The sequence below is a fragment of the Nelumbo lutea genome, chromosome 2 (genome assembly GCF_056320005.1).
Source record: "Nelumbo lutea isolate HS-2025 chromosome 2, American lotus-T2T, whole genome shotgun sequence".
In the NCBI taxonomy this organism is placed as follows: domain Eukaryota; kingdom Viridiplantae; phylum Streptophyta; class Magnoliopsida; order Proteales; family Nelumbonaceae; genus Nelumbo; species Nelumbo lutea.
Window position 1 is genome coordinate 58,030,932 of NC_142685.1, and position 72,089 is coordinate 58,103,020.

General features: G+C 40.0%; 2 protein-coding genes across 3 annotated transcripts; both read right to left on the reverse strand.

Annotated features, from left to right (window-relative positions):
* Positions 1 to 14,360: 14,360 nt before the first annotated feature.
* LOC148870941 (aquaporin TIP1-1-like) lies at positions 14,361 to 16,015 on the reverse strand. Its single transcript, XM_088969755.1, has 2 exons — positions 15,090 to 16,015; positions 14,361 to 14,978 (listed from the first exon to the last, which is right to left on the reverse strand). The coding sequence occupies exons 1-2, from the start codon at positions 15,471 to 15,473 to the stop codon at positions 14,607 to 14,609; spliced, it is 756 nt and encodes a 251-aa protein (XP_088825881.1). The 5' UTR covers positions 15,474 to 16,015; the 3' UTR covers positions 14,361 to 14,606.
* Positions 16,016 to 24,989: 8,974 nt separating this feature from the next.
* On the reverse strand, positions 24,990 to 53,082 carry LOC148870942 (uncharacterized). Of its 2 annotated transcripts, none has more exons than XM_088967162.1 (7): positions 52,243 to 53,082; positions 48,555 to 51,449; positions 39,763 to 39,816; positions 37,065 to 37,417; positions 33,710 to 33,807; positions 33,548 to 33,608; positions 24,990 to 25,180 (listed from the first exon to the last, which is right to left on the reverse strand). In XM_088967162.1, the coding sequence occupies exons 1-4, from the start codon at positions 52,828 to 52,830 to the stop codon at positions 37,160 to 37,162; spliced, it is 3,795 nt and encodes a 1,264-aa protein (XP_088823288.1). In that variant the 5' UTR covers positions 52,831 to 53,082; the 3' UTR covers positions 24,990 to 25,180; positions 33,548 to 33,608; positions 33,710 to 33,807; positions 37,065 to 37,159. The 2 variants fall into 2 exon arrangements, with proteins under 2 accessions (XP_088823288.1, XP_088823289.1); XM_088967163.1 differs by lacking the exon at positions 24,990 to 25,180 and adding an exon at positions 32,555 to 32,703 and having other exon boundaries at positions 52,243 to 53,032.
* Positions 53,083 to 72,089: the final 19,007 nt, after the last annotated feature.

Genomic DNA, 72,089 nt, shown 5'->3' on the forward strand with positions numbered 1-72,089 from the left:
GTACACAAATATGTATATATATATATATATATATATATATATGTATGTGTGTATGTTATATAATTGAGTTGGTTCAGTCCAGGCCCAAGTCACGCCTGCCCGAATTGCAATCTTAAGTGCAAAAAATATCACTTTTTGCCATCATGCCAAAGAATTTTAAAATTTATCTTTTTAACATGACAACAGAGAAAACAATTAAGAAAGAGGGCCGGTTTTACTGAGATTCACATGGGAAATTATATGAAAAGAAAAAGAAATGCGATTTCTGTAATACCCATCATTGAATTTCCACCATAATAAGATAAAACCCTCATGGAGTATATGCGACAGCTTTTTTGGTTCATGACATTATTACCTCAGGGGGCTACACAACGGGAGGTAGTCCATTCCCATTACCCATAAATTCCCAACTGGCAGCCAACTCTAGTGGCAATAGGATTTGATTCTAAATCCTTGCTACAATCAGATAGAGACTTTATCAATAAAACCACCATTGATTGATAATTGGTAGATTTGGGAAAGTGATCGAAGAGAGATATTTGGTTGACTTGAAAAAGCACAATAAAGGTTTCATACTAGAATTTATTAAAGTAGGCAAGCCATATACCTAACAAAATCAGGCCTAAGTGGCCCTGTTGGTAGGATCCTTGACTCTTCAGAGCAGAGAACTGGGATCAAATCTTGTTGCCACCAAGGTTGAGGGTTAAAGGAGAGTTGTGTAGCACCACAAAGAAAAAAAAAAAAAAGGCCAAAGTAAGACTAGGATACAATGGCCTATTCAGGGGGTGTTCCACAACATGAACGGTTTTGTTTTCTAAAACAAAAACATCTGCCATGTTAGTCCCTTTTTTACATGTATGTGAGTGATCCTAGTATCAAAGACTTAAGTTGTATTTGATACCATTGTCACTTCTATTTGCAATATTTTAGGTTGGTCAATACAAAAATTTGAAAAATTAAATTATCACGTCACGTCATATAATCACTCACTAAAAGAATTATAAGCACTGAATCGGGTATTGACATTTATAATAAAAACACCAAATTTTTTATTATTTCTTAAAGAAACAACAATGATACTGCCAAACATTATATTGATAATTCAAACCATTTGTGATATATATATATAATTTGTATTATCCAAGGTAACAAGTGCAAATAGTACCAAACACAACGTTAATAGGCTCATTCAGGAAATTAAATCATCCATATTGTCCCTACAAATGTGTAATGATTTCATACAACGTAGAGAACATGACACTTTTGTGAAGGTGACTTGACATGCATCCACCACCGTCCACAATCATGGAAACACAAATCATCAGAGGAGGTAGGACCCATCAAAGGCAAACTGTTTGCCTGACTAATTTTTGGTGAGTTTACTTTTGCTGCGACATTTGTAGTAGCGCAAGGTTAACGGGGAATCAAGGCTTTGATGTTTTGCAGTGATTATAGTATTAATACACATGTAATTCGAGGTGGGTCTATGTTAATCCTATCCACACCTACCCAAGCCTCACTATAACTGTACATTCAGAATATCTTCAATATGTATTTATGAGGAGATATTACTAAGGATTTCACATCTATGCCTCACAAGGGGGCATCCCACAGCGCATCCCTTGTGGGGCACAGATCTTAACACATTACCAAGGTACAAGTGTATATGTTAATGTGATGTGGGTAGGTGTGGGTAAGAGATATTTGAATTGTATAGCATTACATCAAAGGCCTTGATTTTATTGTTTTATTGTTACAATATAGTGCTAGAATAGTGTTCTAGCGGGATACACACGTAATGCCATAGTGACTTAAGTAGGTGTTTGGCACTATAGTGTTTCATAAGCGTTTCATTTCACAGATGTTCTCCAATTTAAAAATGTTTCATTTTTTTTTTGTTTTTTATTAAAATATACAAAAAATAACGGTTCAGCTCAAAGTTAGAATTTGTAGCTTCAAAGTACATTTGGGCGACAGATATGAATTAACGAATATGGGTTCATACGATATAGTTTTTTGAAGTTTTGAATGTTAGTGATTGGACATTTAAATTGATTTGACTTATTATAGTTATATACTTATAATGACAATTGACAACAGAGTTGGACGCGTGAACCCACCAAATAGAGGCGACGTTAGCTTAAGCGTCCGGTTCAAAAGGACGAAAAACCAAAAGTTTTCGTCTGAGCCCTAGCCCAAGCATCTCGTCGACCACTCAAGACACACCGGTGTCCGTGACTGTGCAACGGTGGCAAGAACTCCAGCATTCCGGCAGGAACTCTCCAATCTCTCCAATGATTCCATTATCCCTTATTCTTCTTCTTCTTCTTCCAATGTTACTTTTACTCTTCTCTTCTCAACAGATCGAAGATCCCTTAGTAGCCCATACCGGCAGTCGGTAGTCACTGGATCTACAACCCCTTAGCAACTCATATTACCCTGTTTTAGGTTTCATTTTGTTGAGCTGTAAGCCTGTAATGCTTACCTGAATGTAAGCATTTGATTTGTTTAGCCTGAAATTGTGGGTTTAAGGCTTCCGAGTCCAAAACCTCCTAGTTCGACTAGTTTTATTTGATTCAAGCCATGTGATAATCGAATCTGTTTTCGACTTCGGCAGCAAAATCAACCTCTTCTCCACCTCCTAGTCCACTTGACAGTTTCGGGTTTCGCTTTCTAACGTCTACTGCTTGTTCGCCGCGTAGATTTGGACGTTCTTTGTCCTCTATCACTGTCATCACCTCTGTAATCGTTTGCGTCAGAAGATAAACGGAGGTATCAGATGTTTCTCCAAAACAGTTACTCTAACGGAAGTTAATTTAACAATTCAAGAAGTCCTCTCAGTTGCGCTAAACAAACATATACAATAGAATGAATCTATCAGTTGTGCTAAACAAACTTTAACTGAGAGAAGTCCTCTCAGTTGCGCTAAACAAACATCCAAAGAGCAACAAGTCTTACATTGATTTATCAGGCACCTAGGGACTAATTCTTATACATATACAATATAATGAATCTATCATAAATATACTAATTATAGAACTTGTAGTCTTCATCAGTTCAATATGTAGTTTGTGGGTAGAAAGCAATGTTTCCAGTATATTCAGACGAACATCAATTTGGGTTTCTCATACATATACAATATAATAAATCAATCCAATATGAACAAAACCACATCATCATAAATATTAGTGTTCAATATTAAGTCAAAAAAAGAAAAAAAAAACATAAAATTCCATGGGTTTGCATACAAGCAGGCAATTTCACTGTACATACATATATCAACATAAGCAAACATTATCAGTCACTTTACCTAACTATTCTCTATAATAGAATAATACCCAAAACCGATTAAGAAGGAAGAGGTTACAATCAGGTAAGAGCTCTTGAGTTTATGCAATGTATTTTGGATTTTAATTCCAATGAATATATCCACAATGGGAAATCCCAGCTTGATGTTTAGAGGTTAGGAACCTTATCTGGCTAGCCATAAACCCCATGTTATATTGGGCATAGTATATTTGTCTTTTGTATCTTTGGGTGATTGGAAATCTCGCACGGGCCTGAGCCATGGGTCATGCCGGGCCGACCCCAAAATTTTCATCGGGGAGGGCGGCACGGCCTAAGACAGCCCACGGGCCAGCACAGCACAGCCCACACTTTGCGTGGGTCACCCGCGGGCCGTGCCATGCTAGTCGGGCACGGCCAACTTTACACCTCTAAGTGGGAAGGTAGCATACAAAGAGTGCCTGTTGTAGAACAAGATCACGGATGAAGTGAAAATCAACTTCCACATGTTTCGTACGAGCTTTGAACATAGGATTCGCACTGAGGCACAAAGCACCAAGATTATCACACCAGAAGATTGCTGGAGAAGGTGATGAAAGGTGTACTTCTTTCGGCAAATGTTGTGTCCAAATAACCTCCATAACAACAATAGCTAGATCCCAAATTTCAGCCTCCGTACTAGAACGAGAATAGTTGGTTGCTTCTTCGCACTCCACGATATCAAATTCGGCCCAAGAAATACAGCAAAAACCACCAGTGGAACGTCGGTCATCAGGGGGCAGCCTACCCAATCCGCATCAGTAAAAGTCTGAATCTAGAAGGAGTGGGAAGGCCGAAGTTGGAGACCATAGGTTAGAGTCCCCTTCAAATACTAAAGGATGTGTTTAACTGCACTCCAATGTGTAGTTGTCGGCTAAGAGAGAAATTGGCACACTTTATTGACTGCGAATATGACATCAAGTCTAGTAATGGTGATGTACCGGAGAGAGCCAACTATACTTCGGTAAGTTGTTGGGTCTGTCAAGGGAATGCCATCAGTCTTGGAGAGCTTGCAGTTAACTGCGAGGGGCGTGCCCATGGGCTTAGCATCTACAAGACTAGCTTTCTGAAGTAGATCAATAATATATTGGTGCTGAGAGAGAGAGAAGAAGGTCGATGAGATCCTTGATGGCATAGCACTTAGAAAGAGCGGAAATGAGAGAATTCGCAGTAGGCTGATTACCAGTGACAATGATGTCAGCGACATAAACCAAAACATAAAAAGTGATACCTCGATCATGAAAGAGAAAGAGAGAAGGATCGCATGTGGACCCGTGAAAACCCAGTTGAAAGAGATAAGCATACAACCGGAAGAACCTTGATGGCAAAGCACTTAGAAAGAATAAAGGTAGGTGTTGAGAAGAAACTAAGTTTATCCACAAACTATTTCTCTCCCAAAAATAAAAACTTGTAGATATTCAGCTATCACAATTCCAAACAAGATATCAACAAAAACAATCATAAGCCAAGCAAAGAGAGACACACACGATATTTAACGTGGAAAACCCCTCCAATGTGAAGGGTAAAAACCACGGGGCCAAGGACACCCAACAAAAAATCTCCACTAATAACTTGAGGTAACAATTACAGCAACTCAAACACCACAATATGCTCACAAACTTAGAGCAAATACAGATTCTCAAACAGTCGGAAAAACTCACAAACTCGGCTACTGTTCAGGCCACAACATGGAGACCTTCACTACTCCAAATCAGATCTCCACCGTTCCGATCGTAGGTCTGTGAGTTTCGAACAATCCCACCAAATTTCATCCAAATCGAACCATAAATTACCCTTGATCAGAATAATTGATGAAGACTGCCGCGAAATGTTTTCTTTTCCCGAACAACTACGAGTTGTTTCTGTTCGACCTCAAATAGCCAGCGATTCAGAGCTCCGATCAAAGATCCGACCGTTCAGAATGAAGAAAAATGAGTTACTGTCCAAATTTCTGCTCAATCAGACGATGGATCGGAAAGTTCCGGCCGTTTGATGAACTCTGCGCACTGAGAAATCTGCACAGTATTTCGATTTCTCTCTTTTCCTCTCTCTCTTCAACACGCCTCGCGCAAAAAAAATCTAACCCTAGTTTTTGTTTTTGTTTTTTTTTTTTTTTGAAAAAAAAAGCAGTTGGCTAAAGGAGAGTGGGCTATAATATGGGTCAATATCCCATAATGGGCTGGGCCCAACGATTCTCCCCCTCCAGCCCATGAGAGAAAAGAGACACTTCAAAAAAGGCAACTATGCAAATTTAAGGCCGACTGCTCCGGCACACAGTTCAAGCTTCTCTCGAGGCACCACTTTTGTCATCATGTCAACAACATTTTTGTCAGTGTGAATCTTTTCAAGTTCAATCAACTTGGAGTTCAAAACATCTCGAATCCAATGATATCTTACATCAATATGCTTTGATCTATTATAAAATGTTGGATTCTTACCAAGATGAATAGCACTCTCACTATCACAATATAAGACATACCTCTTTTGAGTAAAATCAAGTTCATGCACAAACTTTTTCATCCACAGCAACTCCTTACATGCTTCAGTAATAGCGATGAACTCAGCCTCAGTCGTAAACAATGCAACACACTTCTGCAACCTAGACTACCAGGCCACAGCTCCCCCTGCAAAGGTAATCAAATAACCAGAAGTAGACTTTCTAGAATCAACATCCCCAGCCATGTCTGAGTCTGTAAAACTACAAAGAATAGGTTTCCCAATTCCAAAACAGAGTTTTAAACTAGAAGTACCCCGGAGATATCTCAATATCCACTTCACAGCAGTCCAATGTTCTCTACCTGGATTAGATAGAAAACGACTAACAACACCAACTACATGAGCTATATCAGGCCTTGTGCAAACCATTGCATACATTAAACTTCCTACTGCAGATGCATAAGGAATACGTTGCATTTCTCCTTTTTCTTTATCAGTAGAAGGAATTGTCTAATACTAAGCTTAAAGTGTAAAGCAAGAGGTGTACTTACCACTTTAGCCTTATCCATATGAAACCGCTGAAGTATTTTCTCAATATACTTCTCTTGAGATAACCACAACTTCTTGGCCTCTCTGTCACGAGTAATCTGCATGCCAAGTATATGTCTTGTTGGTCCCATGTCTTTCATTGCAAAAGACTTACTAAGCTCATTTTTCAACCTGTCAATTCTAGAACAGTTATGACCAACAATCAACATGTCATCGACATAAAGCAATAAAATGATGAAGTCATTATCAGAAAACTTCTGCACAAAAACACAATGGTCTGAGGTTGTCTTCTTGAATCCCTGCTAGATCATAACAAACTCAAACTTCTTGTACCATTGTCTCGGGGCTTGTTTCAACCCATATAGACTTTTCTTCAATTTGCAGACATAGTCTTCTTTACCCTTCACCACGAAACCTTCTGGTTGCTCCATGTAAATTTTCTCCTCCAAATCACCGTGAAGGAAAGCAGTTTTTACATTCATCTGCTCAACCTCTAAATCAAGACTGGCTGCCAAACCAAGAACAACTCGGATAGAAGACATTTTGACAACAGGCGAGAAAATCTCCTCAAAGTCAATTCCCTTTTTCTGACGATAGCCTTTGACAAATAATCTAGCTTTGTATCGTGGATTAGAAGTATTCTCCTCAGTCTTTAACATGTAAACTCACCGATTTTGCAAAGCTTTCCTGTCCTTAGGCAACTTGACCAGCTCAAAAGTATGGTTGTCAACCAAAGATTTCATCTCATCATTCATAGCGGCAACCCATTCTTTCTTGTGCTCAGACTCCATAGCCTCTTTGTAGCAATCAGGTTCTCCCCCATCAGTGAGAAGCACATATTCATTAGACGAATAGCGAGTAGAGGGAATATTCTGTCTAAAAGACCTTCTAAGTGGGGCAACAGGTTCACCAATAGCACCACTGGTAGAAGCATCAATATCATCAGCAACATCATCATCATTATCTTCAACCAAATCATCATGAATATGATTCTGGTCATCATCATGATTACCAAACTCAGCTACACTGGGCGTATGTGTCTCAGGAACTGGATTAAAATCAACCAATCCATCAGTACTTGAAGACTCTGATTTCTCCGCCTTATCAATATCATCAATGGTCTGATCCTCCATAAAAAATAACATCACGACTTCTTATAAGTTTCTTTTCAACTGGATCGTACAATCTATAGCCAAATTCATCGTGACCATAGCCAATGAAGATACATTGTCTTGTCTTGACATCTAATTTGGACCTTTCATCTTTTGGCACATGCACAAATGCTTTACAGCCAAAGACACGTAAGTGGTCATAGGATACATCTTTTCCGTACCACACCCTGTCAGGAACATCAGCTTGCAAAGCAACAACAGGAGATAAATTAATAACATGTGCAGCAGTATATAAAGCCTCACCCCAAAAAGATCCAGACAACTTTGCTTCTGAAAACAAACATCTAACTCTCTCCATCAACGTTCTGTTCATCCTCTCTGTCAGGCCATTAAGCTGAGGAGTCTTAGGGGGCGTCTTCTTGTGTCTAATGCCCTGCTGCCTGCAGTACTCATCAAATGGTCCACAATATTCACCACCATTATCAGTGCGAATACATTTCAATTTCTTCCCTGTTTCCCTCTCAACAGAAGCCTGAAACTGCTTAAAGAAACCAACTAACTGGTCTTTACTCTTCAAGACATAAACCCAAAGTTTCCTTGAATGATCATCAATAAAAGTAACAAAATAAAATGCACCACCAAATGTTTTTGCCTTCATCGGGCCATAGAGATCTGAATGCACCAACTCAAATAACTCTGATTTCCTAGAGGAATGATGTCTCTTGAAAGAGACTCTATTTTGTTTCCCAGCCAAGAAATGAGCACACTTTTCTAACCTTGCACATTTCAAACCTGAAAGTAGATTCTTCCTCGCCAAACAATCAAGTCCCTTCTCACTGATGTGGCTTAGTCTTTTGTGCCATAACACTGATGAGTTATCACACTCAACTGCATTCACACCATCAATGGAAACTGAAGTCTTGGTCCAGTACAGACCAGAACACTTCTTTCCGCGTGCCACAACCAAAGAACCTTTTGAGAGTTTCCATTGTCCATTACCAAAGGTACTAACATAACCATCATCATCAAGAACACTGGTAGTAATCAGATGCAAATGAATGTCTGGTGCATGTCTGACATTTTTCAAAATCAATTCAGTCCCATTACTTATTTTTAGACAAATAGTTCCAATGCCAATCACCTTTGACAAACCATTATTACCATCTTTAAAACCCCATAATCACCTAGAGTATAAGATGTGAAAAAATCCTTTCTCGATGTAACATGAAAACAGGCACCACTGTCAACAACCCAACTTGTCTCATCACAAGCAATATTAATCAAATTCTCATCACAGACAATCACAAGATCACCTATAGTGGTGGTGGCAACACGATCATCATTGTCATTATCTTTATTTTGTTGCTTACCTTTGTTACTTTTATTGTCTTTCTTCAGCTGAAAACAAAATCTTTTGATATGTCCCTTTTTACCACAATAGTTGCATTCAAGGTTTTTGTACTTAGACCTTGATTTGCTTCTAGCCTTACTTTTACCTCTGTTACCTTGTCCTCGATCTCTATCATTGCTTCTCCCCCTGTTTTCAGTAATCAAAACCTCTGATTGAGAAGATGATGCTTGCTGAGTTCGTCGTCTGACTTCTTCATTCAAAACAACAGCTTTTACATATTCCAATGTCACTACACCACCAGGAGCAGAACTGGACAAAGTCACGCGCAAATTTTCCCAAGAGTCAGATAGAGTATTAAGCAACCAAAGTCCCAAATTTTCACCTTCAAATTTTATACCCATGTTGGACAATTGATCAAAGCACCCCTGAAATTCACTTATGTGATCAGAAATAGGAGTACCTTCCTTGTACATCAAATTCATAGCCTGTTTCAACAGAAATAATTTATTGTTCCCAGATTTAGAGGCATACAAAGTCTCAAGCTTATCCCACAAGGTTCTGGCATGCGAATCATTAGCAATATGATTCAAAACATTATCATCTACCCATTGTCGAATAAAGCCACAAACCATCTCATGCTCAAAAGCCCATTCTTCATCAGATTTATTTTCAGGTTTTTGAGTAGAAAAAAATTGGTAAATGTAACTTTTTCACAAATAGTAGATCATTCGTTTTTCCCCTCCACTTGTGGTAATTGGTGCCATTCAAACTAATCATTCTACTATAATTAGGCTCCATCATGCAATCAAACAAATCCACAAACAAATAACTTGGCTCTAATACCACTTTGTTGGGAAGAAACTAAGTTTATCCACAAACTATTTCTCTCCCAAAAATAAAAACTTGTAGATATTCAGCTATCACAATTCCAAACAAGATATCAACAAAAACAATCATAAGCCAAGCAAAGAGAGACACACATGATATTTAACGTGGAAAACCCCTCCAATGTGAAGGGTAAAAACCACGAGGCCAATGACACCCAACCAAAAATCTCCAATAATAACTTGAGGTAACAATTACAGCAACTCAAACACCACAATATGTTCACAAACTTAGAGCAAATACAAATTCTCAAACATACAAATGAGAATACCAAAAGCGGTGAAAATAACAGTCAGAAAAACTCACAAACGTGGCTACTGTTCAGGCCACAACATGGAGACCTTCACTACTCCAAATCAGATCTCCACCGTTTCGATCGTAGGTCTGTGAGTTTCGAACAATCCCACCAAATTTCAGCCAAATCGAACCACAAATTACCCTTGATCAGAATAATTGATGAAGACTGCCGTGAAATGTTTTCTTTTCCCGAACAACTACGAGTTGTTTCTGTTCGACCTCAAATAACCGGCGATTCAGAGCTCCGATCAAAGATCCGACCGTTCAGAATGAAGAAAAATGAGTTACTGTCCAAATTTCTGCTCAATCAGACGGTGGATCGAAAAGTTCCGATCGTTTGATGAACTCTGCGCACTGAGAAATCTGCACAGTATTTCGATTTCTCTCTTTTCCTCTCTCTCTTCAATACGCCGCGCGCAAAAAAAATCTAACCCTAGTTTTTGTTTTTGTTTTTTTTTTTTTTTTTTGAAAAAAAAAACAGTTGACTGAAGGAGAGTGGGCTATAATATGGGTCAATATCCCATAATGGGCTGGGCCCAACAGTAGGTTGGTATCTAGTTGTTGAGAAACTGCAACAGCATTAGATTGGGACGAGAGACTACCTTGACCATTAACAGCCATTTTGGTTCTGATACCATGAAACAAAAACAGAAACAAAAAGAATGTTTCGAAGAGAGCTTATGTTGAGTTGATATATTAACTGAGAGAATATAGGTATATATAGGCTTTTACAGAGAGTTTGAGTTACAATACAATAGCTTTACATCCTAAGGAGATCAACATAAGAGAGTCCATAGCGGCTGGGGCTTCTCACTGGACTGTATCCGTATCTTATCTTTATCATGAGAGACGTGTCTCACTATCTCACTTACATGAACCAATAATTCTTAGATCCGTTGACAAAAATAACAATAATATAAGGATATGAAAGAAGAGAACGCACCAAAAATACGATGATGACCACCGGTTAATTTCCCTCCCACTACCGGTGGTTTCCGCATTCACTGACGCTGAAGTGGAGTGAGATCGTCGGTGGATGGGCTAGGCTAGGGTTCGGCGGAGGAGAACCAAAATGGGAGGGTGGTCAAAAGTTTTTTTTTTTTTTTTTTTTTTTTTGTCCTTTTGTTTCCGATTGAACCAGACACCTTCAACTAACAAGTAAAGGCCCATTAACGTTACACTTACTCGCACAAGCTGATGTGGCCACCTCTGATTGGCGAGTTCATGCATCCAGTGCACCCATGGGTGCATAAAACGCGAACTCTCAGAGAAGAAATTAGCTTTTTCAAATTTCAATGTATCACATCACCTCAATGATTCAGGACCACCAAGACGAGTCAAGAATTGTGAATTTAACGATTCAAGAAACCTCTCATTTTTCAAATCCCCGAGTTGATCATTGCAAAAATGTTTTTGAAAAATCATATTGCCAAATGCAATTCTCCTCCAATTCCATTTAATTGCTAATATGGTGTAAAATGACAAGATCTCCAATGACTGCTGCCAATTCCGGCAAACACAAATGAAATCTACCCAGAGCGATACTTCACATTATCAAGATTAGGATTTGGATGTGAACAGCATATGCAATGTGCCATCAAACTTTGCAACGTCTTCCTTATTTGTTAGGATGTCCCTCAAGGTTTAACCAGGGTAAGAAGGAGATGATGCTCAACAATGGGTCGGCTGAAGCTCAGTCCACACGAAGGCTATGTTTGGTTTGAAGGAAAATGCTGTCTTTCCCTTTCTTTCCTTCAAACCAAACATAGTCTAAATTCACACAAACCCACCCCATATGTAATGGAATTGACTGACGACATACGCTTGGTGAAAGCGAAATAAGAGCGAAAAAGAGAACTCGCTCGGATGATGATGAAGATGATGTATAGGATCTATGGAACGTCGAAGCTGGTTTCAGACTTTGAGGGTCGCCAAAACTCGCTAGGAGTCCTTTCATGTCACTCACAAAGTTCTCGTTGGAAAATGAAAATACTGTTTACGTAAGGGCTAAAAATGTCTTTAAATTAGAATTTCCTTCTTCCAAACCCAAATGTTCGTTCGAGATTGTGTATTTTCCCAATTATATATTCGATTTGATCTGATGAGAAAGCCATACTTTCTTTTTTCAATGTTTACGTGGATCAATTGGTGGATAATTCTGGGTTGCAATTAATGCCGGAGATATAAAGTTGGCACTGCTCTAAATTATACTTGATTCAACAAGGAACAGGTGCTGAAATCAAAGTAGATCGGTGTGTGTACCAGGGGCTTTACACTTCAATACATTTTCTACACCACATAATGAACAACTGCCGAAAACCAAATTCAGTAGCTTCTTATTGTCGGATTGAACTAGCTATAAAGTGTTTCGACTTTCGAGAGTTCTCATCTGATAATCTTATAGATTTCGAAACGACCTCCGTTTGATGAAAAAATGGTTGTTTAGGATTAGGAGCCACACGAATTCAGTAGCTTTCGAGCGGGAAAGTTGGTTCAAATGAAAATTGTTTAAAAAAAAAAGGAAAGTGCATTCACAGATACACAGTTTTTTAAAAACAGAAAATCATAGAGGTGGGTATTCGTTGTACAGTTGTAGAGAGATGCTGCATTCCTCGGCAATTCCTTTGCTTTACAACGTTTGGTAATTTTTTGTCCATTTTCTACACCATAAGGATATTTTAAGTATTTAATCCTTTAATTAAATTATTTATCAAATAAGCATTTGCCTTGGTTTATTTGAGAGGCATATGATGGGAAATCTTCTTTTCAATATTTCCCAATATCAAGGTGTTTTTTCAATATTCACACTATTCAACTTATTGTTATCTAATGGCGTCCAGTTATCAAAAACATCAAAAAAATAATGTTTTGATGTTTTCTTTTTTGTTTTTTGGTATTTCCTTTTTTAAGATAAATGCAATATAAAATGACCAAATAGGGATGCAAAAAGATCGGATCAGATTTGAATGAGGGTATATTCGAATCCAATTTGACTCTATTTATGTTGGATCCGATCCAATCTAAAGATCAAATTGGATCTGATAGGACTTGATTTGAATTTGAATCCTTTCGATAAGTCGGATCTTCAAATTTGATCCGTTCCAACTTGTTTTCTTTAAAAATTAATAAATTATTAAAAGAAGAATAAAATATACTAATTTAAATAAAGTAAAAATAAAAAATATATATAAGTATTTTTTAATTATTTTCATCATATCATGTTTTTTATAAAAAAATAAATAATATAACAAATTTATAAAAATATAATATAAAAAATATATTTATAAATAAATAAATAACTTATATATGTATTTATATATATATATATATTTATTTATTTATTTATAAATATATAATATATCTCAAATCGAATAGGGGTGATCCGAATCCGATTTGATTTATGATTGGATCCTTTTATTCAATCCAATCCGAAGATCCAAACTAAAGTGATTAGAATTCGACCAAATAGAATTAGATCTCATATCAGATCGAATCATGATCCAATCCATTTACACCCCCACAACCAAATACTACCCGCGCCCTACAGAGCCCTAAAAAACAAACGGAGCAGATTTTTGATTTACACTGCAAGACTATAAACATTCAAATGGACCGATACCCACACTCTATGCACTCACGCCCGCCCATGAATTAACATCAATTCCGAGCTGGCACCTACCCGACGGTACATTGAACCTACAAATTCTAATTGAGGGTATCGGTCATTCTCCCAAAAATAAATTGAAATCTGATATTTATAGAATGTGCCTCACACCAACCTCACAGCCACATCCCACTCTGTATTAAGAACATCTCCCATCACATACTCCCCAAAAACGCACCACAGGCCACATTTCAACCAAATAGTGAAAAAGATCTCCCAATGACAAATACGGGAGATATTTTCTGTGCATCTGAGAACGTATATTGAAAAGATCTCCCAATAACAAGTACGGGTTCTCTCTGCACGCTCAGATGTGCATGTGAGACAGTTTTGGGGCGCGCTCTATGGGGCGCAGATGTGAAGGTAGAGATCACGAATGCATGATTCCACAATATGCGGGAACCCACATGCTGCTTCTCTGGCAGGCCCCATAGCCATAGGTCCGTCCTTGCCAGATTTTCTCCGATTTGTAGCTATTACAGCTGGGACTTGCTGTCAATTACCATGTTCTGATGCTCTGAGTCTCAGATACCGTAAAATTTTCCTTTGTACCATTAACCTACCGAACTCGTGACTTATGTGAACTTACATCGGCGTCCTAGGGAGATGTTCCCAATGCACGCTGTGATATACCTGTGGGGCACCGTGGGGCGCGCTGTGTAGGGAGCCAATATAAACTCGTGAACATCTCGTGGAGTCGTTGTAGCTTGTAAAGACGGATCATAGAAACAAAAGCCAACAATGAGAAGATGAAGAGAGTATCAGACTTCTGATGATCATGCAATGGAATCAAACAACCAAAACAACATTACATAGTTGCACAGCCCTACCTACCCGGTAGTCCGATACACACCAAAGCATTCCTTGGAAATCGGACGGTGGATGATGGAAGATTGATTACAAATTCTGATCATGAATTCACACAAAAGTAAAAACTAAAAAGGAAGAAAACCCCTCGACACAACCGCTCTCATCATACTCATTTCTTTTAGTAGTCGGTGGCGGGCAACTGCTCGTGAGAGTGGTTGATGAAAAACAACTCGTACACAATACCAGCGAGCCCACCTCCGATCAGAGGCCCGACCCAGTACACCCAGTGGTTCTTCCAGCTCCAGCTCACCAAGGCCGGTCCGAATGATACGGCCGGGTTCATTGAAGCTCCGTCAAATGCCCCACCCGCCAGGATGTTGGCACCCACGATGAACCCGATCGCGATCGGGGCGATCGTGCCCAAGCTTCCCTTCTTCGGGTCAACTGCGGTCGCGTACACCGTGTACACAAGCCCGAACGTCATCACGATCTCGAACACGAACGCGTTCCACACGGTCACCCCAGATGACAATGAGAAAGCAGAGGTAGTCTGCACCAACCATAAACAAGCCCAGGCCCAGGCCCAGTTTAACGGTCAAAGAAACGGAAATAACTAACTTCTCTATCATCATTCACGTGAAACGGTGAAAGTGCTACTCACCAGGCCACCGGTGGCGAACTTGAGGAGAAGGCATGCAACGGTGGAGCCAAGGAGCTGAGCGATCCAGTAGAGGATGCCGCGGAAGAGAGTAATGTTCCCGCCGACGAAGGCGCCAAAGGTGACAGCAGGGTTGACGTGGCCGCCGGAGATGTTGGCGCCGACGGAGACGGCGACGAAAAGGGCGAAAGCGTGAGACAACGCGGCGGCGACGAGGCCGGCGGGAGTGGCGGAGCCGTTGCTGGTGAGCTTGTTGAAGGCCATGCCGGAACCCTCGCCGGCGAAGACGAAGATGAGTGTGGAGAAGAACTCAGCCAACGCGGCCTTCAGGGCGTCGGGGTGAGTCGCCTCCTCGGGCCTTCCAACTGCGATCCGACTGACCGGCATCTCCTTCTCCCAATGGAAAGATCAAACGCCTCGACTCTCGACTCTCGATTAGCTAGGACTAGAAGTGTCTGTGACTACGAGTGTGGGAGTCGATGCAGGATCTGATATCTCTGTATCACTGCTTGAGTCTCCACTTATATTGGGAGAGACTGAGATCCACAACCGGCTATAGCCAATTTCTTGGTCATAGAGGACAATAATAAGTTTTCATTGTTTATCCCTAGTAATAATTTCCCGTTCAGCACAGTGGGCATTGGTCCTTGTATTTACAGCTAAGCGTTCCACCTCCACAGCAAAAAGAAGACACGTGTATGACATGGTAAGAGCCACGTCGGATCTCTGACGCTCTGACAGCCAGCCGAGACGGGATTTCATCCTCTGGTGTATGGTTATTTTCAATTTTTTTAATTATTTTAAAAGCATGGGGAATCGGCTATAGCCGGTTGTAGACCCTGTCTCCCAATCAAAGTGGAGACTAGGGTCCACATTTTCTCGGAATCTTTTGAATTTTGTTGGATTAAATATCAATGCGAGATTATTTTTCTTTTTTCTAATTTTATATTTCAAATATATTATGGGTTAATTTCTTAATCTTTATGCCCCATTCGGTTTTAGTTAGTTGGGTAATTATGGGGTATTTGGTATCGATAGCGTTTATAAGATAAAGGTTTTATATAATTTTGTGTTGAAAAAAAAGATAAAATCTGTTTGAAACGTTTTGTACAATATATTTTTGTACCTCAAGGCCATTAGGGGCCACTAGACGACACCACTAGCAGTCACATAAGCTAAATAGTAAAAATGAAAATATCAAAATTAATGTTTTTTTATAAATAATTTACACGATTTTCGAGAGAATTGTTTATCTGATAAATGGCTCAATCAAATAACTTCTTTTTTAGGATTTTTTTTTTTGTTAAACACATCTGCAATGCTCACCATTATTGGAAAAGCTACATGATACCAAATACCATCTATGTTCATGCAAGAAAATGTTTTCTAGGTAAAACTTGCTCAAATAAACATGATTTAGTGTTCTTGTGCGGTATATAAAGAGAGAGAAAGAGAGAGAGAGAATATTATCCTTGTGTGGGTAAGTTGGAGGGGGTAATTGATACTTTCTCGTATCTTGGTTATCATGGGATCCAATATAATTAGCGATAAATAAACGCGAGAATCATGATCAATTTACTGATTGACCGATTTATCTCCCACTAAATATGGGAACAGGTCTTAAATGGCATTTGGTAATAATGTGTTAATCTAAAAAACAACTTTCATTTCAGAGTTTAAATCTAGCTTGTATTAACACATGAACCATATCTCTGAAAAATTTTTTAGGTTTATAATTACTAAAATATCCTCATTTTTATCAAAATCATTAGCGACTTACAAGAGTTTTATTTTGATCTCCCCTATTTTTTTCTATAATAATAATAATTCGATTCGTACACTCAATGCTAGCCTTATCTTTTTTTTTTTATTATTATTGCTCTTAAGTCTTAATCAGCTTTTTCTTTTTCCTTTCTCAAAGAAATTGTGTTTACTAAAAATATAAAGCATAGACTATCATGTGGTTTGGCCACAATTGCGAAAAACTGGATTGTACGAGAGATATACACAAGTCAAAGATGGATAGAGGTAGAGCTTCTTTTCTCTTTTAAAAATCTTTGGCCCCAGTTGTATCATTTACCATGTTCACTTTAATTATCCTGTTCTAACTGAATTGTTACTGTCAGAAATGAAATTGTTTTGGCCACTGATTTTTGGGTGATAGTTGGATCGTCTGGTTTGAATATATGGCATGTTCTGACAAATAAATTAAAAATAAAAACGATCAAAAAATAGTTGAATAGGTTGATGGTTCGATCGCCTGAATCAATGGGTTATTGATTTTTCAATGATTTTTAGCCAAAAACCGAGTTTAAGATAAAACTAAACCAATTGCTTGGAGGATTTCTGAGCCAAACAATCTGATCATCTAGGTCAACAATGGTTTGAAAACCTTGATTACTATGCCAATTGGTTGGTTGCTAAAATCACTAATTAATTGTAGTGAAGACTTCAATCGATGTTCCCAATGCACAATCAGATGTATATGTGGGGCATACGCTGATGCAATCTCAATTCTCAACATCCACCTGCACCTGGAATGAAGAATGAAGGGTTATGGGTTTGAGGAACGGCTACCCCCATTATGTAGTCATCGAGTTAAAAGTTTTTGCTCTAGAAAAAAGCTGAGCATGAGAATATCTGTACATATAAAATTCATGTGAAGATATTTCCAATGTGCTATTGGATTCCCATACTTTTTGGAATATGTTAAAATTTTTGGTTGCAGCAAATGAGGGAATTACATTGTTTGTTATTATATAGTAATATAGTAATATAGTAATTACAACTTAAAACGCTCGTAGTTTGGTGGTGGGACCATTAACTTGCCACCTGTCCCATTTTCAGTGGACCAATAACTACATGGGTTTGTCGAGTGGTGAGCTACAAACATGACTGATTTGATGCAATCTAGGCCCCAATGTATAACCCTTTGCCTACCAACTTGGATTGTAGGGTATACCATTAAGGATCTGTTTGTTTTTTAACTAATTTCTACGCATTCTTTTTTTGTAAGGAAGTGTATGATTCATGAAAAGTGAACTTTCCTTGTAATAAATTTTTTTGCCACTTTCTCGGATAAGTTTTATTCTTTTCTAGGTGAATGAATCATTTATCCATGGAAGAGAAAATTGGCCAAAGTATTATTATGAAAATTAGGATTCCATTAAAAATTTGTTTCATTTACTTAATTAATATATTCTGACAAAGAAAAATAAAGTTAAATGCATTTATGCAAATAAATAATTTCATAGCAAATCAACCCTAAAATTAACCTAAAAAATATAGGGCTTGTATGAAACTGGTTGATCATGATTCCTGAAAATCCATATCTATAAATTATAAATTCATTCCGGGTTTGGGTGAAGATTCAAATTTGCTAAGTATTAGGTATGAAACAAGTTGGAAGCTTAGGTCTACCTATTCCATTTCATAACCAACTTTGTAAGGATCCTCTGAAAATCTGGCTACAAGAAGCAAAATACTCGTGGGCTTCTATGGCCCATTTCTTGCCACTTGCCAGTTGCCACGTTCCTTCTAAGATAACAAGCCCACCCTTCCATAATATTACCTATACTCCGTGGGCCCATTTACTTATGTGTCCAATAACAAAGGCAAAAAAGTAATCCAAAAAAGGAAAAAAATATAGTCCTCTCATGCTTTTCATGCTGTAGATATTCATCCGTCTATGATTAATATTTTAATACAACGAATTAGAGGAAAAATCAAAGCTTTTGAAAAAGAGAATAAAAATCTATTCATAAACTTCATCTAACCTCTTAACCTTTTAGGTTGAATGGTTTCTTTGACACGTATCTTTTCAATTTCAGAAAAAAAAAAAAGATATTTAATTCAAATAAAAGAGTCAAAACTTCTACATTTTAAATTAATTTTAATTTGTTTAAATCAAACATAATTATTTGTGTAAGTGCATGGACTTGAACCCCAAAGTCATCACCCAACTTAACCAGTTTTACACAGAATAAAGAAGGAAAAACGTGTAAAAAGACACCCACCAACCCAAACACCGATGCACAAAAATCTGTGCATGCAATAGCGAATCTCACACTACCACAGCTATAGACACTTTTGCCTATACAGTTCCAACAGCTTCTTGTAATTGAAGTAACGTACATAAGTAGAGTAGTGAGATATTCTCAATACAAGGTTGTAAAGTTTGTTTCTGACTAAAACCAGGATTCGGAACTCTACATTTATAATAATAAGATGAAGATTAAATCCCCAGGGACTTCATGTCTTTCTGAGAATAGAGCCACCACCCTACTGCAACCTTCATCATCTTCCACCAGCCACGACCCTCGTAGACCTTTTCCCCTTCTTCCTAGAGGCCATCCTCCGTCCTTCAGGAAACCCATATTCCCATTGCCTTACCCCCATACAACTGGATGTCTTGTACTTAGCATGGGTCATTCTCTAATTAAATTTCAACACTAGATATGGGTGAACCTGTGCTTCTTCATGCAGTTAGGAGATCAGTCAAGAATAATATAACATAGATTTATAGATAATTTTTGTATTCACTATTTTGACTGAATTTTAACTTAAAAACAAACCAAAAAAAAATGCAATAAGAATAACCAAACATCCAAAATCCTTGGCCCGTATCCACCAAGCAATGTTTTCACTTTTCATTACTCGGTTATTAGTCAGGCTGGAAGAATTTGGGTTTTGGGGCTTTTCCTAAATAACCTAGTCAGCCTTCCAAAATTCCCTTGATTGTTTGATATAAATGCCTCGAAATAGACACGTTCTCGCATCGGGTCCTGGACTTGCATTTCCGGCCTGACCCGAACCAATTGAAAACTCCACCTGATTTTAAATTCCAATGCCATTATTAGCGTACTACAACCATGTCCCCAAATTAGTTATTCCCATCGGCACAGGGAATTGCAAGTACTTACCAATTAATGAAAGCTACAGAGAGGAACCCACCATCAGTGAAGTTATTTCTCGGGTTCAAGATGCTTTCAATTCCCACCACCTCAATCATTTAATCTGAATGTACAAAACTCAGGAATTTACTTCATTACCCATCAAAAGGGAATTCAGTATCCTTTTAACCTTTTTTTGGTATTAAGGTCTCCTTTGTTTTTCGGTAAATCATTTATCTGAGTAAATGTATTTACCCTATCAGAATAAGTTTTTTTTATTTCCTAGGTAAAGTTATATAATGATCATTTTATTCATCAAACAGTTATTATTGAAAGGACAATTTTCGTGTGAATAGAAAAATTATTTACTAAGTCTTAAGTCTTAAGAGGGTTTTACTTACACAGGTAAATGAGCTGCATGAAAATCCTTTTTTGCTATGGGATCCATTAATAACAAAATATGAACATGAATTTCTTTCTTTTCCATGGGATCCACCAACTTACCCACCCCTATTTACTAAAACACAAATGCCCCATGAAATGAATTCAATATCCAAGTTTTACAACTTTGTACCAGTTGAATACCTAGAATAGGGTTTTAAATTTTGCTGAAATTGAAGAGTTCTAATTTTGGTTAGTTACATGAAAGAGTTAAATTAAATGTTTTCTGATTTTGTCTACATTTATTTTGGCCAATACTTCAGAAATTTTGGGATGGTTTTAAAGAAAATCAAAGAATCTATAAAAATTTACTATGTTTCAAAATAATGAAAATTTCAGTTTTTAACCCTTGTAGTTTCTTTTAATGATATTTATTTTGAAATTTAAAATATATTGATCAAAATTTGGGCTTATTCTTTTCAGTGAGGGACCAAAATAATGAAGTTTTCGATCTAATTCCTAAAAACTTTGGCTAGAGTAAAACAAAAGAAGGCTCATTTTGATGTATGAATAGACATCGAATTTGCTTGTTAAAATAGTTTCTTTTATAAATATTTTAGGGTCCATTTGTTTCGTGTGAATAAGGGTTTGGAATCGGAATAGTAATGACCCATTCCAATTCTATCCATTGGAATCGGAATCTCATTATCATTCTTAATAAATTGGCATTACCCCATTTGAGGGAATGGCCATTCCCTCCTCTCCCTTTGGAATGAGAATCTCGTTCCAATCAATTTCGAGTCTGATCCCCATCTGAACCATAGAGGCAGGGAAATAGATCAATCCAATTTCGATTCCATTTCCCATGGATTTTGATTCTGAGTCCGACCAAACAGACCCTTAGATTCTCATGGTTCAGATGAAAGATTGCGTTGACACTTGATTGATTCATTTATTTCTATTCATTTAAATTATAAGTTATGGAAGTAATGAGACCGAGACAAAGAAATCAAGTTAAAGCACAATGAAAAGCCTGTGATAACTACTTATCCTGATATTCTGTTTTAACGGTCTCAATTTTGAACTTTCAAATTGGACAACCCACAATGTTCTTTGGGTCTCCGGCCCATCACCGAATTACCAGCGATTTTTCTTATCTTTTCACTTGATATGTGACCTACTGACCTTATGAACAGATGACAAACAGAAAAATTAAGGTGATATTCAATGTGTAATTTACTCAAGGACAAAAACATTGGTGAAAACAGATAGACAAAATTGTCCTCGAAAAATGAGAACCCAAATAATTGCTTTTTTTTTTTTTTTTGTTATGGATAGAAAGACCCAATTAAATTGGTGTGGTGGGTATCATTGCCATCAGCCCATCACATGAGCCCAATATGGCATCAGCCTTTATCCCTTTCTTTGTTTCTTTGGAAAGCAGCCGTGCATGTCCTGTCTGGACTAATTTGGTTCCCGTTTAGCAGCAAGATCCATGATCCGTGTTTCCAGCCTGGCACTCTGACGGGTCGCCTACTCCTCACTTTACAGCTTTACAGAACCTTGTTCCCCCTAGCAGTTGAGACCCTCACGTGATTGGAGTGTGTTCCATCTGCTTCCGGAGTAAGGGTAATGCTGGCATGCTGCAGTGTGGATGATTCACATACATGTCAGGATGAATTCATCCGACCCGGATTCATTCTAATCTCGATTCGGACTTGAGGTAAGGTAAAGGACCAATTGAACTTTGAAGTGGTACCACTTTGGTGGATAATGGGTTCTGAGTACATATGATCCAACCCATATGGGTATAAGCATTTGGGGATTGTTTTTCTTTTTCTTTTTTTTTTGGATTTTGAGAGGGGGAAAGTTGGTTTGGTTTTCATTGACCAAAATACTTATGTTCTTTACTTCTTATTTTTAGATTTATCTAGGATTCATGGAAATTTTAGTTTCACTAGGTAGCACTTATCCAGATGGATAAGTAACTTTTCCATTTGAGGGAAAATTGCCAATATGATGAAATAAAATTGCTTCCTTTAATAATGACTTTTTATGGCTAAAATGGTTATTTTCTTATTTACCTAGAAAATAAAATAACATGGATATTACCTGGGTAACTTTCCAAAATGTGAACAGGGCCTTCATCTCTGTGATCCAAGAGCTAATTTTCAATGCTTTTGATGGTTTTAGTTTAGTTTATTGCCATTTCATGATGCTTGGGATTGTCTTGACAACATTCTTTACACCTTTTTCTGGTCTCTTATTTCTTGGTTGTGGGCAGTGTGACCTTTGAAAGGATGAAGAGTTGATTCCATGGCCTCAAATGATGACTGTATATCCCCATCTTTTGAATGAAAATTATGGGAAATGACCTCTGGTTCCATGTGAAAACAGATATCCAAACATATTCATTGAGTATTAATATAGACAAGAGAACAAAATTGGGCACAAGTAGGGATGTTAACCAGCCGAGCTAGCTCAAATTAAAGCCTGAAATCAGACTAAGCAAGTGGCCACGGCGCCGCTGGCCTAATCCTTTGGACACAAAGAATCGTTGTTAATTACTAAGCAAACAAATAGACCAGATAGCTGTTAATCTACTCTGTAGAGATTGTGGGGATATGTCTAAGGAAGACAAGAGAAAGTGGGAAAGAAACATATATTCGATTGTTGTAGATATGTTATTCAAAGTCTAAATCTATTCTTTGAAGATTGAATTACTACAAATCAATAAGAAAATGCTCAAAAGAATCCCTTCTCTACATCCCTACTACAATTGTCACCGACCCTAATACAAAAACTGAAACCTAATAATAGATGTTGAGCCCACTACTTGCCCACTTATTTGAGTCATTTCCCTTTTTTGTATTTTAATTCCAAGTCTCCAACTGCCCCAAGAGCTTTAAAAATGCTTCCTGAAATAAATAATTCTTCCTTCACACGTCTAGCTTTTACTTTTCTTAATTAGAATTTCTTGAATTTGAAATAAGAGTTCATAACAACCACATATAGCTTGCAGGGAAAAGGAAATATACTTTTCCATTTCAAGGAATGTGTTCATCAGTGTTAGGAGATCCCAAAAATGATAAATGGAGATTATTTATTATGTATTTATGTCTACATGGAGTCGTTCTTTGGGATTTCTTAATTTACCAATTAATGGCTATTATTCAACAGCTGTAGATCAGTGATGAGTTCAGAGTTCCCCTCTTCTTCTTTTTTTTTGTTTTGATCCGCTGCTCCTGCTGGCTTAGCTGGGCTGCTCCATCAGTTATGACATTCCCTTGTGCTTCGATGCCTTTTGGAGAGCCTCAAAAATGGTGCCAAGAACAGAAAATGAAGATGAAAGAAGAAAAACCCCCTTCTACAACTTACTTGGTTCCCTTCTTTTCTTTTGATGAATAAGAACACAGAAAATAAAAAGTAAATTTTCTTAATTTCACCAACAATGAAAACCAAAAGAGGGAGACAGTATGACCTGTTCAAGGGCCAGGCTTCGGGCCTGATTTACACTGTGGCTCAGGCTTAGAACCGGGCCCATTCAAATTTTAGCAAAAACCAAGCCCGAGCCCGGCCCATGAACAGGTTGTTATTTTTTCCCTCCCTTCATCAAACAACAGTGTTAATTTGCGTGGGAAATTGTGGCCAATAACATGGGAAACAGACAAAACAGCATGGCTTTTGTTAACCAAAGTGCCTGTCAGTTTGCTGGGAGCCAGTACCATGTAATCTAACTTTAACCAGCATTTCCTTCAACCCAGTATGCAATGACATTGGTCTTTGCCTCGCATGGTCATCAACTAGCTCTTTGTTTATTTATCTTTTCTTTTTCTCATTTGTGACGCATACTTGGTAAAAGAACAATACATGAATTATGGGTCAGATAAATTAGAAGTATAGAACCAAATCAGATAGAATTTCAGCTCTTTGGTTATTCCTTCATTAAGGTCCTGACATGAAATGATAAGCCCAGATACACCCACCCATTCCAGAATCCACCAGTCGAGTTACTTTCATTTTGAGACCACTATCACACTCCCTCTCCGAGTATGAAGTTGGCATGTTATGTTGAGCAGTTGAGCCCATGCTCCCTCAACTTGTCACTTGTCACCACCACCGACCAAGGATGTGGACAATGAAAGAATAAAAACAGAACGCTAAAAACTGCTGGGAAAAAGTTGGAAGGATGTTGACAATGGTAATTACATTAGCTAAATTTAAGCTTAACTAGCCAATTGGCTTCACCTATTGGCATCATAACAATGACGAACGAGGAGGGCACACCCACCCCGGTTATCCACTTAGTCTACCCCAAGTCAGCCCTGCACAGATTTAGATGGTCTTGACACATGCAAAAGAAGACCTGGCAGTTGATCGACAAGGACAACACACTTGGTTAGGTGAACCTATCTACAAGATGTTAAGACTTAGAGTCTCAACCACCTGTTCACATTACCCTACTGCAAAATTTTTGCAGAAGCCAGACCTAAGCTTACTCTTTAAATGTAACTACTAGAAAATTAAGTGCACGAGGACAAATATAGTAATTAGGAATCCTAAAATAGACACTCACAGAACAGATATCTAAGGAGAGAGAGAGAGAGAGAGAGTGAGTGAGGGAGATTAATTGGGAAAAAATTTGCAAATTCAATTAACATAATAAACAAGTAACTATGCAAAGGCAACTAGTTTTATACAATGCAGTAATCTATACAGCCTCTCATGTTATAGTAACATCCATCAGCTTCCTGATGCAGAAATACTTCGCTAGCCAGTAGCCACTCCATCTAATATTACACCAGGCCCACAGAAATTAACCTGTTTCAACGGTATTTGTGCATAATTTAGCATGAAACAAACTAAAGGATTTCTAGAAAATACATTCGTGAACTGTTGCAGGACAATAACAAAGCAAGTTTAATAAAGATCAGTAAAAGGAATGGATGAATAAACTTGAAATTATGTGGTTATAAATGCACTCTGGTGGTTAAAATCAAAACACAAGAAAAGACCATTGCCCAATGTTGGTCCCAGCTATTTGCTGGGTCTTGATAAGGGTGGACTGGATATGGAGAGGCAGAAAAAAAGATATTCAAATATTTCATATTCTTGGGAGTGTGCATTTGTGTAATTCTATATGACCATTACATGGATGCCTAAAAGTTTTGCCTGAGTGTACAGTTGCGTCTGTTTTAATTTTAATGTATAAAGTTTAGTTAGGAGTTATCTAATCATTTAAGTATGTTTGCATTTTTGTTCCCTTCTGCAATATCTCGCCCAACTTTTTCAATGGAGAGAACCTCATGCAAGCACAATACATAAAATAATAGGTTTGCAAGCCAACCAAGTTTCATATATTTATGATTCGTTTCTTCTAGAATGAAAAATAAAGACTAGTTTTTTTTGAGAAAATGTAAAGTATATATCAAATTATCGACAAAGACTAAAGACTACTAATTTATTTAAAGTCACAATAAAAGTTTTCCGAACTAAATGTGTTCACGGAAAACTGAGATACCAAATAAACAGAATTTTACTATTGAAAGAGATAAATGTTCTGATAACCATCATTCCACATCCTAATTCCAGCTATATATGATCAGATCCAGGGAGTTATCTAGACTAACACAAGTGGATGCATAGGATGCATGAGTTTTAATCACATTCACAGGACTTCTCTTGCCTACACGCATGCATAAAACAACTGGTCCTTTTCTTCTTGCAAAGAATTGGATACATGAGCTAGAAAAATCTTAAAAAAAATCAAAATTGATGTAGGGTTTCAAATTAAAAATTCGGGTTCTGGGAATTAGGGGCATCATACATCTAAAATTTGATCAATAACAGTTTCATCTTTTTCCAAGACAAAGGAGTTGTCAAGGTGTTGCCTATGCAACTAAGCACCCTTTGCTGAACGAGTGTCTTACCTAAACACCATGGCTTATATAAAATAGGCACCATCTTGGCGACTGGGTACCATCCTAGGCAACAAAAATACAAGCGAGTAATTTCTTTTGATATTGTTCTTATGGTTGCATCTTGTTACTATGTTAAACTGTCAAGTTAAATAACAAGAGGGCTTTGCCCCTTGTTCTTTTTCTCTTTTCTCTTAAAAATATTATTAGTATAAAATAATAATTTTATCAGTTTCTCTAGTTGCTAATATATTTTAGCATTCAGTTGCTCAATTAAATACTTATTATGATATAGCATTGTGTTTAAAATATTAAAGTTAATTGATTTAAATGCCATGAGACAACGATTTGATATGTTGTAACTTTTAAGAAACAAATTCATACCATCAGTGAAGGATATTACTATCTTAATTTACTAGAGAATGGCCCCCCAAACTAAGTACGGAGCAACTACACCTATGTATCATTTTTTGTAACAATACCGTTTTATTTGAGATTTGCTATTTATCCAGTAATTATATCTAATTTGAATTTCTTGTTTGATTTAAATAATTAAATCAAGTTTAATTCAAGCATCTCAAATGACTTTTTTATTTGAATTAGGAATTGAATTACAAAGATTAATATGACCCCACATCCTTTGGAATGGATATATTTTTATAGGTAGCCATGTGTCTAAAATTAGCCTCAAGTGGAATTTTTTTTGCTATGGGTAGCCATGTGTCTAAAGCTAGCACTTTTTTACCTGAGAGTGAATTAACTACTCTTTTTTTTTTAGAGTGGGTAAACACATGTCTGAGGAAGAAAACTTCTATTTGAGAGTGGAAAGTACCCACTTCTTTTTTTGATAAATAAATTGATTTATTAATGTAATAAGTAGAACACCGATACAAGTTTTTCTTGGAGAGGCGTGAGCTGCGTACTCTCCTTACCAAGAACAAAAACAAACTACAATTGAGCCCAATATAAATGGTCCCTTGCTGCCCCTCTCTAGGCTAAATAATCTGGCTATGGCATTAGCTGATCTCCCAACCCATTCTATTCTTACAGCCAAATCCCCTGTTAGCCATTTAAACCTCTTAATTCCGTATTTATGACACCACACTACAGATTCTGGATTCTGTAGCCAGCCCACTACCACCTTGGAGTCACCCTTGATTAACAATTGTGTCACTCCTAGCTGATTTGCAAACTGTACACCTAGAATTACAGCCAACAGCTCCGCCCTGGTGGAGTCCCCAACTCGTAGAGGACCTGAGTAGAGCAACACCACATTTCCGGCCTCATTCCCTGAGAACCCCTCCCAACCCACCCAGAAGGACCTGGATTACCTTGACTACTTCCATCAAAATCCAGCTTCAGTACGCCTGTAGGAGGACGTAGCCAGTTCATACTTACTCTAGGCTTTGGAAAGGTACTACTTGCCACTACAGCCCAATTCCTCCACAGATCACTAAAGGAGAAAAGGCGGAAAAGCTCCCTAGATTTTAACCACTGGACCACCCTATTCAAAAATGCAATCCTTAAACTCTTATAGGTTTCTCTCCTTCTCTTGAAACACTCTGGCATTCCTTTCTTCCCAAACAGTCCAGATCAGTGCTGCTCGTGCACATCTCCACATTAACCTCCTTCACTTTTTTTTTTATCAATAACAGAATTCAATATTATTAAAAGAAATCAAGAATACATACAAGATTTCAGGGAGAGATAAAATGACTTAACTCTCCCCCAAAACAACAAGAAGATTACAGAATTGCCCAAAACAATTGATCCCTACCTACCCCCTGTTTTGCCAAGTTATCAGCAAAGGCATTTGCAGTTCTTTTCACCCAATGAACCTGGATTCCCACTCCCCTCAGCAACCACTTAACCTCTCTTCTCTCATTAGCATAGATCCAAAAACCATTACCCTTCCCTAACCAATTTAACACTAGTCATGAGTCTCCTTCAATAATCAATTTTTGGATGTTCAGTTCCTTTGCTTTCCTTAGCCCTACTAACAAAGCAAACAGTTCAGCTTTAAGAAAATCACCCAACCCAATGGGACCTGATTATAATGTAACCACCTTCCCACTTTCATCTCTGATTACACCTCCAGCACCTGATGGTCCCAGGTTGCCTTCACTACTCCCATCGAAGTTTTAACTTCAAAAACCCTGGGGGTGGAGTTGACCACAGAGGGCACCCATTGATTGTGTCGGCACAGAGGAGGCCACTTCCAATTGTTCAGCAGCATACCCGTAGAGACATCAACAAACAGCTCCAAAGTTTTCAGCCATTAACCACCCTCTTCTTGGCTGCCAAGGAAAGGTAGAAGGACCGAAGAGCAAACTTACTTCTGCTGGCATGTTCCACCTGCACCCAAACAACAAGAAGAGCCAATCCCATAACTCTGCAGTAAAAGAACAAGAAATTAGTCAGTGGTAACAGTCTTCACCATGGGACCTGCAACGGATACACCAGTTGGGTGAGATGCAAAGTAAAGGTCTTCTCTTTTGTAGATTATCATATAAGGTGTTTATTTTCCCATGATACACCTCCTAGAAAAAAGCCATTACTTTAGGAGGAATGAGCCTGCACAAAAATTCCTTAACTGGGAATGACTGTTGAGCAGGAGAAAGACCCTTTTGGCTGTGGGAACCAAATTCGCTTGTCTGGTTGAGAAGAGTCCAAACAAACTTTATCAAGAGGACTCAATAAACTGGTGAGACACTTAACCTCCCCATCCCTCAAACCTCTACGAAAGCCAAAATCCCAGTTTGGTGCCAAGAGATTTTCAAGAGAGGAGAAAAAAATGGAGACAACCTCATTTTTGTACAAAGAGATATTGAACAGGGAAGGAAAAAGGTCCTTCAGGGATAGATCACCAATCCAAGTATCCTCCCAAAAAAGAACGAAGTTTCCAGCACACACATCATACCTGATTAGGCTGAAGAGAGGGAGAATACTGTGAATAGCTTTCCACGGAGTTGCTAGTGTTGCCCGTTGAAATATACTAGCATCCCACCCATTTTCTGCATGACCATGAATGATTCCTATCACCTCATGCAACAACCTTTCTCTTTCCAAAGGCCACCTCCACAGTCATTTCCCCAAAAGAGCTTGGTTCGTTTGAACTAGATTCTCCAATACCAATCCCCACTCTTCTTTACTCCTACAAACCACCTCCCACTTGACCAGGTGATCTTTCCTACTTTCCCCCGGTTCCTAAAGGAAATCTCTCATCAACTTCTCTAGTTTTTTAGCTTCCCTAGAAGGAATCCTAAAAACAAATAGGAAATAGGTTGGCAGGTTAGCTAGCGTGGCTTTGATCAAAGTGATCCCCCCCCCCAAAGAGATATAATTCTTTTTCCACGAGGCCAGTCTTTTCTCAAACTTCTCAACAACTAGGCAACAAAAACTACTCTCTAGGATGTGCCCCTAAAGGGAGCCCCAAGTAGGCAAAGGCCAAGTAGAAATGGAACACTCAAGACACTCCGCAATAACCTCCAACTCTTTTAATTCCAAATTGACCCCTGCTACTTGACTCCTATCAAGATTAACTTTTGAATTGGATACCCTTTCAAAATTTGTTACCAACATCTTGAGATTTCTCACCTTTCTCAAAATCCCCCCCCCCCCTTCACAAAGAATTAGTATATCATCTGCAAATTGAAGGTGAGTAACTAGGATTTCCTCTCTACCAACTCGCCACCCTCTTACTACACCCTCCCTGTCAGCCTTTGAGATCATTCTACTAAACACATCAACTATTAAGGTAAATAAGAATGGCAAGATAGGGTCTCCCTGCCCAAAACCCATACAGGCTGAAAAGAAATCCTTCACTACTCCATTAAACAAGATAGAGTAGTGACAGGAACTAATGCACCCAAAAATCTAATTACACCACCTTTCTCCAAAGCCACAACTTCACAAAACATGAAGCAGGAGTTGCCAATCCACCAAATCATATGTCTTTTCAAGATCCAACTTACAAACAAAACCTCTTCTTTTGATCTTCTCATCTCCTCCACACACTCGGTGGCAATCAAAATCTAATCAGTAATTTGTCTCCCTTTGGCTAATTAGAGAAGGAAGGACTTCTTTAAGTCTCAATTGCAAGACCTTGGCTAGAATTTTGTAAATACTGGTCACCAGACTAATTGGCCTAAAATCCTAAGGGCAAGCCGCATCAGCCTTTTCAGGAATTAAGGCCAAGAAAGTGGCATTGACTCCTAGGCTCAACTAAGTCACCCTTCAGCACCTCCCAGCAATCTTGGTAAAATGCCATTGTAAAACCATCAGGATTCGGAGCCTTAGATCTATCCATAAAAAAAACCATCTTCCTTATCTCTTCTTCCTCAAACCTTCTTTCCAACTAGCTTGTTTTTTCCTGACCCAATCTTAGTCAATCTAACCCTTCCAAAGGTAATCTCTCATTTAAAGGCCTTCTATAAATGGATTTAAAGTGATTCACAAAAGTTCTAGCTATTTCATCCTAATTTTTTATCTCCTCCCCATCTATCACTAATTTGGCCACATAACTTTTCCTTCTTTTGTTTGCCAAGTCATGAAAGAACCAGGCATTTCCATCACCTTCCTTAATCCACTTATGCCTTCATTTCTGCCTCCAACAAATCTCCTCTCTAAGTAAAATATCCTCCAAGTCCTTTTTCAATTTCCTTCTCAGCTCTCTATCTTGTTCATTCATGGTCCTTTGAGATTCCTTTTCATCTAGCTCCTCAACCCGAGTAACTAGAGTCAGCTTTTTCTCCTCAACCCTACCAAAGTGATCCCTACCATTCCTTTTTATCTCAGTCTCTACAGCTTCTTATGGAACTTTACCCCCTTCCATTTAACCCCCCCCTAATTTCTTCACTCCACCACTCCATTTTAACCCCAAAATCTGGATGTGTCAACCACATGTTTTCAAACCTAAATGGTCTAGGTCCACTAATAAAAAGTTTCAATACCTATTTTGATGGGGCAATGATTAGAAGTGACCCTAAGCAGAGCTCTAGAGACTAAGTTCCCCCAATGGTTTTCCCAGGCTAAGTTGAATAGGAATCTATCCAGCTTCAAGCAAAAAGGGTTTTCCTGGAGATTAGACCACGTGAACTTGGCTTGCAATAGTGGGATTTCTTTCAATTCACAATCTTTTATGAAATCATTAAATTTCCTCATACTCGTTGTAATTGATTGTAGAGTGTTACTAGTTTCCTCAGAGAACCTTATGACATTAAAATCCCCTCCCACGCACCATGGGCCGTCACATAATCCACAAATTGCATACATATCCTCCCACAACTCATTTCTTTCTCTGTAACTATTAGGGCCATACATGTTAGTTAACACCCAGAAAAACCTATCCTCCACATTCTTAAATTTGATAGAGACCGAGTACCTTCCTATCAGTTCCTCTACTAGTTCCACACTTTCATCCTTTTCCCCTAGATTTCCAACAACTCCTGGTCATTCTTCTTGGATACTGTTTCTTGAAAAATAGAATGCTATGTGTCTGAAGGAGAAGCTCTCTCTCTCTCTCTCTCTCTCTCTCTCTCTCTCTCTCTCTCTCTCTCTCTCTCTCTCTCTCTCTATATATATATATATATATATAATGTAAAGTTAGGGAACTAACCTATAATTTAGTTTTTACATGTAAGCCCCATTATTTTAAAGACATTATTTTTTTAAAGGTAAGGTAATTTTATTCAAGAAGGAAAAAGATACAAGGCCCAGACCAAAAGGAAGGCCTAGAAACAACTCAGGTTACAGACTCCACAAAGACTGAGTTCTAAACAACTAAGGCAAGTTCAGGTGCTTGAAATCATGAGTAACAACCACCCAAAAAATCAGCTTGCCCACAGCTCTCTGCACCAACTCTTCTGGACTTTTAACTCTGTTACAAAAAATTCTGTTATTTCTTTCAGACCAAATGGACCACAAAACAGTTGCTGGTATGGTTTTCCACACTAATTTTTCCTTCTTATTTAAGTCTTTGATTTTCCAACAGCACAGCAGATCCTTGACAGACCTTGGCATAACCCAGCTGATACCCAAAGCTTTCAGGAAATGCTCCCACACCATGGAGAAAATCGGGCAGTAAATGCATAGGTGGTCTGTAGTTTCTGGGAGGATGCCACACAGACCACAAGAGGAGTCCGGAAGCTGGATGTGCCTCGCCTCTCCAAATTAGACCTAGACAGACATTTATCTAGAGCCATTGTCCATACAAGAAAATTGGATTTAGAGGGAATTGTCGAATTCCAAATCTCTTTGGCAGGAAAAACCGCAGAACCTGGACTGCTCAGCTTGAAGGCTAAGGATTTAACATCAGAATTCCATTTCCAACTCCATTCATCCTCCAAATTTAAATCTATCCTTTGTTTCTGTAGAAGCTCCAGCAGCTCCACAATCTCATCCAGCTCCCAGTCAAACAAGTTTCTCCTGAAGAGGGGGGTCCAAGTATTAGAATCTCCAGAAAAGTTATAAGTCTCAGCCACTAAGGAATTTTGGTTAGCAACACACTGAAATAGAATTATAGATTTAAATAGAAATATGATCCTAAATCTCAGACTGGCAAGCATGAGAATATTGGTTGAAGTCCGAGAGCAGCCACTTTGTGCAAAAGGTGCCAGAGGTTAGATCCATATCTAGTCAACCCCTCCCTAGACCATAAATAGCTGAGAGCAGCATTAGGTAATGCCCTTTTATATGAACTAAAATCAATGTAACAAAAGTTTTTTTTTTTTTTGTTTCCTAATGTAGGATTCAAATTAGAAATAGTATTGGTCAGTTATGCAGCAAAGTTGATAGGTTTCCAACACACAGACAAGCTGACACAAATATGACAGTTTTGCTTGACATGTCATCCAGCAAAGAGATCTCTAAATTTCAGTCTAACAACCCCCTGCAAAAGAAGGCCCTCTTTTCTGCCAATTTTTGAAACTTCAATGTGCAGCTTCACAAGAGAAGAAAATTACATTGTAGGATATAGTGTAGACATGAACTTTGGAACTGACAAGTAGCCATTTCATAGGACCATCCATATGATAAATGGCCTAGATTGACAACATAACAGCATGTGGTTGGCAAAGAGGGTTTGCAGAAGTAAGGAATACAAAATCATCCATCCTAATACATACATATACATATCTATGTGCATGAATAGATGCTTATGTTTAAACATGCATGCAAGCACGCCCACCACACAGACACACACGCACGCACATGCGCACACACACAGATGCCCAGGGATATGATGGAAAATGCAGTTTTGACGAGAGTGTACCATAAAGTTTGGAAGTTTTCGTCCAATTGATGGACAGCAATCCATTTATAACAGATGATAACTGCATTAAAGACAACCACAAACAACATTTAGATTAAACTTGTTTTAGGAGAGAAATCATTGATTCTGAGTATACAAAATGGAGTCAGAAAAATACAAAACCTGATGGCATTGAAACATCCTCAAAGTTTCTTACTTCTGATTGCAGTATGCCAAATCCCTGAAGCAAGCAATTACTTCAACCCACCAACATCCTTACTCTGCATAGCAAAATCCACATGAAACTAAGATGAAAGAATGTACGTTGTTAACTTTAATTTGAGAGAGAGACTATAATCATATAATAGTGCTATCTTCATTTGTTCAAATTTTCATAATGCACAAAGCTTTTTTTAGGTAAAGCATACATTACAATGAATAATTTATCAATCAAAAAATGTAGGCTGGAGAAGACAAGGAACAGTTTAGTACTCCTTGACTTACTAATCAAATATTAAGAACTACAAAATAAATTCTTTCATCTTTACTTGAATTTGTGGTTAAGCCAAGTGTTTTAAAAGGTACACCTAAGTGCACAGGTAAAGAGCATTTTAAGGTAATGCACCTTGCCTGAACCCAAATGATGCCCCTTTAAAAGGCACACATGCCTAGTACACCTAGGCATGTGCCTCAGCCCAAGCACACATTTTTTTTTAAATTTCCTCTTATGTGTTATTTTCTATACATTCTTAATGTGTTCATACTTCTACAGTCTCTAATGGTTTATTAACCTTTAAATAAAAAACAAAGACAGTTTGAATACCTGAAACCCTAGTGTTGCACATGGAATCTCAGATAAGCAAATTTTCCACTAAAGAAGCAACAAAAATACAGCAATTTTCTAATCCCTAATCCTAAAATAGAATGCACTATGACCAAAATCCTGAAATTGGTATGAGCATTGGAAGACTGGTTTATTTTCCCAATGGATTCTTTCCTTGTTATTGAGCACCTTTTTCTTTTCTCCATCAAAAAAGAGAGGTTAAATCATGTTGACATGTACAAGGGCAGCATGTTGTGCTGCATTTGGGACTGTGTGCGTACATACATGCACACATATATTAATATATATCTCCACACACAAACGTACATACATATATATAGAAAGATAGAAAACCTCTATAAGGTTGCATGTAGGTAAACTGGTAGAGTATGGATGCTTTGCACCTTCTACCATAGATGATATTATCAGATATAGGTAGTTTGTGCTGCCCTTCTTTTCACTAGAGTTTTTATTTACATACCTTGGAGCTCGCAATCCAAAACACCATCAAGGTGAACTTTGATGGACGCAACTAGGGAACCCTGGTCCTTTGGAGTAGGGGGAGTCTTTAAGAACTGGGAAGGATTTTTTTTTTTTTTGATAAATGATAGAAATTTTATTAGAACAGAAAAAAAAATATATCACATGATTATAGAGTACATCCAGCAGAGGTGCGAGATGCAGCCCCAGCCAGAAACAAGATTATGACTGAGCCCGGAATAATTCAGACTCAGGCACACCCCCCCCCCCGGTTTGCAAAAAAATCAGCCATCCCATTAGCTGAACGCCTTTCCCATTGGACAGATATTGTCATATCTCTGATCAGCCACTTAAATCTTTTCATATATTCTTTGTATTTCCAAATTACAGTTTCAGGTTCCTTCAGCCACCCTATTACCAGTTTAGAATCACCTTCAACTAACAGCTTGTCATGATTTAATTCTCTAGCAATCTGTATTCCTTGTAAGACAGCTTGGAATTCGCCAAAACTGAGTCCCCTACTCCAACTGGACCAGAAAAAACAGCAACAACATGACCTTCAAGGTTTCTAAAAATTCCCCCTATACCAGCCGGGCCTAGGTTCCCTACACTGCTGCCATCAAAATTCAGTTTGATGAAGCCTTCTGCAAAAACTGGGAAGGAAATATTTTAGCACTATACTTTGGACATGTGGCTTTGGAGACTCTATTTGGGCAGAATTGTTGGTAGTGCTACATTCATTACAGTTAAGGATGGCAAAATTCAATTATAGGTTGGATTAGAAACAAGATTGCAGGTTCATGGAAGTACGTATATGCTTTAAGGGAGATCAACAAATTGATATTGGAGCTTGGCAATAGTTATAATTGGACACCACATTCAACCTGTGATCTTCCTTATGAAGTGGAAAAAGCATGGGTGAATAGAATCCCAGATGCATTGGTGTTTAATCCCTGTTGAGGGTTTACTGTTATTTATTTATTTGTTATTAGTTGCTGTTATTGGGCCCAAGACCCATTAGTTTAGTGCTGCTGTTTTAAGTTCTTTTTGATGTGTTAGCGGTAACCGCCCTATTAAGGGCATATTAGACATTGTATCTCTTTTTATTCTTAAGCATAAATGTTAATGGGTTGAGGTAGCCAGATCATCTTTGGCTTCTACTCTCAAGAATCCCTCTTCTACCTCTTTTCTCTTAATTAAAAAAAGGGCAGCCCAGTACACAAGACTCCCACCAATGCAGGGTCTGGGGAGGGACAGATGCATGCAGCCTTACCCCTACACATGCAAAGAGGCTGTTTCCAAAATTTGAACCCTTGTCACCCAGGTTGCAATGGAGCAACCCAACCTCTTTTCTCTTAATTCTTAAATCCTTTTATTTCTGCTATTGTCTACCCCCTCCCCCCCCACAAAGAAGGGAATTTCTAAATTTGTTGCCATTGCCAGCGGACGCTAGCTGCACAAGGGGTGCATGGCACATTGTAGAATATGGATGTTAATCATTTTTCTTAGACATATCAATTAATATTTCTTTTGTTGGTCAGGGGTGCATGGCACAAAGGAAGAAAAAACTTTCCATTGGAATCAATAACCGAAACTCCACCATCCATTCCCATGGGTGATCAGAAGACATCCATAAGGTGTTCTATAAGGAGATAATTTTTCTTTTTCATTTTCATGGTTTCAATCCCCTCCTTGGGCCCAAATCCCAAGATAAACCAGCTTCAGAAAACAACACCAAAGAATATATTTACAGGTGTTTGTGATTCGAGATAGAGCAAAGCCTACTTTAACAAAGAGTCACTCCACCATGAGTCTTTCTAAAACATTACTCTACTTCCCAAGGTTGGATTATACTGTATAAACCTAGATAAGGATGGTAAGATGAATTCTACTGCCTTCCAAGGGACAACAGGATGACTCTTCTGGCTGGTCCAGCATTCCAGACTTTGGCATGAACATGAAAGCCTTATTTGTTATTTATAACGAAATTCCAAAGAATTCTCTCTTCCATAAGAAATCTTTACAATCATTTTCCAAACGCCATATTCTTAATCCTTTCTCTCCATATTCCTAGCTCTGTAAATTTGTAAGGGGGTTCCAGAAAGCCAATAAGAAGGTAAAACTGATACCAAAGAGGGAAAACATGAGTAAAATACGAAATTTGTAAATTAAATGCAGATTATACAGTGTAACATTAAAACAATAATCATATAAACAATGTGCGAAAAACCTCACCTGACGTTATATGGTCTTGTTGATACAATCCATCTCCACCAGCCATTTAACAAGCAAATTATGCCAATGTCCAAAAGTTTTGCTTATGATTATAATCAAGTCCGAGATCCCACATGGAGACCACTTCCCTTGGATACGACCTGCAATGTTGTACCTTTGATGATCCAGGCTGTTAGTTCAGGTTGATGCTCAAGGTGGTTAAGAGGACGAAATTTTCCATCCTCCATTTGCACACCATAGACAAATGGGAGTCTAAGTGTGAGGAAGCTCTCTGGTGGTAAGATAACTCGACACCCAAGGCTAAATTGTGATTGTTGTTCATGGTTCAGCATGGATGGAGGTAGACATGAGACCTGCAATAAAAAAACTTCATCATAAAGAAGAATATTTTTCCAGCTTCTGAGAAACAGCTACTATCTAATCAAGAGCAGTATGTTTAGGGAAGACTATCCATTTCCTACATCAAGATATGCATAAAAGTGTACCTAGACATGAAAAAAATTGAGTAGACTCAAAGTTCAGAATTTCGATATGATACCCCCCATACTGGGCATATTGCACTGATGGGGTTCCAATACAGAAAATAAAGAGGGTTTGGGAATTTGGGCATTTTCAGGGAGTAGGCAGGCCTAAGACTGATCCCCTGACCAATTTTGAGGAAAAACAACACTAAAAGAAAGGGTTTTTTGTTGCATTGATACTTTAAACCTTGAGTAAACCATTATAACAGTTTCAAAATGCTACTCATGCATTTCACCTAGGAATCCATTAGACCAACAGTCAACCTAAATTAACGATCTGAACCATCAAATAAATCAACTCACATAGGATAGACAAAATTTTTTGCAACTGCCAAGAAAAATCCCATGTATTTAGATAGTTAGGAGACCTCCTAAGTAGGACCTAATTGAATATCCAGGTTCCACCATGGTGCAACCTCTTGAATGTACTGATGATGAACATGTGACTGTAAATGTAAGATGAATAGTGTTTTAAAAGGTTTGCAAGCCTCATAGTCATAGCCTTATACTTTCTGCCTTGCCTCAAGGAGAGGCTCAATAAAAATGACTTGCAACTCAACCTTCAAGATCATACATCAAAGTAAAAGGTGCATTATTTATTTAGGATGACATCTCAACATTAACCACAATAGGATTATCATAATTCATGACAGGATAAGTTAAAGATTAACCTTTGCATTTTAAATATATATTTTTTGAATTGGTGTTGACTAACTTTCTAGTTATTGTGTTTAATCAAGGTTTAAAGTATCAATACACCCAATTCGCACCTACAGGCGTATCAGGTGTTTAGATACAACAAAACACCCTTTTTATTAGTTTTCTTTAATTGACCAGGAGGTTGGTCTTAGGCCTGCCTACTCCCTGAAAATGCCCAAATTCTCAAACCCCATTTATTTCCTGTATCAGAGCCCCACCAATACAATACGGAGCATATTGTATCAAAATTTTGAACCTTGTGTTTAATGTCTTAGCATTTTTTAAATGCTTTGGAGATTCTATTTTACATAAAGAAGTTTTCTAGTAGGTATTGAAGGCATAACAATTTGTAAGAATGCAATGTAGCTTAAGTGTTATTTATGTGATATGTTATTCATTTATGTGTTTTTCCTACATAAAAATATAATTGTCATATTTGCACTTTTATTAGTACTGTCAATTGTTTCGGTCTGGTCTGGGTCAGGGTAGATCCAGTCCTAAACCAATAAATAAATGTGTAGAACCAGCTCCAAACCAAATCCTATGTAATAACAGATCTAGAACTGACCAAATTACTAATCAGGATTATCAAGTCTGACCTGATTACAATTGAAAGCTCTACCTTTAACGTGTAATTTGACAATGAACCTAATCATTTGTTAAATTGACACATCCTGATATGATGGTATGATAATATTACAAGTATACCATGAGAAATATAGGTAACAGAATGTGGTCTCGTTCAGAACAACCAAAACCAATCCTGACCCAATTATAATCAGAGCACATAATGCAGACCCAGACTCAACATAATTGGGTCGGTTCAGATTGCTACTTTGGTTCTTTTGGGTCTGTCCAACCCAATGACAGCCCTAACTTTTATGCTTCTCATTTTAGTTTCATGTTTTTCTTAATAAAATGGTAACTCATATGGCTTATGCCTCTCAACTAAAGGTCCTGGAGCCTCATTACAAGCCTCCACATTTTTAAATATTGCCAGAAACCAGATGGCAAAAAATGATTCAAGCATGCTGATTTGGTATAGATTAGTAAGGCCCATTAAATGGTCGGATCTCATTGCATGTCCCATATCTTAATCAACAGTTTAGGGCTTGAACTAAAAGTCATCCATTTTAGCTAAAGCTTTTTCACAACATTACTCTTTTTAAACAACATAATAATAGACATTAGCTTTAAAAATTTTGTAAGCTGTCTCTAATTTAGTTCATGTTTCTCTTGAAAAAGTGAAGTCAGTAGTCACATGAGGCTTAATCTCCAAGCTTCAAAGCTATCACCATACATCTGTGGCTTTACCTTCTAAATTTGACAGAAACTAACAACTGCAATCTATCTTAGATTTCAATGAGTAGCAGAAATGTAACCTCCTAAAAAGGCAATGAAGTATCAGAAAGTGTTGACCAACAAAGCTCCCATAGGTGCATATTTACATACAAGGTAATTGAGCCATTGATCTATACCTCAAATTGTACAACTGGGCATGTTGCTAAAACAATTGGAAATGGAGGTGTTACCTACAGAGAAACATTTAGAAGTTAAGAGGCATAAATGACAGAAAATTCATGCCATCTCGTATCATGTTTCATAAAGAAAACTTCTAGATTAACCCACACAAGCAGCAAGTACTTTAACATGTACATATCAAATATTGGAGATTGATTTGGCCAAACCACATCTCAGAGGGATAAATAGTAAAGCAGTTTCTCTATTAATATAATGCAACAAATATACTGAAAAGCAAACAGATAATTTGATTTTTTTTTCAAATTCAGTTTTTTTCTATTTCCGGCTGTTTGAGGAAATCCCTCCCTCAGCAGCCTTTTTGATCTTTATTTGAATAATAATATTATTCAGCATTTCTCAAAAAAAAAAAAAGATAATTTGAGAAACTAAATGGCATAGTTTTTATGAGTAATTAAAAGGCATATTATTTTACAATTTACATTGTCAATGTCCTAATAAGTAATTGAAATTTAATGTGAAAACAGGAATTCATACACACCCTCTTACTGACCACAAGCACAAGCACAAGCACAAGCAAGGGAAAAATCTGTGAAAGAAGAAATCAAGATTCTTCACATTCTTCTACAATTGGAAATTTCATAATTTCTGGGTAATTTAAATTTTTTGAGTTTTTTCATATTTATTTTCTAGTTTGTTAATGTATCAGGGCTTCGAATTAAAACTGAACAGAGTGGAAGGACAGAAGAGGATTCATTTATCCATCTCATTCTCATATAGTTGGGGCACTACCTAATTGAGTCAAGTTAGTCAAGTTGAGTTGAGGTTGTTAGCGTCTTAGTAATAGGGTTAGTCATTTTAAAGGATCAAATCAGTTTATCGTCTTATTACAGACTTTTTAGGATTTTGAAATGTTGAAGATTAAAGCACGTCACTTTTTTTCAGCCTATTTTTAAGGAGCCAAAACTTGCACATTTTGTACAAGTTAGGTGTTATTCTATATGTACTTGAGCTATCTATCAAACTTCAAACAAGGTTAAATCTTGTAAGCCAACATATTTTAAGGGAGTTATGGACATTTTAGTAATAGGGTGTCAGTCTATGATAGGGTTTGGGTCTTATATTTCTTTGGGTCAATCTTGGAGTTTCTTTTTATTTGTTTAGTTGTAGTAAGAGTAGTAAAGAGTTCTATTGATCAAAAAAATAGTAGAGTTATCATAGTTATTTTAGGAGTCAGGGTCCTTATTTTATTATGCTTATGGGTTACCTATACATTTGTCTTAATTTTGAAGCAATAGAAATTGTTTTGGGTCAGTTTGTGAGTCTAAATTGGAGTCTGTAAAGGGAGATCCGACCCCTTATTTTGAGTCTTTGAACAGAGCCATTATAATTGAAACATTTATCTTCTTCTTCCTTTCTTTCATCAGTAACAGTTAAACATTTTATTAAGAAGCTCATGGCAAAAAGGTTATTGAAAGCATTCATGGGCTCAGGAATAATTGGCTGGGATGCAACGGTTGCTCCGACATCTACCTTGAACTCTCCTTGGAAAGCAATTCAAGAGGTTGAGCTCCCCACAGGATGTAGTGAGCCTCTTCAACCCAAACTTCCTAAGGCAGACGACAAAAAGGGGAAGAACAATGTCGAAACCAGTGAGGGCAGCTGTGGCATGGATGATTTGGGAGGAAAGGAATGCAAGAATATTTAATGGCAAATGCAGACCAAAAGAAGAGTTGGTGGAAGCTGTATAGATAAAAGTTGCTCATTGGATAAAAACACTCGAGCTGTTCCAAAGCTTCTCTGTGGCTGATATCCCGCGAGCTTGGAAAGAAGTGGCATGTTCAACTAAGAAAAAAGAAAAGATGGTGATGGAATGGAAGCCCCCTGCTGCAAATAAGTTAAAGTTGAACTTTCATGGCAGTTCCATTGGGAATCCGGGATTGGCAGGTATAGGGGGTGCGTTCAAGACTCAACAAACAAAGTTCTGGCTATGTATTCAGGGCCTATAGGGGCAGGTGACTCCATAAACGCTGAGCTTCATGCTCTTTTGCAGGGATTAAAACTAGCCAAACAAGCAGATTTTAAAATTTTGGAGGTTGAAGGAGATTCAAGACTGGTGATTTCTTGGTCCAGTTTCAGAGGTAACACTCCCTGGATTTATAGACATTCCTTGAGAGAGATTGAAAGTTTAGCAAGGGAGCTCAATGCCACTTTCACTTGTATTAGAAGGACTGCAAATGGGATGGCTGATTCGCTAGCAAAACAAGGAGTGTACAAACAAGATCTATTCTGGGCAGGTTTGTAATTCTTTTCGATTGTTTGTTTGTATTCTCCTGCTGGCTGTAATCTTTTTTTTTTTCAACTTAATAAAATTTATTCTTCTTTACTAATCAAAAAAAAAAAGAAGCTCATGGAAAAAATGTACAACAGTGTGCTGAGCACCCTTCTAGAGTACCTAGCCTCAGCTAGCCACCCTTGTCAATATATTTTGTTATGATTACAAATTTCCGCACTGGGAAAATACACCGCATATGGCTTTTCTTTACCCCCTGTTTTATAAGCCCATCAGCCACATTGTTGGCTGATCTTAGAGAGCATCTTTAAGATGTCCTCAATTCCATGGTTAACTTTGTGATTTCCTTTAAGATGTGCCTCCATTTCCATGGCCCAGCACTGTTACTTCCTAACCATCCTACTACTACATGTGAGTCAACAGCAGAATTTTTGCCACTGTTAATCCTTCAACCACGGCTTTCTGGCTGAGTAGAATCACCAAACCCAGCATGCTCAGAATCAGAGGATAATGCTACAGTATTTCCTTTCCAAGTTCTGAAAACATCCCAACCTCCAGCCTTCTTCCCAAGTTCTGAAAAATTCCTTATCAAGGATAAAGATGCCACTTGTTGTCTGTAAAGAGACTGAGCCGAATGGGCCCTAACATCCTCTCTTGTAATATCTTTTATTTTATTGTTGATGGGCCACACTTAATGTGCCTGTTATTTATTCTTGTTTTATTCTCTTTATGTAACTGCCAAGTTGGCTGCCCACTTAAGGGCATTCTTGTCATCATCTAATTTTTAGATCTTAATAAAATAGGGTTAGAAGAGAATGGAGATTAATTCGACTCCTTCTCTTACCTTCTCTTTTTGCCATCTTCTTCTCCTGTATAGCTGTTCAGACCAGTTCTTTACTTCTTCTAATCCCTAAATTTGTTCTTGATATTTGAGGACTGATTTACATCTTGGTATCAGAGCGGCTTAGTTCTTCTTTCTTTTTTCTTTGTTCCCATACACTCTAAAATCAAGAGAGTGTATGGAGAGATAGGTTCTCTATAGTATAGAGGATCACTTGCCTAGTTGGTAGAGGGTTTGGAGAGTTTAGATCTGGCTGGATTTTGCCAAGAAGTGGTGCTGTTCTGCTGCTGCCCGAAACCCTAGCCGACTAGAGATTTTCGAGGTTACCAAGAAAGGTGAAGCTTGGGTGTGGCACTCTGTGCTTGGAAGGTGTCTCTTGACCGTTAAAGGAGGGCGGTTCAGGTTTGGAAGAATTTGGGTTGGTCTGGTAGGTGCTGCTGCATCTTCTCTCTTCCTCCCAACAGCTGGACGGAGCAAAACCCTAGTTTTTCAAGCACCCGAGTTCTGGTTTGACTTCAAGTAAGTTTATATAGACAAAATTTCTGGTTCTTTGATTTTCGTTTGATTGATGGAGACATACGAAAGTGAGTTCAAGCAGGTGTCGGTTTCTGGCATTGGCTCAGTAGATTCCGTTTTTCTGCTTTGAGTCATCTATTCCCAGATATGTTTAAAGGAGTGTCTTTATCGAGACTTCACTGTGAGTCATGTGAACTGGCAAAGCATTGTAGACATTCCTACTCAATTAGCAATAAAATATCTCTTTCTCCTTTCCATATTGTTCACTCTGATGTGTGGGGGCCATATCATATGCCAACCATGGGGGGTTACAGGTACTTTATCCTTTTTATTGATGATTATTCGCGTTACACTTGGATTTATCTCATGAAATCCAGGGATGAAGTACCAACTATTGTGAAAAAATTTCAGGAACTCATCCTCACCTAGTTTAATACTCGTATCAAAATATTCCGTTCTGACAATGCCAAGGAGTATTTTGAGAGAACCCTCTCCACCTATCTTGAAGCTGCTTTTGGGGTTATTCATCAAAGTTCATGTTCCTACACTCCACAACAAAACGGGGTGGCGGAAAGAAAGAACAGACATGTGGTTGAGGTTGCCAGATCCCTCTTATTTGTATTTGCGTCCCATGTTCCTATAAAATTTTGGGGAGATGTTGTTCTTACTACTACTTTTATGATCAACCGTATGCCCTCCCGGGTCCTTGGCTTTAAAACCCCTTTTAGTCTTATCTTCCCGGATGAGGATATCTTTTCTCTTCCTCCCTGTGTTTTTGGGTGCACTTGCTATGTGCATATTCATGGTCATCAAAGGCACAAGTTTGAACCTAAGGCTCATAAATGTGTTTTTCTGGGATATGCTTCCACACAAAAGGGTTATTGCTGTTTTGATCCAGTTCGTGGCACCCACTTTGTATCTCGGGATGTCACCTTTGCCGAGTTGACTCCCTTCTTTAGCATTCCTCCTAAAAGGGAGAAATCTGACGAGCCCTTTGCTATGTCTCCAGCTGTTCCTCTTCCAATTCCTTGTGAGCCCGATCAAGGGGTGTCCACTTCTCCCACTGGACCTATCTCTGATATTCCTTGTGAGTCCGATATTCCTACTCCTACTCTCCAAAGGTGGTACCAAAGGCAGAGATTCAAACATGTGCAGGTTGTTTCCACTCCTTCAGAAGAGCATCTCGCCACTCCCATCATTCCTGAGGTAACAGGTTAGCCCTCTACTGACCCATCTCTGACTGTCCCAAACCTTGACCTTCCTATTGCTCTCCGCAAGGGCAAGCGGAAGTGTATAGCCCATTGTATCTCCAAACACTTGTCTTACAGCCTTCTCTCCCCTTCCTACTACTCCTTTCTTGCCTCTGTTTCTTCCCATGTGATACCCAGATCTGTACCGAAAGCATTATCTCAAGCTGAATTGAGGGATGCTATGATGGCCGAACTTGATGCATTGCATAAGAACCATACCTAGGATATTGTTGACCTGCCGGAAGGGAAGGAACTAGTGGGTTGTAAATGGGTGTTTACCATTAAATATCACTTTGATGGCTCTGTTGAGAGGTTTAAGGCTCGGTTGGTTGCTTAGGGCTACACTCAAATGTATGGCATTGACTATCTTGAGACATTTGCTCCTATAGCTAAGATGACCTCAGTCATGGTTTTACTATCTCTAGCTGCTACTTTTGACTGGCCCCTACACCAGTTTGATGTTAAAAATGTCTTCTTGAATGGAGACCTGCATGAAGAGGTCTATATGTCTCTACCTCCAGGAGTGTATGGGAAGGAAATGAAAGGTAAGGTGTGTAAACTATACAAATCTACTTATGGTCTCAAACAGTCTCCTCGGGCTTGGTTTAAGAGATTTCGGGCTGCTCTTATCTCCTTTGGCTACACTCGAACTCAATCTGATCATACACTGCTCTTGAAGAGAAATGACTCTCTGGTGACCTTCTTGGTTGTTTATGTTGATGATATTGTGGTCACGGGTAATGACATTGAAGAGGTTAGTAAACTAAAAGGATTTCTCAACTCTGAATTTGAAATCAAGGATTTGGGAGATCTTCGGTATTTCTTGGGCATTGAAGTTGCTCGATCTAAGGATGGTATCTTCATCTCTCAGCGTAAATATGTCCTTGACTCTTGCTGAAACTGATAAACTTGGAGCTAAACCCATCTCCACTCCTATTGATCCTAACCATAAACTTTCTACTACAGATGGTGAGCTTTTGTCTAATAAGGGAGTGTTTCAGAGACTGCTTGGAAAGTTGTTATACCTTTGCATGACTCGACCAGATATTTCTTATGCAGTAAGTGTTATTAGTCAATTTATGCATTCTCCCAGAGATACTCATTTAGCTGCTGTAGAAAGGGTTCTGTGCTACTTGAAAGGTACCCCAGGGAAAGGTATTCTATTTGCTAAACATGGTCACATGAAGCTGGAAGCTTTTACTGATGCCGATTGGGCAGGATGTATTGATGATAGAATATCCACCTCTAGTTATTGTGCTCTGATTGCTAGGAATATTGTGTCATGGAGTAAGAAACAATCTGTAATTGCTAGATCCTTAGCTGAAGCAGAATATAGGGCAATGGCACATGGTGTGTCAGAATTACTGTGGCTACATTCCCTTCTAGAAGAATTGGGGGTGAACTACGAGAAACCAATGATACTCTATTGTGACAACCAAGATGCTATCAACATTGCACATAATCCTGTTCAACATGACAGAACTAAGCACATTGAGGTTGCTAGGCATTTTATAAGGGAAAGAGTTTCCTCATGAGAAGTTTGTTTACCATTCATCACATCAGAAAAGCAATTGGCTGATATCTTAACAAAGGGAGTTCCAAGAGGGAAATGACACATTATATAAGCAAGTTGGGCATGATTGACATCTATGCTCAGCCTGAGGGGGAGTGTAAAGAGACTGGGCCGAATGGGTCCTAACATCCTCTCTTGTAATATCTTTTATTTTATTGTTGATGGGCCACACTTAATGGGCCTGTTATTTATTCTTGTTTTATTCTCTTTATGTAACTGCCAAGCTGGCCGCCCACTTAAGGGCATTCTTGTCATCATCTAATTTTTAGATCTTAATAAAATAGGGTTAGAGGAGAATGGAGATTAATTCGACTCCTTCTTCTCTTACCTTCTCTTTTTGCCATCTTCTTCTCCTGTATAGCTGTTCAGACCTGTTCTTCACTTCTTCTAATCCCTAAATTTGTTCTTGATATTTGAGGACTGATTTACATCTTTGTTGCATGTTCATCCTAGTAGGACTTTCACCTTTCCATCCTATCTCACCTGGTTTCCTAGACTCCAATACAGTTCATCCCTCTCTATCTATTCTCTTGATTATCCATCAGCCAGTTTTTTCTGGCCTTGGAATTCATCTAAATCAAGGTTCAAAATTTTGATACAATATGCCCCGTATTGGGTGTATCATATTGTATCTTTCACCCTCCAATAAACCTATGTAAAGGTGTTTTTATGAAATGGTGCTTAGCCTAATGCCGAATTTTTTAAGAAAAATATAATAGAAAAGCATAAGATGCAAGGTATCAATGCACCCTTCTGCCATATCAGGGTGTATCAATATTTTGAACCTTGATCTGAATAACTGTTCAAAACTGGAGGGATCTTGTTTATCTAATAATAATGTCTTAGTGTTCAAGCGCCACCAGAACATGCTAGCTCCATCTTAAAGGAATTCTGGGTATTTAACACTGCTTGTTTCAAGAATCAGTGAGGTGCTACCATTTTTTGCATTTTTATGTTTTATGTATAGAGGCCCATGCATGTATATTTTGTAAAGGATTTTAGCCTCATTACCATGTCAAATCCTTGTATATGTGGTTTGAGATCCTACTTTTAATTATTATACTTGATGCAAAACAAAATAATAAGCTTCACTAGTTCAAAGTTCAAACCAAGGCAATTTTCTAAGTCCAGTCTACCATTTGAATCATCAGTGATTCATCAGCAAGGTGAAAAAAATAAATAAAATAAATGCCTAAATGGCACTCGAAAGTCAAAAATCAATGATTGTGCAATCAAAAAGAGAAGTCAGACAAAGAAGGCCTACATTTTGTCATTATATCAGGTGGCATATCCTACTACTAAACTCAGCTCTTCAATCATATCATACCATCATGGGAGGAAACAAGTTATATCACAATTGAATAAAAATTTTATTAATTTTTTATTGGAAATGGTAACTCCATTAAATAACTTTAAAAATAACTTTCCAGATTTAAGTACAGCTGTCAACCCCTAAGTAGGTGTTGAGCCCCCAGTAATCTTTCTTACAAAACTGCCCAGAACATACTCTCCCTCACAGTCCCTTGTTTGGCCAACGTGTCAGCTAAACCATTTATTAATCAAGAGGGTGAAGAGTTACAAGCATCACAATTGAAGGCATCAATTCATTTGAGACAGTTAATATGAGAGAGAGATATACAAAGAATTGAAGGCATCAGTAAAATCTAAGTTGGGATCATAGTTAGATAACCTTTTGGATTCAAAAGGATTTGCATGGTCCATGAATCAACAGATACAGAAAGAGGGGAGGGGGAGAAAGAACAAAAGTTTTTTTCTTATAGGTGAACAAAAGGTTTCATTTCATGTAAGGACTAACTCAAGTTGTGTTTAGCTTGAACAGAGTTTCAAAAGTCTTAGTTAAAAGTTAAAACAAATACCATTATAGAAAGGAGCAACTGTGACAGCTTGGTGCATATACAGCATGACAATAACCTTTTTTTTTTTTTTTTGCTAGCATTTTCCCATTTAGATAAACCATTTTGGTAAACCAATTCTTCATGCAAGAAACCCTGTCATAGAAAAGTTAATAATGTTCCTTTCTTGATTTCCATCAAAGTATTTAAGGAAAAAAAGTAAGGTTCAAGTTTCTCAAACACTCAAACATTTGGAGAACAACAAAAGAACAAGTGATTCTCATCAAAAAACAGGACAAGTGACAACAATAATCCAGAAGATCACCCACTGATGCTCAACAATAAAGCTGAAGATGTAGGATTAAACATCTAACATATTTCAGCATCAATGTAATCAATTACTAACATACAAAAATAATAGCAAATTAATTCTGTGGAGAATTTAAAAAGAAAAAGATTTTATACCAGAAAGACCCTTTGGAGCTGTGATATAGTACTGGCAAACTTGATCTTTTTCTGATCTTTCTCACTTTTAGATATTCTACAGTGTGGGCAGTTCATGAATATGGGCAAATTCCTATTCAAAAGGGAAAATGCAGACCCATCATCATCAAGTGTAACAGATTGAAGGCTCTCTTCAAGGTCTTTTAAAGATTTAGGGAGCGCTGACAGCTCATTAGAGGATTGGCCTGGTTCTTTCCCTGATCCTGAGAAAAGTACAAGTCCATCCCAATGTCGGTTACCACTAGCAACTGCTTCTTTTGACCTATTTGAAGTTTTCACTTTATTTGATGCAGCAGAAATCATCTCATTGGAGTGTGAATTAACCTTCTCTTGTCCACCATTTTTATTTAAGTTGAGTCGTCCTTCTACTTTTTTACTTGAATTTTCTATAGAATAAGAGAATTGTGATTCTTCAAGCAATGAATATGAGGAGCCAAGTTCATTGAGATGCTCTGGAGTCAATAAGAAGCGATGGCCATAGGAGCACTCATGCTCAAATCCTACATATGCTACCACATGCTTCAAAGAGGCACTCGAGTTATTTTTTCCACCACCATTCGTGTGTACTGGGACTACATTGCTTCCTATCCTTAGAAATGTATCACCATCTGTGTAGCCATTACTCTCAACCCCATGTGAGCTTTCTTGAGCAGTAGAAAGTTCTTCAGATTTCTGGGATCCTTGAAAGTCACTAGTTGTATGGACTTGTTGATCACTTCTATCCCTTGCATCCTTTTGCTTAATACCCTTATCTGAACCCGTGGTATGTTGCTTTCTCTGCTGAAGAGGAGGGAATGCTGAATCTACAGCAGCTGAACCAGCAACAACCTCAGAAAATGGTTTTCTCATTGTAAAATTTGGAAGGCCTCTACCAAAACTGATCTTTTGGTCATCAACAGAAATGTTGTCTGAGCGCTTTCTTTGATTTTCTACTACTATAGTCCGCACATCTGCCTGGTGCAACTGAGAAGCACCGGTTTTCCTTATTTCTTCATCTGTAACAGATTCAACTTTGGGATCCTCAGATCTTGTCACAGATCCTTTTGGGGCTGAACCTGCTGACAAACTATTTGTTTTTTTCCGTTTTTCCAGCAAGATTGTCCACTTCAAAAGAAACTTCTGACTAGAGCAAAACCCACTTTGAAGCAAGCCTTTAGAAGGGTCATAATACCTAGCACCTCCCACTCGAATCAGACTCCATGAAGAGGGCTGAATAGGTCCTGCATTAATCACTTTGGGTAGTTGGAGTGCTGGAAGCAAAACATCACAGTCTTGAAAACGGTTGAAAGTAATGTTGGCTGCTTCAAAATCAAAAGGATCATCTCTCAGTCTTCGTGAACGACCACAAGCACAAGCATGGAGGAAAACAAATCCGCTAGAATGTGGCTTAACCTCAGCACTTAAAAGTGAACCATCAATCTCAACGTTGTGTCTCTGGTGCATGCAAGGTTTTCCAGTCAAACTCACAGCATCACAGAGCTGCCTTCCAGATCTCCAGATGGATGTGCATTCATCTTCCAACTTCTTCATGAAAATCTGCACAGCAGGTCCCTTGACCATTGAGTGGAAAGCACGCAAAGCCTTTTGTAACTGTGCCTCATGCAGGGAGGTTGGATAACAAGCAGGCAGATCTTTCAGATAAACTTCCTTAGCAGCTGGGAGCACTTTCTGACACCACGAGGTTGAAAATTTCATATTCAGGCCTCTGCCACTTCCCAACCAAGAAATAGCCACTTCGGCAGGTGCATTCCCCTCAACCTTTGTTGCTGTAGCATTTCTTCGAAGAACTTTTCTTTTACTGATTTCATTATCATCAAGATACCCATGTCTGGCACTGAGCACTGCATCTAGAATAAGTTGACTAGAAGATAACCAGTCTTCCAAACTTGGAAGTTCAGGAGGAATACTAAATGACTTCCCAGATGCAGCTGATGCTGCTGCTGCTGCTGCTGCTACAGCAACCATACCAACACCAGCAGCAGACCCACTGTTGGTGTTAGTCACCAAGGCCCCTCTCCCTCTTAGAGTATCAGACTGCCTATAAATGAACTCCCTTATAGATTGAATATCCTCCTTGTTCGCACTCTGGGCAAGGCTTTCAAGCATAAGAGTATCTGAGGATGCCTTTGCCTTAAGAACTTCTTCAATAATACCAGTAGCAAAATCCAGTGACTCACTTCTCTGATTTGTTGATCTGTCTAGCAGGGAAACAGCCCTTGAAGCTTCAAGGGAAAACAAAGGTGCCAAACTTGCATTGCTCCCACCTCTTGATCCAGCATGACTGGCTTCAGAACCAGCCAATGTACGGCATTTCTTAATCAAGAACCGGATCTGGGCATCCAGAGATGACTGTAATTTCCTCAGGCCACCTTCAGATTTACTCACTGGACGTGCTAGCATAACAACAGAACTTGAACTCTTTGTGGGCAAATTAAGCCTAGGTAAACCATTCATACTAGAAGACTGATTAGAAGGCAGGGAATCAGTTGATTCCTCAACATGGGACCCAGGACTTAAGCCCTCTGGGAAATCATCAAGAAAAACAAAAAGAATTACTGGAGTGCACTGGCCTGGGAACAAAGAAGCATATGAACCCAAACCTGACATGAGTGAAATAGCTGAAGCATGGCGACTTGTGACGCCACCACCTCTACCAGGAGAAGAGTTCTTAGAAGAGCTTAATGGAACAGCTGGTAGTGAGGAGGAGGAGGAGGGCCTAGGAGTTAGTGCTGGCATTATGTGTAACTTTACAAATGGAGCCAAAGCATGCTTCGCAGCTTGTAGCATTCGAAATTTTTTCAATATTTGGGTATCAAAACGCGACCCTTCCTGAAGAAATACGATTACATGGCAGACCTGCATTGCTAAACAGATTATCCATCTGATTCCAAAATAAAATAATCTACAGTTTTTACTCACACTCACTAGTATAATTAAATCAAAATTAAAACTAAAAGGCCGATTATTGCAATTATTTAGCTACAGTTGGTGGTGCCCCAGACCTGTCTTGGCTTCAATGGGGGATTGAAGAATAAAAGACCTCAAAATGGGGTAAAGTGCCTGGGGCATCATCCCTCCTTCTGTTATATGGATAATCTGGTTGTCTGGATGGAGAGAATTGCCAGAATCTTTGAGGCCAAAGTATCCAGAGGCTGAGATTCAATGGAAGGCCATAGATACCGTTTTCTCCCAACTATCAGTTCAGAACAATTTTAGGAACATCCCCAGCTCTTCTTTCTTGTTACCAGACATTCTTTCTGCGTAAAGATAGTACAGTTCTATTTTTTCTTGGAGTATCGCCTATAAGGTTGTTCACATTTCACAATGAAAAGCATTCTTGTGTAAAAATCTTATTATACATCAATTCAAAAAATATCACCTCTTAGAAAAAAGTTAATAGTTCTGGGAGAAATCCTTTATTGTATTTCTTGGACTAGTCACAGCCACAACCCAGTAAGATATTATTCCAACATAAAACCATGATGCAGATTATTTAGCAGAAGAGAGAAATTAATTTTCTAGTTTTAAGTGTTGAAAGCTTTCAACTTTATAACTGCTGATTGTTCTGAGTTTCCATATTATTAAAGAAATTAAGCATGTCACTCTTTGGGGGGGAAAAATACTTAAGCAATGAACTGAAATGACTCACAGAGAACATGACCAACATTCCCTGAAGATCCCCAAATTCGCGGTCTTCCAACACTGAATCCAATCCCGAAGAAAATTCTGATACTTCTTCAAAAACCGGACACCGAGTGGATGAGAACTGCAAAAAGACAATCCCTTTCTCCTCGTCATGAAAGTAACTGATTTTTCGACGCTGAAACAAATCCTTCACCTCCTCTCCCAGCTCCTCCTCTCCAAGATTACGCGAACGAACAGGAAGCTTCTTGTCGAGATTACCTGATCCAAAGACATTGGCGTCAAGAATCCGGTTTATCAACTGAATCACGTCATCCTCCCTTCTTCCAATGAAACCTACAACCACAACGCCTTCTAAAGGTCCCGGCTGAGACAACGACGGTGGTAACGTTGACGAGGAAGGCGCAGACGAAGACGAAGAAGATGAATTCGTGGAGAGCAGACGTGAAGAAGAGACGGGGAGTTCTAGTGTGTTTGTTGAAGAAGCAGAAGAAGGAACGAGTGGGAATGTGGAGGAAGAAGATGAAGTGTTTGCAGTCGAAGTAGATGGTCGAACGAGGACTCGCATCTGAGACGAGGGTTTCGGTGCCTCCATGAATGTGAACAGAAGAAAAGAACGAGATTTATAAGATGTATTTGCTCAGAAATTTTTGAAATCAGACTCGTTTGGATTTCGGAGTTTGGACTTTCGCCCTACGATATGGAGGATAGAAGTAAGGCATGACCACTTCTGAGTTCTGTCGGAGAGCTACAAAATACAAATGACTAGAAACTCGATCCTCGTTTGGCAACGAAGGGACTTGGAAATCTCTAGGAGGCAGAAAATCACGTCTATAAAACCTTCTCTAAGATTCTTCACAAAATTGGTTTGTTTAAAGAAAAAAATCCTAATCACCTTATTTAATATTGTCTTAAAAATCAGATATTTCCTTAAAAAAAAAAACTAATCAACTTTTATCTTTTAATTTTGATGGTGCGCAATCCGGTCACTCCTAACTTACACTCGCGTGGCTCCTAAAAGGTACCTGAGATGGAGAAGATGAGGGATCCCCGGGGGCTTGCCTGGCGGGAACATTCCGACGCTTAAGTTAGAGTTTTGTGAAAGATGCAAAGAGAGGAAGGAAGCTAAGAATGCAGATAGCGCGAGTATCAGAAAGTTACCTCTATCCTTTGGGACTGGGCTACTTATAACAGAACTCTGTCAAATCAGGCCCACCTGCCTCAGACAGGGCAGGTATAACTACCACTGTCGTCCTGACGCAGCTGTTACAGACAAGGCTGAGGTGGCACACATGGGGCCGTCGTTGTAGGGTACATACCTGTCAGGTGTAAGACACCTTCTAAAGGTGGCGGGCACAACACTGTTTGACGAGAGACGTGGTTGCAGTCTCTAGGCTTGTCAGGTACGGTGGTCAGGCAAAAGGCCTTCCTGTGATGTGCCAAACTGCTCTTCTGTGAGCTACCCTGTACCGAGCTACCCTGCAGCGAGCTACCCGTGGCAAGCTACACCGAGCTATCTGGCCCAAGGTGTCTCTACCTCGGGGTGTTCCTGTTTGGGAGTGGCCTAAAATCCACTAGGGCGAGCTCAGGCATTAGTGGGGGTGGCTATAATAGTGGGGGACCCTTGGTCGTTTCTTCGCCACAAAGTCTTCAGCGTCAGTATCAAGCTCGCGTCTGAGGTTCCTACCTCAGATTTTCTAGCTCAGTTATTTCCTCAGTCCGATTCGCGTTTTCTGCGGTGAGTCCCCGAGCTTCCTTTTCTTTTCTAAACTTTCTTTCCTTTCGTGCTTTCATGTTGTCTAGTGTAGATAGCCTTATCGATGAGCCCGAGGTGGGTACCTCGGCTTAGGGTGGCTCTCCTGCTGCCCAGTCGTCCGGTGTACGGGTGGCTTCGGATCATCTGGTATCCACCTTCCACCGAGGTCGGGTGCTAGGTCAGTTCGGCCCTTCCACCATGACTCTGGAGAGGCTTCAGGATCTCATACAAATGTTCCACCTTCCTAGGGAGTACTCTTACAGCCTTCCTACCAGCAGTTTTCCATGGGAGCACAGTCCCGATGAGATCGTGGTCTTTAGGGAGCAAATGGTTGTCGGACTCCGTCTCCCTCTTCACCCCCTAATTGTTGAGGTGCTGGTGCACTTTAACATTACCTTAGACCATCTTCACCTGAATTCCATACGAAATGTGGTTGGGACCATTTCCCTCTGCTTCGACTGCGCCTTCTTCATTGACCTAGATATCTTCTATTCTATCTTGGCAATCAAGAAGAGCGCTTCGGGCGCTCTACCCGGGCACAGACGGACTTATTATCTGTCTCCCCACCCGGGTTTTAAATTAATGCACAAGCTCCCAAGTAATGTCCCGGCCTGGAAGCGGGACTACTTCGTAGTTTGAAGCAGCATGGGGTGGCCTTTCCCCACCGACTAGAGGGTCGCCGTTCAAGCCCCTGATGTTATCCTTCATGGGAAGACTATGAAGTCACTTCAGTCGTGGGCTCAGCTCGGGTTGAATTACAAGGACTTCACAACCGAGGAGAAGCTCATTTAGGTCGGCTTGAGCCCGGGTAGGTTTGTCTTTACTTTGACTTTTTTGTTCGCATACTTACTTCAGGGTTACTAACGTCGAGCTTCACTGCAGGTCCCATGGAGGTGGAAAAGATAGACAATCAGAGGCTCTTCCACCAGATGAAAAGGAAGAAGCGCGTAGCCAAGAAGGCACGCATCGAGTCCCCATAGGCTTCTACCGAGGCTCAACCTCCACAAGCCCTGGCTTCAGAGCCCGAGCTCCCCGGCCCTCAACCTGTCATCGACTTGGAGGGAGACATGGTGCCTTAGGGGCCCGAGGTGGCGGCAGAGCCCACCCCTAATCCTGCAGAGACTATTGTCGGGGATGCCACTAAAGTTGTCGTTGAAGCTCGCCCTACAGATGCTACAGCCGAAGCTCGTCCTGCTGAAGTCACCGCTGAAGCTTCCGAGGAGTCCACCCATGCGGCAGAGATGTCAGTATCCAACTCGGGGAGTCAAGAGGGTCAAAGCATTATGAACCCCCGTGCAGCCTTCAGAAGAGTAAGGAGGCTGCATACCCGGAGGAGGTCTCAGAATGGGCTGATCTCACTCCTGGTCAGCTCGGTGTCTGAGCTGCTTCTCATACCATGGTGGTGAGTTCCTTGCAAAGGACCCTCTTCTCTTTTCTTTTCTTTTTTTTTGACTGGTCTCCTTTTTTTAGGTGAACTCAACCGTGTGTGCCTTGACCCTTCAATCTGATCGGCATCTGAGATGGGCTTTGGAAGCTGAGAAGTCATCCCACGCAGCCCATACCGAACTGAGGGCAACTCGCAATCAGATCCACCGCTTGCAGAATGATGCCTCAGCTCAGAAGAGGTTCATCAAGGTGTTGTTGGAGGAGAAGAGCGAGCTAGCCTGAGACAAGGATAGATTGAGGGCTGAGGTCAACATGTTCAAGGTTGGCCAAGAGGCCTTGAGGCTCGAGATGGATAGCCTCAAGGCAGACCGGGATGCTTTGAAGCTTGGGGTGCAGGGCCTCAAGGAAGCGAAAGGAAAGCTAGAGCACGAGGTGGAGTACCTCAAAGGTGACCTCAAAGAAAAGACGGAGATCTTCAAAGATGCCCTCAAGGAGACCGAGGTCCAGTCTGTCATTGACTATGTTAAGTCTTCGAGGTTCGACGACATGATGACCAAGGCCTACCGCAAGGGTTTCAAGCTCAATCGGTGGTTATTTAAGAACATCTACCCCGGTCTTGATACAAGTGCCATCACTACTTCTCGGATCACTAATGACATAGTGCGTCAGTCAGCGAATGGTCCGGACTCTGAGGACGAAGGCACCAATGATGATGCAGAGGCCACCGATCCGATTAATGCCCCTGAGGAGGTTCCTAGCAAAGGCGATAAGCCGTCGAAGTAGTTCAGTACTTGTACCTGCGAGCTTGATCTTTTTTTCCCTCTTGTAACAAACATTTTGTAATGGAATATTTGTAATGAAAATACACTTTCCTAAGTGCTGTGCAATTTACTTTATTTGCTGAAGTGATTATTTTACCCCGAACTGTTAAGCTATCGAGCTAAATACCCAAAGCGGGGGTTTCTCGACTGTCGTCACCCCGAACTGTCTCCCAGTACTTAGTAGGGGTAACCTTATGTACACTGAGGTGAGAAACATAGTAGGGTATATGCCCGACCTGTCTGCACCCGGGTTAAGTTGACATCGGTTGTCCCTAATGGGCTCAACCTGTTGTATGCCGGGGCGGGCTATGCATCACAAGGTTCGTACCCGAGCTACCTGTGCCTTAGGCATTACAAGTACTTAGCCTATGCCGATGAGGTAGCTAGGTCTTATATGGTGCTGAGGTCTTTCATTAGCTCGGCGTTTTAGCCCTTAGGCTGGGGGAGCGGCTTATAGTCTGCTCTCCTAGAGTTCACCCGTGACGAAGAGGCGACAGGGTCTTATAGCACCGATGTCATGTTAGCTCGGCATTCTGGCCCTTAGGCTCTAGGAGTGACTCGTAGTCTATTCAGTTGTTACAGGTAATACTATCTTAAGTTGACAATATTCCATGCCCGAGGCACCTGTCTCCCTTCGAGGGTTTCGAGCTCATATGTTCCTTCCCCGAGCACTCATTTCACTCGGTAAGGTCCTTCTCAGTTGGATCCAAGCTTGCTAGCGCCGAGCTCAGGTACCATAACTTTACGAAGGACCAGGTCACCGACACGGAGGTTCCGCTTCTTGACCTTGGCGTCATAGTACCCAACTACTCTTCGCTGGTAAGCTACAATCCTAATGTACGCGAGGTCCCTTACTTCGTCGAGTAGATCGAGGTTGGTACGTAGCTCATCCTCGTTCGTCTTATCATTGTATGCTTCTAGTCGCAACGTAGGTGCTTCGATTTCTGTCAGGATAACTGCTTCGGTTCCGTAGGTGAGGTTGAAGGGGGTCTCTCCTGTGGTGGTTTTCTCTGTGGTTCGGTAAGCCCATATACACTAGGTAGCTCGTCTGCCCACAATCCTTTAGCTCGGTCCAAACGTGCCTTCAGTCCGCAGAGGATGACTCTGTTTGTGACTTCTGCTTGACCGTTTGCTTGAGGGTGTGCAACTGAAGTGAAATTCTGTCGGATCCCTATGTCTTGGCACTAGTTCTGGAATTTAATGTCCTCGAACTGCTTGCCGTTGTTAGAAATTAGAACACGGGGTAGCCCGCAAGTGGCACACAATGTTCTTCCAAAAGAAGTTTTGGACGTTCCGGACTGTGATCGTTACAAGAGGTTCAACTTCTACCCACTTGGTGAAGTAATCCACTGCTACTACTTGGAACTTCCTCTAGCTTGCCACTGGTGGGAATTGTCCAAGTATGTCGGTGCCCCTTTGTGCGAAAGGCCATGGGCTGGTGAGATACTTGAGGTCGACAGCAGGTTGATGGTGAATATTGGCATGCTTCTAGCATTTGTCACATTTTTTGACAAGCTCGATGGCATCTGCCTTCATTGTTGGCCAATAATACCCCTGTTGTAGTGTTTTTTGGGCAAGGGCCCTGACCCCCAAGTGTCTGCCACACAGACCCTCATGAGTGTCGCAGAGTACGAGCTTGGCTTTGGTAGGTCGCAAGCAACACAGGTAGGAGAGTGCGTAGGATCTCCGGTACAGCCATTTGTCTATTATGATGTATTTGGCTGCCTGGCACTCTACCCTTCTGGTCGCATTGCGATTTGCAGGGAGGGTCCCGTGTAGCAAGAAGCTCGTGAGTGGGTCAATCTAGCTCGGCTAATCTTGAATGATGGGAGCGACCTCCTCTACCCCCCCCCCACGAGAATGCTATGTTGAGGCAAGTCCTCTATGTACACGGTTCTCATGGTGATATCGCTAGTGCTGGCTAACCGGGACAGGGCATCGGCCTCAGCGTTCTCCGACCTCAGGATTTGCCTGATGAAGTGTGACTGGAAGTTGAGTAGAGCCTCTCTTACTTTGGCTAAATAAGCAACCATCGTTGGTTCGCGAGCTTTATAATCTCCTATGACTTGGTTGACTACGAGCTGGGAACCGCTGCAAATGACGATGTGCTTGGCTTTTACTTCTCTAGCTAAAGCTAGTTCAGCCATCAACGCTTCGTATTCCACTTCATTGTTGGATGCCGCAAACTCGAAGCGTAGTGCGTACTCCAATTTTGTGCTACTTGGGCCGTGCATAACTATTTCGGCTCCACTGTCCTACTAGTTTGAGGAGCCATCCACGTGAAGGATTCAGGGCTCCTCATCCCAGTTTGCGCTTAGCCAAACTAGGAGAAATGCCACACTGGCTACTACCTCACGGGGCCCGAACTCAACTGGTTTGGGAGCTCTGGGCTCGCCCGGACTGGGGGCCTTGTGCTCAACCGACCTGGGGACTTCGGAGCTGAAAGTGCACTCGACAATGAAATCTGCTAAGGCTTTGGCCTTAATAGCAGTTCGCGGCTTGTATCGGAGGTCGTACTCGCTGAACTCAACGGCCCACTTCGTCAATTGACCAGAGACCTCGGGCTTAAGTAAGACTTGCCTCAGTGGTGTGTCGGTGAAGACGATAATAGTATGAGCCTGGAAGTACGGACGGAGCTTCCGAGCTGCGATGACCAGTGCGTAGGCTAACTTCTCTATCTCTGGATATCTCGTCTCTGCTCTCTGCAATACTTTACTAACATAATAGATGGCTTTTTAGACCCGATCTACTTCTTTTATCAGTATTGAGCTGACCATTTCGTCACTTGCTGAGAGGTACAACTCTAAAACATCGCCCTCTTCGGGGCAGGTTAAGATTGACACACTATAGAGGTATTTCTTGAGCTCATCAAACGCGAGCTGGCAGTCTTGGGTCCATTCGAACCCATTGCTTTTAATTGCCTTAAAGAAAGGCAGACAGCGGTCCACTGACTTGGACATAAAGCGGCTCAGGGCGGCTACGCGGCCATTCAACCTCTGAACCTCCTTTAACTTTCGGGGTGGTCTCATATCTAAGATGGCATTAACCTTACCCGGGTTAGCCTCAATGCCGCACCGGTTAACAATGTATCCTAGGAATTTGCCCGAGGTTACACCGAAGACACACTTGTTTGGATTCAACTTCATGTTAAATTGTCGCAGAATTTGAAAGACAGAATGCAAGTCTTGTATTAATTCGTGTGAGAATTGAGTTTTGACGACTACGTCATCTACATAACACTCTATTTTTTGCCAATTAACGGCTCAAATAATTTATTTACAAGCCTTTGAAAGGTTGCCCCAACATTTTTCAACCCAAAGGGCATAACCTTGTAACAATATAGACCGAACTCTATGATGAAGGCAATTTTTTCTTCGTCTGCCAGGTCCATCCTGATTTGGTTATAGCCCGAATAGGCGTCTAAGAAACTCAACAACTCGTGCCCTGAGGTCGCGTCCACCAGGCGGTCGATTCTGGGGAGTGGGAAGCAGTCTTTTGGACAAGCTCGATTTAGGTCGGTGTAGTCGACGCACATGCGCCACTTGCCGTTAGCCTTCTTACCAGAACGGGTAATGGACTTCTCTTATGAAGTCGGCTGCGAGGAGCTTCGCGACCTCCTCATCGACTACTTTGCATCGCTCTGGGGCTATATTGCGTTTCTTCTGTCCAACGGGCCTAATTACAGGATTAATATTGAGCTTGTGAGTTATAAGACTAGGGTCTATACCCGGGCATCTCCGCCGCGGACCATGCAAAAACATCTAAGTTTTGAAGTAGGAAATTTACTAGTTGGGATCGCAGGGGTTCCTGGACCGAAGCACCAATTTGAAGTGTTTTAAGTGGGTCTTTTGCTGAAGTCGGAATGACAACTGTTTCTTCCGTGGGTGCAGTTCGTTCTTCGCCTTGCTTCATAGGTCGCACCAGTTCGAGGTTGTCAACCACCTTGGTCTTTCCCTTGAGAGCGGCGACATAGCACTTACGAGACTCAAGCTGGTCACCCCGTGCTACCCCTGCTCCAAAGTCTGTAGGGAACTTCATTGCCAAATGATAAGTGAAGACCACCGCCCGTAGGACATGGGTGATCGACCGACCTATTATGGCGTTGTACGGGGAGGGGGTCGCAACCACCAAAAAGTCATGGTTGAGTTTGACTACACTGGGCCATGTGTCGACTTCCACAGGTACTGTTATTTTCCCGAGGGGCCTGACTTCTTCTCCGCTGAAGCCCACCAAGGGAGTATTAGCGGGCCTCATGTCACTATCCTGCAACTGAAGCTGGTCGAACATGGCTTTGAAGAGGATATCTATCAAGCTACTTGAGTCAACGAGGATGCGCCAGACCTCGAAATCATTGATCCTTACTTTTATGATGAGCGCATCATCGTGGGGGTAGTGGACCCTACACACATTGTCCTCCATAAAGAAGATCGGTTCCTCTATCTTTGGCCGCTTAGGAGGATTCTATTTTTCTCTAGCAGCCTCGCAAATTGATGTTCGAGCTGCCGCCGAGGTACAGCCTGCAACGATCGAGCCTCTGACTATCATGTGGATGGTGCCCCGAACTGGCATCTCTTCCGGGGGCTGCCTCTGTGACTGCTCTGCCGGTCTGTTGCTGGACTCGGGAACATCCTTACCGTGCCCCCCTTGTCGACCTGTTTTATTATTACTATTACTATTATTCTGTACAAAATTCCTTAGATATCCGCCACAAATGAGTTCTTCTATCTCGTTGCAGAGATTCTTACAGTTCTCAGTACGATGACCGTGATCTCAGTGAAAGCTACAATATAAGTTTTTTATTCATTTCATTAGGATTCCCTCTTAGGCGGGGTGGCCACTTCACGTACGGCTGACCCGACTTTGCCCCCCGAGCTACGTCCTTCTTCTTTCGGTTGTCTCCTTGGCTAGAAAGTTCTCATTCTCTCTTTCTCTTATCGGGCATGCTCTCGCCCTTCTGATTGATCTCTTCTTCCGTGTCTATGAACCTATCTACGAGCTTGAGGAATTCAATTATGGTCACCGGCTGGTTGACAACCATGTGCCACTTGAATTCCTTGTGCGTCATGCCCTTCTTGGCTACTGCAAGGCGCATTGTGGGGTCCAGACGCGGTATCTGTATGCATGCATCATTAAACCGCTTGATATAGCCCCGGATGGACTCTCCCTCTCTCTGGACTATGTTGAGAAGACTTTCCTCAGTTCGTGGGCACCGCTTGCTGATGACGAAGTGGGACGTGAAGGTTTGCACGAACTATGCCCAACTTCTTATCGATCCGGGTGCAAGGTTTTGATACCATGTGCGGGCCACTCCTCTGAAAGTGGTGGAGAAAGCCACGCACATGCAAGACTCACTGGTCCTCGCCAAGTGCACCTGTGCCTGGAAAGCATCTACATGATCATTCGGGTCGAACGACCCGTCATATTTATCGAGAGGGGGGAGCTTGAAGTCCTTGGGCATTGGAACAGCCAGGAGTTCGGGAGACAAGGGGGATGGAACAGAAAGGAGGGGAGCTTTAACTTCACCTGAGCTTACCTCTTCCCTGCCTCTGAGCTCAAGCAGGTTGTGGGTGCTAGTTCGGCGAGCTCAGCGGCGGCATCTTTGCTTCTTGGCAGGCCCTGCATTGGTGTTGCTCACCTCTGTACTATCAGGAATAGCTTCTGGAGGAAGCAGCTCAGACTGCTGGTGATGGCTGCAGACAAAGGGGTTCTGCTTAGAGTCTACAGCTAGGATCTCGAACTAGTTCTCTAGAAGTGGGGCTTCGAACTTTGATTGCTGGGGTGATGTAGGCCTGGAGGTCGCTTCGGACCTGACTGCTCGTGGCGAGACCGGAGTGGCTGGTCTTTCCTTTCTACCACAGGAGGAGGCTTGGCTCTTAGGGGGGTTATGGGAAGGCTTTCCTTGGCGAGAAGGGCGTTCATCCTGGCGGCCAGACCTAACTTGCCGTGAGGCTGGGTGCTGAGGAGGGAGCTGAGGCTGAGGTTGAGGTAGCTGAGGGAACTACTGCTGATAGTGATATTGAGAGACTTGGAGCAGCACATGTTGCTGGTAGAGCTGGAACTACTGAAACTGCTGCATCTGGGCTTTCATGGCCCACATGGACTGCACCAGGTTGTCGAGTTGGCTTTGGCTTGTCGTCAGAGGGACAATAGTTGGTTCAGCAAAGGCTGTCTCAATAGAGGGGGAAGGGGAACACTCACAGGCGCCACTGCTCGTGGCACGTTCAGGCTAGGGACTCCGTCCACCGAAAGGGGAATGGTGAACTGCTCAATGCAGACCACGGGGACCTGGAGTTGTTCCCTGGCGATGTCCATCTCCATGCTACGTCCGACATTGCTTGAAGAAGCCATGAATGCTAACTTTGCAGAAAAGAAGGAACTGTGAAAGCTTAGAGGAAGGCTTTTAGAAGCGCTCCCACAGACGGCGCCAAATGATGGTGTGCAATCTAGTCACTCCTAGCTAGCACTTGCGTGGCACCTGAAAGGTACCTGAGATGGAGAAGATGAGGGATCCCTGGGGGCTTGCCCGGCGGGAACACTCCGACGCTTAAGTTAGAGTTTTGTGAAAGATGCAAAGAGAGGAAGAAAGCTAAGAGTGCAGATAGCGCAAGTATCAGAAAGTTACCTCTGTCCTTTGGGATTGGGCTACTTATAACAGAACTCTGTCGAATCAGGCCCACCTGCCTCTGACAGGGAAGGTATAACCGCCACTGTCATCCTGCTACAACCGTTACAGCCAGGGCTGAGGTGGCACATGCGGGGCTGTCATCGCAGGGTACATACCTATCAGGTGTAAGACACCTTCTAAAGGTGGCGGGCACAACACTGTTTGACAAGAGACGTGGTTGTAGTCTCCAGGCTTGTCAGGTACGGTGTTCGGGTAGGAGGCATTCCTGTGATGTGCCGAACTGCTCTTCTGCGAGCTACCCTGTACTGAACTACCCCGCGAGTGGCGAACTGCCCGTGGCCAGCTACACCGAGTTGTCTGCCCGAGGTGTCTCTACCTCGGGATATCTAGAGGTGGATCGAGGTGTTCCTGTTTGGGAGTGGCCTAAAATCCACTAGGAGGAGCTCAGGCATTAGAAAAGGTCAAGGGGCCCCGAGCTCGGAGATAGATCGGAGCGCTTCAGCCTTGGGAAGGAGGTGCAAGCCAGGCAGCTCTCGGCGAGTAGCCTAACCCGCTGAGTTGCCAGACTAAACTCAGTGAGCCCTTCCCACTGAGTTGTGGTTGTGCTTGCTGTGCTGTCACGCTGAGTCATCGCTGGAGCAATGTCATGCCCACGTGTACCCATGCTACGAGGTCGGGCCAAATCACGCTCCATCAAATTTTATTGTCAATATTCCAAAAGGTTGAAACACTGTTGGAATTGAATAGCTTCAATGATTACATGTTGCCAACCCTAAGCTAATACCAATACGATGAAGCCACTCTAGTTAGGGTTTCAATTTGGCTTGTGATAATAAGTTCATAAGTTCAAAACAACTTTACTATATTTTAAAGGCAGTGCCACTTGTGCCCCTAAACAAACGGGACTGGATCTAGTAGGCACAACAAAATAAGCACGTTAAATGAGTACTTGATAAACATTTTGACAACTGTCAAAAGTGGGTATTAATCTTTTTCAAGGGTAGGCTAGGGGTAATTTAAGGGACAAGTGCCAAAAAAAATTTAAGTATTTATTTAATGTGCTTACAATGTTGTAACTACCTGATCCAAATCAATTTTGGATCGAATACTTTACTTTCAGATCGAATACTTTACTCCCACCATTAGCATCCTAATCAATTTTGAACTTCTACAAGACCATTTCCCTCTCTTATTTGTTGAATCTCTAAAACCTATGTTTTGATTTTTTTTTTCCTACACTCTTTCTTTTTCTTATCGAAGTTTTGAACAGAGAGAGAGAGAGAGAGAGAGAGAGATGGTGGTTCAAGTACTAAAGGTAGAAGCCAATTGGGCTCAATTGGCATATTAACCAATTCACTCAAGTCTCCAACATATATGTGGATTCAATTCCTTCAACCACCAACTTTGGAGAAGGGGGTTATTAGTCTGGTGCATATCACCAAATGCTAAAAAAAAAAGGTAGGACGAAAGTGGGAAAAAAAATGAAACTCTAAATGAGTTGGGGGAGAGAGAAAATGGTCTTAAATAAATGGCAAGAAAATAGAAAATATTAGAAGAGTTTAAAACTCAGGTTTTGGAAATAAAAATAAAGGAAAGGGCAAAATGGCCTTGTAAAAGTTCAAAACTTATGTAATGCTAATAGTAGGAGCAAAGTGTTGGAATATGAATGTACAAAATGGGTCAAGTCTACCCACATACCCGAACTATTTGAACCATTTTTAGACATGTTTAAAACCTAAAACCCTTTCCATTTTCCAGTTTGTCACATTTATTAGAAATAAGTTATTGAATAGTTTTTTTTCTTATAAAAAAATATATGTCTTTAAGTATTAATAGGGTTTAGTCGAGTTTCATTTTTCAAGGGTATTAATCTTTTTGACAACTGTCAAAAAGTGGGTATTAATCTTTTTCAAGGGTAGGCTAGGGGTAATTTAAGGGACATGTGTCAAAAAAAAATTAAGTATTTATTTACTGTGCTTACAATGTTGTAACTACCTAATCCAAATCAATTTTGGATCGAATACTTTACTCCCACCATTAGCATCCTAATCAATTTTGAACTTCTACAAGACCATTTCCCTCTCTTATTTGTTGAATCTCTAAAACCTATGTTTTGATTTTTTTTTTCCTACACTCTTTCTTTTTCTTATCGAAGTTTTGAACAGAGAGAGAGAGAGAGAGAGATGGTGGTTCAAGTACTAAAGGTAGAAGCCAATTGGGCTCAATTGGCATATTAACCAATTCACTCAAGTCTCCAACATATATGTGGATTCAATTCCTTCAACCACCAACTTTGGAGAAGGGGGTTATTAGTGTGGTGCATATCACCAAATGCTAAAAAAAAAAAGTAGGACGAAAGTGGGAAAAAAATGAAACTCTGAATGAGTTGGGGGAGAGAGAAAATGGTCTTAAATAAATGGCAAGAAAATAGAAAATATTAGAAGAGTTTAAAACTCAGGTTTTGGAAATAAAAATAAAGGAAAGGGCAAAATGGTCTTGTAAAAGTTCAAAACTTATGTAATGCTAATAGTAGGAGCAAAGTGTTGGAATATGAATGTACAAAATGGGTCAGGTCTACCCACATACCCGAACTATTTGAACCATTTTTAGACATGTTTAAAACCTAAAACCCTTTCCATTTTCCGGTTTGTCACATTTATTAAAAATAAGTTATTGAATAGTTTTTTTTCTTATAAAAAAATATATGTCTTTAAGTATTAATAGGGTTTAGTCGAGTTAGGCCCGATTGTCCCAAATACCAAATGGTTCGGTGCCAGTTTTGAAACAATAGAACCAATCGGGTCTGATTTGGTTCCAGTACTATCAGTTTTAACAATTGGTTCAGAATGGTTCTACCATGTCCCGAATCAAACCCTAACGGTTGATGGCTCTAGCATCTCTTTTGTAGCAAATGAAATTAAGTTCAGGAACCAAAGTATCACTACCCCCTAGTCCCCAAAGTACAAGCTATATTTTTATATGACCTATTTGACACGGATAATTGAACCACTAGCTCACCACCTAGATGAAAAAGTGATTTTGTTTTTGGTTTGGTTTGGTTTTTAAAACACTAATACAAAGTAAAAGCTTGAGATGAAAAAACACTATTACCCAATATTGATCACAGAATTGGAATCTTGGGTAAGATGGGTTGGATATAAACCTAACCTTTTGCTTTTCTATTCGAGCTTGCTCTCTCTTGTAGGGCCTTTTCTTACTGTGTCTTGGGTCTTGTGTCCCCAAGTTGGGTTCTTTGAGTTGAGGCTCCCTTGTAGATGGGGATTGAGTTGTTTTTCCTTTGCTTTTGGTAGGGTTTCTCGTCCTTTATGGGGTATTTAAGTGGGGCGTGGGGTCTGTTGAGTCATTTAGTATCCTCGTTTGGTTGCTAGGGTGCTACTTCAAGACAAGGTCTTTTCTTATGTTGTTCTCTCTTATGAGTCATGCCTTTTATCCTATATGGAGAATCTTTACAAACTTCACCAAGCTTTTAAGCAATCCGTTTGTGAAGAAGTCAACCTGGGGGTTAATGTTTTGGATATTAGAGGATGACCTACTCTAGCCCGTTTCGAGCAGTGGCAATATTGTGTCATTGGTCATCTATTTCCTAAAATGCATTTCTAGTTTATTTGCCTTAGGCCATCGCTTCGTGTGGCCAAGAAATTGACAGAGGAATAAGTAAGAATCTTTCCTCTACAACGTGGATATTTCATAGCTCTCTTTATAGATTTGCATGACTTTGATTCAATCTTGTTGGATGGTTCGTGGTACATCTTTGAACAATGGGTCCTATTGAAATAATGGAATGTAAGCAGGGTCTCGTCTTCTATTTCTTTGCATGAGATGGAAGTCTGGGTGCAAATCCATGACTTACCTTAATTGTATATGGATACAAATATAAGAAATGCAATAGGGGAAAAGATAGGGGTGATGTGTGTCTCTTAGGAAAATGATTTCTACATTTGATTGAAAGTTCAAATATCCATTAACTCTCCTCTAAAACGTGGTACATTTTTATCACCCACTATGTGGGTTGTCTTTTGTTATAAAAAATTGCATTATGTTTGTTATCGCCGTGGCAAAGTCAGGCATCATTTCTTAACTGTAATGCTGGCCCTCTCCTAGCAGTTGAAGATCTAGATGCTTTTTTTCTAAATCCTAGACTACGAAAAATTTAGGGCCTTGGCTAAAGGCAGAGCAACCGGTGTGAGAAGAATGGCACTAGTTGGTGTTTCATAATTTTGCTCCACACCTATTGGAAGTAGAGGGAAACAATGATTAGGGGAGAGGAGAGGATAGTTCAGTTTAGGGAGATAGGTTTCAAGCTAGGAGATGGCAGGTGGAAGGCTGGGGCAGTGATGGATTGGACATAATGGTAGAGGTAGAGCACTCGAGTGCAGCAATAGAGGGAAGTGGAGAGAAAATTAATGATGTTTTGAGTAACGTGATGGGTTGCCTGGATGGAGAAGTCCAAGAGATGAATGAAGACTCTAGGATTTTGGATTTGAGGTTTTCTCGATTGCGTCATCGAATTGACAAATTGGCTGGTATGTTTCATTTGCACAGGGAAGGGATGTCATGTGGTAGCTCAGGGAAGAGGCATAGAACGGAAACATGGATTCATATCTTAGATCTTGATTCAACTAGGGGTTTGGGGGACTGATAGGCTCTTTTTAAAAGATACAGAAGGGGACTGTGGGGGACCCACCTTTTTACTTTGTCGGATCTCTTTTTTTCTTTTGGTCTTGAAACTTACTTTGTTTCTTGTGTTTTCTCTTGGGTTGCTGCCTTTTAATGGGAGATGGAAACTTGGGGACGAAAGCTCCAAGAGGCACAAAACACGAGTTGCGCTTCTAATAAAGTGGGTAGTGGTGACTGGCTTATAGTAGCCATTAGCCACATGAGGTCATGAGGCTTTGTAGTTGGAATTGTCATGGGTATAGAAGGCCCTCAACAATTCAAGGCCTAATGAACTTAGTTTCTAGGTGGAACCCTAATCTAATATTTCTCGGTGAAACTAAGACCTCCTCCAACCAAGTAAATAAACTGTTGTCTACTATGCATTTTTCCAATTCCTTTGAAGTTCCCCCGACTGACATAGCTGGAGGACTATTGGTCGCCTGTAATTCTGGCTTAGATATTTCAATCATGTATTATTGTCATAATTACATTTGTCCAAAAATGGTGGTAGGTCCATTTGCTTCCCTTTGGATGTTAATATGTATGTATAGAGAACCAAACAAAAAATAATGTAAACATTCTTTAGAGACTTTTCATGACCTGCTCAGATATTTTTAGTACCCCATTGTTATTATAGGGGACTTCAAAGAGCCTAAAATGTTGGATGATGAAGTACTAGTCTCATGCATAGATGGAACATGCTCTAGTAGGGGTAGGGTCACTACTAGCTTTGCAAACATTCTCAGGGACCTATAGCTTCATGACATTAGACCTACCCAAGGAGGGGTTACTTGGTCCCAGTTTATAAAAAACAAATGCCTTCAAGCTAAATGCTTGGGCAGGGTTCGAGCGTATCCCCAAACTGGTTACATGTCTTTCATTCTACTTCTCTTGTTATGGGTCCAAAGTGGGGTGGGGTGGGGGGGTCTAATCATCATGTTCTTATCCTGGATCTTGCCACTATGATTATACATAAACCTAAACCTTTTAGGTTTCACCAAATATGGCTCCTGAATGAAGATTGTAAAGAAATTGTGAAGGCAAGGTGGGATAGGCACATACAATATGTTGCGTACATAATCCAGTGTAATCATCATATTCTTATCCCGGATCTTGCCACTATGATTATGCATAACATGTCTTTCATTCTACTTCTCTTGTTATGGGTCCAAAGTGGGGTGGGGTGGGGGGGGTCTAATCATCATGTTCTTATCCTGGATCTTGCCACTATGATTATACATAAACCTAAACCTTTTAGGTTTCACCAAATATGGCTCCTGAATGAAGATTGTAAAGAAATTGTGAAGGCAAGGTGGGATAGGGACATACAATATGTTGCGTACATAATCCAGTGTAATCATCATATTCTTATCCCGGATCTTGCCACTATGATTATGCATAAACCTAAACCTTTTAGGTTTCACCAAATGTGGCTCCTAAATGAAGATTGTAAAGAAATTGTGAAGGCAGGGTGGAATAGGGACATACAGGGGTATGCTGCATACATAATCCAATATAATCTCCAAAAAAATTTTAAAGATTTGAAATTTTGGAATATGAGAGTGTTTGGGGACATTAATGTAAATCTCCAAAAAATAGATGACACTCAAGCAACTATATAAAATGGTAAACTTCCTATATTTCTACAAATAGCATTAGGCTCCTTGAAGAGTAGAGAAACATTCTCCTTCAATGCCAAGAGCTTTATTGACAACAAAATTATAGATAACTGTGGTTGGAAGCTAAAGACAGAAACATAGCTTATTTTCATAATATGGCTACTATGAAACAGTGGAAGATTAGGATCACTTGGATTAAAAATGAAGGAGGACAATGAGTCACTGGTCATGATCAAATTACTCAGGTGGTCCTCGATTATTTTGAGGGCCTATTTACTACCCAAGGTTGTGAGAAGTTGGAGGATGTTTGAGACTTGTTTACTCCAATGATTTTTTACCAAGATAAATTAGAGAAGCCATCTTTAGTATAGAAAACCTCAAAGCCCCTGGCCTTGATGGCTTCCGAATGATTTTCTTCAAATTCTTTTAGGATATGATGAAATTAGATATTATTTTGCTTGTTTATGAGTTCTTTACAAATGGCAAGTTTGTTAGGTCTCTTAACCATACTCCGATCACCCTCATTCTTAAACGTTATGATTGCCATTAGTGAAATACTTTCATCTAATTAACTTATGTATTGTTACTTATAAAGTCATTTCTAAAATTTTGGCAAATTGCCTAGGCCCCTCTTGGATAAATATGTATCTCCCTTCCAGAATGCTTTTGTCCCAAGTCGTCAAATCTTAGATAATATTGTTATTATTCATGAAATCTTCCATCATATGAAATAAATAAGAGGGCAGCTAGGACATTGTCAATTAAAGTGGATATGCTAAAGGCTTATGACAAGATCGAGTGGGATTACATTATTGAGGTTCTTAGGGCAAATCACCCCTTCTAGGGGCTTGAGACAAGGGGACCCTTTCTCCCCTCACCTCTTTATTTTAGCAATGGAAGGTTTGTCTCGTATACTTTTCAAAGTTGAAAACCAAAATTTAATTCAGGGAGTAAAGATCTTAGAAATGCCCCTCAATTCCCCATCTCATTTTTTCTTTTTTTTTTCTTTTTTTTTTTTTTTTTTTTTTTGCAGATGATGTCTTTGTTTTTATTAAAGTCCTAACCTCTTAGATGTCATGAATAAGTTTCAAACAATGTCTAGGCAAGTCGTAAAATGTGGTAAATATAGTATTTTTTGTAGCAAAAGTGTGAACCATAAAAGGGGTCAAATTGTTGAAGAGATAGCTCAAGCTGGGAAACTTGGATTGCCAAGCTAAATATCTGGGTATTCCCCTAATTTGGAAAAAAAATAGCCCAATCTGCTAATTTTATTTTAGAGCAATTGGCCTCAAAACTTAATTCCTGAAAAGCCTATACCTTGTCTTAAGCGAGGAGATTGGTTCTTACCAAGTTTATTCTTCAAACCATTCCTAATCATGTCATGATTGCTTTTAAACTCCTAGACAATTTTAATGAGGAAATTGATAAAATTCAGAGAGGGACTTTTAGTGGAACCACAAGGACTCTAAACCTTTCCACTAAGCTACTGGTATACAATCTGCCCTCTAAAAATTCTAAGTGGGTTGGGGTTAAGAAGGGCTAAAGAAATGAAAAAAGCTTAAAAGCAAGTATCTAAAGAATAATGAGCTCTTCCCTTTCTAAAATAAAATAAAAAAAAACTATTATTTCTTTTGGAAAAATCTAGCTAAGGCCCTAATTGAAGTTTTTGCTTTCCTAGGGTATAAAGTGGGGTTGTTAGGTGAAGCCCCTCTATGGGGTACTCCTTGGGTTTTTATCAATAAGGGTTTATTGCTCACATGGGGCCTTTTTTGAGGGGTTAGGCTAACTTAACTATTAGAGAAGTCATAAATGGGGATGGGTCATAGAATAGAGACACTCTGAGTCATCTCTTTGGGGAGTGGTGGATTACTTAGATTTATCACACCCATGTGTTTAGATTTAATCTCGGACCACTTCCACTGGACCTTAATCCCCAAAAGTAATTTTACTCTTAGATCAACCGTTCAACATTTGGCTTCGAGTAGGACTCTGATCTTGAATCAACAACACCTCTCCCTGCTATACAAAGTCTTGGCCTTCTCCCTGCTATGCAAAGTCTTGGTCTTACCCATTCATCCAAGATATAAATTGTTTCTTTGGAGAGTGCTTTAAGGCTTTATTATTTCTTATAAGATCTTGAATAATTATGGTTTTACTTGTTCTTTTGTCTGCGTTTTCTATAATGCTAAGGAGGAATTCATTTTACACTTGTTCTTCTCATGCCCTTTTGCTCAGGTTGTATGGTTTGCCTCCCCCTTTGGGGATATCTCAAGAGAAGATTACAATCTTTGGCTATAGATTTTGTAATTTCTATAATTGACAACCTAGATAATAAACAATATCATATAAGAGATTCCTAATCCAGTTCCCTATTTTAGCTTATCATATTTGGTAGTTCAAAATGATATGAGATTTAAAAACAAAATTTGGATGACCACTAAGACAGTAACGCAAATTCAAAGTGTTGATTTGATGTCTGTAATGCCCTCCAAACAGCAACATGAAACAGTTTAAACCTTCAAACCCCTAAGCCATTGGGATTGATTATATTATTTTTTGTGATGGTAGTCTTTTCCCAAATGGTTTAGGGTGTTTGCTTATCTCACTTGGGTTCTTTTGTGGCAAAAGTGGGTAGAAAGTATCAGGAAGCTCACTTTGTTCTGGAGATAGAGTTGAGAGCAATCAAGGTAGCGGTGGATTTCGCCATTGAAAGAAATCTTCAAAAAATTTTAGTCTTATCTTATAGTCTTCTTGTTGTGAATATTCTGAATTCTGGGAAGTTGGAGGTTGTCCTAGACGTGTGGCATTTGGTGGACGTGAATTTCAAGTATATTCATAGACTTAGGAATGATTTGGCCCATGAAACTGCTAAGATGGCCCAAACTCTAAATAGGAAGGTTAATCTCTTGGATGAATGGTAATCCTTTGCATTATAAAAGGGGGGGGGGGGGCATAGAGTGGTTGTTCTTA

Coding starts and splice junctions, on each gene's coding strand:
- LOC148870941 (XM_088969755.1), bottom strand. CDS start 15,473: ATGCCGGTCAGTCGGATCGCAGTTGGAAGGCCCGAGGAGGCGACTCAC. Junction 14,979..15,089: donor AGTTCGCCACCGGTGGCCTG/GTGAGTAGCACT, acceptor TGGTTGGTGCAG/ACTACCTCTGCTTTCTCATT.
- LOC148870942 (XM_088967162.1), bottom strand. CDS start 52,830: ATGGAGGCACCGAAACCCTCGTCTCAGATGCGAGTCCTCGTTCGACCA. Junction 51,450..52,242: donor GAATGTTGGTCATGTTCTCT/GTGAGTCATTTC, acceptor TTAGCAATGCAG/GTCTGCCATGTAATCGTATT. Junction 39,817..48,554: donor AGCTCCAAAGGGTCTTTCTG/GTATAAAATCTT, acceptor GTTTCTCTGTAG/GTAACACCTCCATTTCCAAT.